This window comes from Salmo salar, chromosome ssa18, assembly GCF_905237065.1.
Source record: "Salmo salar chromosome ssa18, Ssal_v3.1, whole genome shotgun sequence".
In the NCBI taxonomy this organism is placed as follows: domain Eukaryota; kingdom Metazoa; phylum Chordata; class Actinopteri; order Salmoniformes; family Salmonidae; genus Salmo; species Salmo salar.
This window is the reverse complement of record NC_059459.1, coordinates 19,780,270-19,852,358: the sequence shown is the minus strand read 5'-3', so window position 1 is coordinate 19,852,358 and position 72,089 is coordinate 19,780,270. Positions and strand designations below refer to the sequence as shown.

Here is a 72,089-nt window from a genome sequence, read left to right as displayed (position 1 = left end):
CAATTTGACGGTTATGTCTTGGGAACTCGGCTCTGCTTTGGAAGTTGTAGCTGAACGAACTATACACTGTTAAATGCCATGACATTATTGCGTGTTATTAAAACAGACAGTAAGTAGGCAGTTACAGTAGGCACACAGTGTGTGTGTGTGTGTGTGTGTGTGTGTAAAAAGAGAGAGAGAAAGCAAGTGAGAAATAGCGAGCGGGGTATTAGTGATTTAAGTATGCTTGGAAGGTCAATAATGATCATTAAGAAAAAAAACATTCCTATGCGTGTCAACCCACTAGGCATAAACTGGTTGACTCAACATGGTTTCAAAGTAATTTGTCAATGTATTGTGATGTGGGATCTACGTAGATAATACAGTTAAGTTTTGAAAAAAGTAATCAACAGTTGTGTTGAGGGTGACATTTAAACCTCAGGATTATGTCATCATGGTCACCAATTTTCAACATAGAAAAACCTTGTATCAAATATGTTGAATTTGTACCTTTTGAAACAACATCAGATATTCAACGTTATATCCACTATCTGGAATTTGTTTTGAGCTGAGCAGCACCTGCTACTGGAGAATTGATCTATATACTGTACAGCTATCCATTTGGTCTCCCATCCAGGTTTTTAACCAAGCCCAACCCTGCTTAGCTTTGATATGCACTCAAGTGTACAAAACATTTTGAACACCTTCCTAATATTATGTTGCACCCCCTTTTGCCCTCAGAACAGACTCAATTCATCAGGGCATGGACTTTACAAGGTGTCGAAAGAATTCCACAGCAATGCTGGCCAATGTTGACTCCAATACTTCCCACAGTTGTGTCAAGTTGGCTGGATGTCCTTTGGGTGTTGGACCATTCTTGATACACACGGGAAACTGTTGAGCATGGAAAAACACACCATCGTCTCAGTTCTTGACATACTCAAGCTGGGGTGCCTGGAACCATACTTACAGTAAGTGTTAGGTCTCTCTTTATGTAGTGTTGTCTCTCGTCGTGATTTATATTTTATTTTTGTATTTTTAATCCCAGCCCCCATCGCCTTAGGAGGCCTTTTGCCTGTTGGTAGGCCGTCATTGTAAATAATAATTTGTTCTTAATTAACGGACTTGCCTAGTTAAATAAAGATTAAATAAAAAAATAATTAATAATCCCCAGTTGTTTAGTTCATTTTCATTCCAATCTCCTTTGCATTAGCGTAGCCTCTCCTGTAGCCTGTCAACTATGTGTCTGTCTATCCCTGTTCTCTCCTCTCTGCACAGGCCACACAAACGCTTCACACCGCGTGGCCGCTGCCACTCTAACGTGGTGGTCCCAGCGCGCACGACCCACGTGGAGTTCCAGGTCTCCGGCAGCCTCTGGAACTGCCGGTCTGCGGCCAACAAGGTAGAGTTCATCTCAAGGCAGAGTCCCTCGACTTCTTGGCGCTGACGGAAACATGGATTACCACAGAAAACATTGCTACTCCTACTGCTCTCTCCTCGTCTGACCACGTGTTCTCGCATACCCCGAGAGCATCTGGTCAGCAGGGTGGTGGCACTGGAATCCTCATCTCTCCCAAGTGGACATTCTCTCTTTCTCCCCTGACCCATCTGTCTATCTCCTCCTTTGAATTCCATGCTGTCAGTCACCAGCCCATTCAAGCTTAACATCCTTATCATTTATCGCCCTCCAGGTTCCCTTGGAGAGTTCATCAATGAGCTTGACGCCTTGATAAGTTCCTTTCCTGAGGATGGCTCACCCCTCACAGTTCTGGGTGACTTTAACCTCCCTACGTCTACCTTTGACTCTTTTCTCCCTGCCTCCTTCTTTCCACTCCTCACCTCTTTTGACCTCACCCTCTCACCGTCCCCCCCTACTCACAAGGCAGGCAATACGCTTGACCTCATCTTTACTAGATGCTGTTCTTCTACTAATCTCACTGCAACTCTCCTCCAAGTCTCCGACCACTACCTTGTATCCTTTTCCCTCTCGCTCTCCTCCAACACTACTCACTCTGCCCCTACTCAGATGGTATTGCGCCTTCGCTCTCTCTCTCCTGCTACTCTCTCCTCTTCCATCCTATCATCTCTTCCCTCTGCTCAATCCTTCTCCAACCAATCTCCTGATTCTGCTTCCGAAACCCTCCTCTCCTCCCTTTCTGCATCCTTTGACTCTCTGTCCCCTATCCTCCCGGCCAGCTCGGTCCTCCCCTCCTGCTCCGTGGCTTGACGACTCATTGCGAGCTCAAAGAACATTTTTACATTTTAGTCATTTAGCAGACGCTCTTATCCAGAGCGACTTACAGTAGTGATTGCATACATTTCATTTCATACATTTTTTTTCCTGTACTGGTCTCCGGGCAGCCGAGCGGAAATGGAGGGAAACTAGCCTCCCTGCGGACCTGGCATCTTTTCACTCCCTCCTCTCTACATTTTCTTCGTCTGTTTCTGCTGCTAAAGCCACTTTCTACCAATTCCAAGCATCTGCCTCTAACCCTAGGAAGCTCTTTGCCACCTTCTCCTCCCTCCTGAATCCTCCTCCCCCCTCCTCCTCCCTCTCTGCGGATGACTTCGTCAACCATTTTGAAAAGAAGGTTCACGACATCCGATCCTCGTTTGTTAAGTCAAGCGACACCGCTGGTCCTGCTCACACTGCCCTACCCTATGCTTTGACCTCTTTCTCCCCTCTCTCCAGATGAAATCTTGCGACTTGTGATGGCCGGCCGCCCAACAACCTGCCTGCTTGACCCTATCCCCTCTTCTCCAGACCATTTCCGGAGACCTTCTCCCCTACCTCGCTCATCAACTCATCCTTGACCACTGGCTACGTCCCTTCTGTCTTCAAGAGAGCGAGAGTTGCACCCCTTCTCAAAAAACCTACACTCGATCCCTCCGATGTCAACAACTACAGACCAGTATCCCTTCTTTCTTTTCTCTCCAACTCTTGAGCATGCCGTCCTTGGCCAGCTCTCTTGCTGTCTCTCTCAGAATGACCTTCTTGATCCAAATCAGTCAGGTTTCAAGACTGGTCATTCAACTGAGACTGCTCTTCTCTGTGTCACTGAGGCTCTCTGCACTGCTAAAGCTAACTCTCTCTCCTCTGCTCTCATCCTTCTAGACCTATCTGCTGCCTTTGATACTGTGAACCATCAGATCCTCCTCTCCACCCTCTCCGAGTTGGGCATCTCCGGTGCGGCTCACTCTTGGATTGCGTCCTACCTGACAGGTCGCTCCTACCAGGTGGCGTGGCAAGAATCCGTCTCCGCACCACGTGCTGTCACCACTGGTGTCCCCCAGGGCTCAGTTCTAGGCCCTCTCCTATTCTCGCTATACACCAAGTCACTTGGCTCTGTCATATCCTCACATGGTCTCTCCTATCATTGCTACGCAGACGACACACAATTAATCTTCTCCTTTCCCCCTTCTGATAACCAGGTGGCGAATCGCATCTCTGCATGTCTGGCAGACATATCAGTGTGGATGACGGATCACCACCTGAAGCTGAACCTCGGCAAGACGGAGCTGCTCTTCCTCCCGGGGAAGGACTGCCCATTCCATGATCTCGCCATCACGGTTGACAACTCCATTGTGTCCTCCTCCCAGAGTGCTAAGAGCCTTGGCGTGACCCTGGACAACACCCTGTTGTTCTCCGCTAACATCATGGCGGTGACCCGATCCTGTAGGTTCATGCTCTACAACATTCGCAGAGTACGACCCTGCCTCACACAGGAAGCGGCGCAGGTCCTAATCCAGGCACTTGTCATCTCCCGTCTGGATTACTGCAACTCGCTGCTGGCAGGGCTCCCTACCTGTGCCATTAAACCCTTACAACTCATCCAGAACGCCGCAGCCCGTCTGGTGTTCAACCTCCCCAAGTTCTCTCACGTCACCCCGCTCCTCCGCACACTCCACTGGCTTCCAGTTGAAGCTCACATCTGCTACAAGACCATGGTGCTTGCCTACGGAGCTGTGAGGGGAACGGCACCTCCGTACCTTCAGGCTCTGATCAGTCCCTACACCCAAAGAAGGGCACTGCGTTCATCCACCTCTGGCCTGCTCGCCTCCCTACCTCTGCGGAAGCACAGTTCCCGCTCAGCCCAGTCAAAACTGTTCGCTGCTCTGGCACCCCAATGGTGGAACAAGCTCCCTCACGATGCCAGGACAGCGGAGTCAATCACCACCTTCCGGAGACACCTGAAACCCCACCTCTTTAAGGAATACCTGGGATAGGATAAAGTAATCCTTCTAACCCCCCCCCCAAAAAAAAGATACAGATGTACTATTGTAAAGTGGTTGTTCCACTGGATATCATAAGGTGAATGCACCAATTTACATCATTTAGCACACGCTAAATGCCCGGAATGTATAATTAAAGTGCATTCATCTTAATATAGCTAGGTGAGACAACCACATATCAGTCAAATATTCAGGATACGAACATTCCATTCCAGCTAAACAATGGATATATAGCGTTTTGCAAAAACACATTTTCATACACATCTAAAATCTATGAATAAAAAAATCTGCCAACAGTAATATTTTACACACACGTGAAGCAATCAATTCTGATGAAAAAACAAACCTTAACCCGGACGACGCTGGGCCAATTGTGCGCAGCCCTATGGGACTTTCAATCACGGCTGGTTGTGATACAGCCTGTAATCTTCAAGTTGTTAATTAATATGTTGGTTTCAGGTCTCCATCTCAACCAAAAACCAAAAACCTAAGTTAAAGAATAGGACTGAATCTAATTTTATCTAAAGTGCATTTAAAGTTTGCTTTGGTGTAATTTAGTCCTTTTCTTTAACATACATTTTTGGATGAAATGGAAGTGTGAATCCAAGATATCAATTATTCATTTGTAGACAAACTGGAATCAAAGCCAGACTAAGTCTGTGGCACAAAAGACACATCTCCTTCAAATGTAGATATTTAAACCAAACACAATTCAAGATTACTTTTGCAATAACTTAATGTAAGGCTAATTAATGTATCTTACAAACTAATGCAACAGTATTTATTCAACCTTAAAATGAGTAACATCCAACTGTTGAGTGTGAACTGCGTTGCAGTTCTTGACACAAACCAGTGCGCCTTGCACATACTACCATACCCCGTTCAACGGCTCTTAAATCCTTTGTTCTTATTTACAATGACGGCCTACACCGGCCAAACCCGGACGACGCTGGGCCAATTGTGCGCCTCCCTATGGGACATCAATCACGGCAGATTGTGATACAGCCTGGATTCGAACCAGGATGTCTGTAGTGACGCCTCTAGCACTGAGATGCAGTGCCTTAGACCGCTGTGCCACTCGGGAGCCACAATACATGTCTCAAGGCTTGAAAATCCTTAAAAATCCTTCTTTAACCTATCTTCTCTCCTTCATCTACACTGATTGAAGTGGATTTAACAGGTGACATCAATAAGGGATCATAGCTTTCATCTGGATTCACCTGGTAAGTCTGTCATGGAAAGAGCAGGTGTTCTTAATGTTTTGTATACTCAGTGTATATGACATTCCAACTTGAACTTTGTTGTGCTTTTTAAATGGCTGAAAGCGAAGCGATAAAACATGTCGATGACACCTAAATTATTGTTTATCTATTGGAATTTGGTTGTGCTTTTAGGTGGTTGAAAGTATAGTGATAACACCTTGGGAATTCAACCCATTTCTGGCTGTATTTTAGGTGGGTGAATAAAGGTTGAAATCTCATTGATCAACGTCTCAAACAAATATTACCCACATTTCCAGTGGTGTGCCCAGTGGTAAGTCCCAAGAAGTAAAAAAAAAAAAAGAATAAAAATACACATACTTACATCGAAAGTGAAACTAACGTTACTTGTCTTCAGCACAGACTAGTGAAGGAATTTGACTAGGCTAGACTTTACGAAGTTATAAAGATACATTTATCTTACAGTGGCAATTATGTTAGTTGACAATTAAATATGTCTTAAATATATGATATATCAGACTATTGATATATCGTGTTTTGTAGACGTGTAATAGGCCATCTATTTCATTGACGCAAGATCACGGCGTAGTGACTTGAGTTGGATGGGAGTAGGTTTAGTTAGTTTAGTCTGACAATAATAGTGTCAGTTTACCCAATACAAAGTATGCAACGATAAGATGTTGATAGTCAACTCACCAAAATGCACAGGACACATAGAAACGTATATTTGTTCATCTTCCACATTGACGCCACCAAGAAGAAACGTCTGCGCCCTCTGTATGGTGGTTGCAAATGTTCGTTAGTTTTAGTTTTGAAGGAAGTAGACGCCCACAATGACACCCAGTCTCTCATTAATGATGTACAATTTAGCACAATGTTTTTATGTACTAACGAAATCCAAATGTATGCTTGACTATTGAAAAGGCTTATCATCTCATGAGATGCACACAATGAGTTGTAGTAGGAATGTACAGTACCTTCAGAAAGTATTCACACCCCTTGACTTTTTCAACATTTTGTTGTGTTACAGCTTGAATTTTAAAATTGATTAAATTTAGATTTTTATTGCCACTGGCCTACGCACAATAACACAAGGTCAAAGTGGAATTATGTTTTTCTAAATATTTACAAATGAATTGAAAATGAAAAGCTGAAATGTCTTGCGTCAATAAGGATTCAACCCCTTTGTTATGGCAAGCCTAAATTAGTTCAGAAGTAAACCTTTGCTTAACAAGACACATAATAAATTGCATGGACTCACTCTGTGTGCAATAATTAGTGTTTAACAAGATTTTTGAATGACTACCTCATCTCAGTACCCCAGACATACAATTAATGACCTGTAAGGTCCCTCTGTCGAGCACTGAATTTCAAACACAGATTCAACCACAAAGACCATTGGTTGATGGGTAAAAAATAAAAAGCAGGCACTGAATATCCCTTTGAGCATGGTGAAGTTATTAATGACACTGGATGGTGTATCAATACACCTAATCACCACAAAGATACAGGAAGGAAATCACTCAGGAATTTCACCATGAGGCCAATGGTGACTTTAAAACAGTTAGAGTTGAATGGTTGTGATAGGAGAGAACTAATAATGGATCAACAACATTGCAGTTACTCCACAATACTAACCTAATGTGACAAAGCAATCAACTTTTTATCCTGAATACAAAGTGTTATGTTTGGGCAGTGGCGGTTGTAGACCATTTCAACTGGGGGGGCCAAGGTGGGGCCAGTTGTACTGTTAGAGGGGCCAGTTACATTATACGTTATTGTTGTCATATCGTTTTCTTCACTGTTGCCACTGTCTAATAACGGATGTAAAAACAGAACGCTAGTGTGTTTTGGGGAAAATCCAATACTACACATTACATCCATATTTTCAAGCATAGTGGTGGCTGCATCATGTTATGGGTATGCTTGTAATCGTTAAAGACTGGGGAATTTTTCAGGATAAAAAATAAATGGAATGGAGCTAAGCACAGGCTAAATCCTAGAGAAAAACCTGGTTCGGGCTGCTTTCCACATTGTACAATCCAGGTGTGCAACGTTCTTAGAGACTTACCCAGAAAGTCTCACAGCTATAATCGCTGCCAAAGGTGATTCTATGTATTGACTCAGGGGTGTGAATACTTATGTAAATGAGATATTTCTGTATTTTGTTTTCAATACGTTTGCAAACATTTCTAAAAACATGTTTTCACTTTGTCATTATGGGGTATTGTGTGTAGATGGGTGAGAGTATATATATATATATATATATATATATATAATACATTATGAATTCAGGCTGTAACCACATAATGTGAAAGAAGTCAAGGGGTATAACTACTTTCTGAAGGCATAGTATATCTCTGCATGTACCACTAGAGGGAATGAGTGGCCTTAGCGCGGGAAGGACTGGGTAGCTCCTCTCTTTACTTATTTTCAGGGGTCCGTTACTGTAGCGAACCGTCAGGACACCAAGTCCCGAGGCAGATTCGATAGTTTCACATCATACTATCAAGCTCTCTTCCTACCATGCTGTGCAATAGAGATCATTGGTTGGTAATCCTCAAAAACAGTAAGGTGATCCTCAAACTGCCAGTCAGTGTGTTAGTTACAGTCACCAATGTTCAGACTACATTTCATTAAGACACTCCTCAGTGACTTATACGGCCGCAAGGTTTTCTTCTAATCAGGTGGACAGGAAAAACTTCTGGCCATAAATACTTTTCCCAAATGCACAGTAGCTAAACATGGATTTACATTTATGATTTTTTTTATTTATAAAGGCTGCCACTCCCCATAGAAGGCAAATCTGGGGTGGCTCCATATCTATATTTTTTTAAGGGTACATACATCTACCTTCTGTGCCAAATTTGATCACAAAGTTAACGATTGAGACCACATTTTCATTTTAGGCGCTCACCACTAGAATACAAAAGAGAGATTATTTTTCCATCCTCCATTTTATCACATAAATCGTGGTTAATGGTGTTTTTTGTCTGTGACTAGTTGCTTGACAATGTCCTAAAATTTCGGGATAAAAAATATGGTTTAGAAATAATTTTTTGAACCCATTGGGGTTAAAATGTACCCCTGTTTGCACTTTTAGGGTTAAAGGTTGACGCAATCCAGAGCTCCCTACAGACCAACAGTCTGCATACTACACTTATGGAGTAATCCCTACTGGTGATGCACAGCAGAGCTCCCTACAGACCAACAGTCTGCATACTACACTTATGGAGTAATCCCTACTGGTGATGTACAGCAGAGCTCCCTACAGACCAACAGTCTGCATACTACACTTATGGAGTAATCCCTACTGGTGATGCACAGCAGCGACTGTCACATCACTCAGTTACCACACATCTCTATCAGACACATACAGTATACATACAGCTCGTACATTTATTGTAGCCATGACTCTAAATCACTATATCACATGCTATCACAGTGGAGATGTGAGGACCGATTGTTACAATTTTAATTGTATAGGCCGGTAGTGATTTTTTTTTGGTGTGATATTTTTATGATTGTATACTGAGAATAAAATAGTCTTATACTATATTTATGATCCAGTTGTAGGTTGGTACATTAGTTAAACACTTGCTGTTACGTGTTACTCCTGTGATGCCTTTTAAATAAAAAACAACGGAGCTACTGGTATCACCCCTTACATGTTATCACCCCTGACATTCTAATAGCTTATTGAAATTTTTGGGAGAGGGAAAGTAGAGAGAGCAAGAGAGAGTGGTCAGAGCAGACCCGGCACCAGGATAAAGTGACTAAGGGGGCAGCTAAAATCGGCGAGGGGGCACAATTTTGGGGGGTTCTTGCATTGGAATTATATTGAATTCTACTTATATGACGCTACACCATAATAGACATAAAGTTCAAATGCTGAGACTCCAAGACCATTGAGTGCTTTTAAAGTGGCATGTTGGCGCAAAATCTGTAAACCATCTCCGCTGTATCAGCACAATGGACAGCGGCCTACACTGTAAAGCAAGGCCTATTTGGCAACGAATATAGGCTACAAGATAGATAGGCTGTTTGTAATTGGTGAATTACCCTATGTGAATGCAGCCGAATACAACTTGTTTTTCTTACCATAGTGCAGTGCATTTCAAATGCTCCTTTCTTTATGCGTGCCTAGCGAATCCTTTGTTTCTACCAATAGCATGCTTCCAGTTAGAATACATGCCTCGGGTCAAGGCCTTGTCTGAGTTAGCATTAGACCTAATACAGAACTTTTGACATGGGAACCAAAATGTTGCATCTGCAGTAACCTAGTATTCCAGGTACCCTCTGCCTATGAACCAGTTGCTATTAATTATCAGGAACAGTCGGGGGTGTAGGGGGCTGTGAAGCCATTATCCTGGCGGCACTTGTGGAATGTGGGGGGCTCTTCACACAGAGCTAGCTGGAGCTCGGCAGCTTCAGTGCTGCTGGGCTTGGCGGCGGCCTCTGTGGTTTAATTTCTGATATCCATAATTACAGTGGCAGATTAGCTGGTTAGAGCTAAATAGGCTAATAACACTAATGCCTTTTAAAGCTAGCTAAGAAGCTAACTAAACTCTGTAGTGGTGTGGCGTGATGCAGAGTTCAGGGAAGCAGCTTCAACTGTAAACTTGACCCCGTCCTTATAAATCAAAATCAGATATTACAGGCGGAGGCGTATCTCTTTATTCACGTAGCTTACCACGTTATTCCCATAGCCTACCACAAATGAGCATAATTTTTTTACGCTTTTTATGGACACCCAAAGGAGTCATACCTAACCACCCAGTGGCTTTCAATGGGCCCCCTACACACAAACACACACACGCACAATCTGCGGCGCGCTCTGTCCATGGTGCTGATACTGTAAGGTTCTGTATTTATTTTCTTAGTCAACCTTGTGTTCTGTTTCATTGTGTTCTTGAACGTAGCCCTGTTTCTTTGTGTTCTTGAACGTAGCCCTGTCTTTAATTTTTGTTCATTGATTTCACCTGTGTTAGTTACTCACCTGGTCTCATCAGCTCCTTATTTAGTTCAGTTCATTCGGTTTGTGCCTTTGTGAGGTATTGTTAGTTTTGACTCCACTAAGCCTTTTCCTAGCTCGTTTGTGAGAACCAGTTATAGCCTTCAGTCCTAGTTTTGAATCACCTGCCTGTTTGCCTACCTGTGTATGACCGTTGCCTGCCTGTGACCACAATTCGTGCCTTCTGCGAAGGCGAAATAAACACCTGCCGCGCTCTGAGCGTGAATCTACACCTTTTTCTCCCTGAGTGTTCATTACAGACACAGCACAGCAGAGATACAGATTCAACGTCAACCTGTCACTCAATCAGTTGAAGTTTTTTGCTATTTTTATATAGGGACATAAAACTAAAACTGAGGTGGGATGAGTTTAAACTTAGGGGGCTAAGCCCCCTTTTGCACCCTCGTGGAACCAGGCCTGGGTGAGAGGAAATCTAGTCATTCGCATTGATTTTCTGTGAGTCCTATTCAGATAGATAGGGCAGGAGGGAGTGGGAAAGGCTATTTGTGGAAATAGTATGATGTGTGCGATCACTGAAAGGATACTGAAATAGTGGATATTCCAAGAGTGGTCAGTCAGGTTTGAAATAGAGAGTAGACACGATAAGTGCACAGCGGTGCACAGCTGGGACGGGACTCATTACTGTTATAAGTCTGGGGACTGTGCTCAGACCTCTGGATTACTTTATATTCAGCAGTTAATTATGGTACTAGTTTGACGGCCAGCAGTGGATACGACACTGCTTGTAACACTGGGAGTCTCCATCAGCATCAAAGGGACAATATAGTGAACCAGAAAAGTGGTAGAATCTTCAATTCTTCTCATAGAAATAGTATTGAAAGAATGGACACTGAAGTCGTGGCTGATTGAATGCCTCTGGTTGGGGGTTGCCCATAAAGCTATGATCTAAGATCAGCTAGCTATACAATCATCTAGGTATGTTGCAGTGAATTGTTTCAATGTAACCTGGTATGTTAAAAAAAATTACAAACAATGTTTAAAAAACAATTCCCTCAACTATTTGTTTGATCTCTGCCAAGTGGAGTCAACTAGGACTTTAGCCTTTCTACGAAAAGACCTCATGTTAATTTTTATCTTAAAAGAAAAGTATTTTTGGCTGGAGAACAAGAACTTCCTTGAAGCAGACCTCCTGTGGGATTTGGTTTGTTTTTCCAAGTGTATCAAATTTCAGCGCTTTGTAGACTCACTGATTCTTGGAAGTCCCGACTTAGCTTTGTGCTAGCCTACAACTTCTGTTCTTATGGCTCTTCAAAACTGAAATATAGACCTATACAGCTGATAAACATGTTTAGTCACATATCTCTATAGACATTTCTGTAAGGAAAAATGTGTCATTTTCAAGCAGTCACACATATTATATGTCTTTGGCAGTTCACAACAGATGTATGTCTGAAGGAGAAGGACATTTGATATTGAAATAGCTCAGTAAAATGTTAAACATTAATCGTTCACATTTTCTTAATTTGCTTTTTTTTATGTAGTCAATTGACAGTGACATCATGAATACTAGACTAGGTCAGATGAATGGTATGTGTTCTGTAGGTCTCTGGTATTGCATCAGGGAGTGATGTAGCTAATGTTTATCTTCACCCAGGACTGTAAATATCACACCAGTCTGACTGTTTAATCCTATAGATTGATATATTAAATACTTTGAGTGGATGTTTGCATATGTTTGAGCTTGACAGGCAAGTAGCACCTTATCAGATGCTTTAAAGCCTTTAAGCAAAGCTGTGTGTGTGTGTGTGTGTGTGTGTGTGTGTGTGTGTGTCGTGCGTGTGTGCCTGCGTTAGCCAGTACATATTCACCCTGAACGCTGACCTTTAGCTAGGCCTATAGCCTACACACAGACACATCATTTGGTTGGTACTTTACTTCTGTTGAAAAGTAACAGCAGTTGAAGATTCCAAAACTGTACTTTGACCCCTAATTTACCACTACGGTTGGGGATTTTGCCTCGGTGGGCCGTGAGGCATTCAAACCAGACAATACCTCTCATTTATTCAAGCCAAATGGATGACAGAATTAGTTCAACACAGTCGTTCATTTAATTTCTTGGAGGAGATTCCCCTGAATGAGCGCTGAATGTTTCTCATCAAATTTTGAAAGCGTGAAGTCTAGCCAGTCTGTGTTCCCGTAACAGTCTTCTTGGGTGAATAGTAGATTTGGTTTCCAAGCCTCAGCAGAATGTTTTTTTTTCTTCTCGTACTAGCTTTGCTATTCCACAGAGATGGAAAAAGCAGTGTTGTGTTTTGTTGTGTGGAGGATGCCGCTGGAAGCGAGTGTGTAGCGAAGTTTCCCTTCAGAGAGTGAGTGGAGTAAGAGCACACAGGTAATAGATCTGCTTGCAGGGTGTACGAGTATGTTAACAAGTCATTTTTTACAGTAGTGAAATTCAAAGACTGTTATTATTATTCAATGGTAGCAAATTTGTTTAAACTGTTACTGTTCTAAAACTGGTAAAGTTGTAAAAGTGACTTGTTGTAAAAGTATGTCAGACAACAGGGTTTTCGTAGCTGTTTAATTATTTCCATTCCAAATGGACTAATTAGGTAGACTGCTCAGTGTTTTGGCCTGAGCTTAGGTTGTCATTATTCAATGTTCACTTCATTAAAGCTTTACATTTTAGTCATTTAGCAGAAGCTCTTATCCATATCGACTTACATCTTAAGGTGGCTAGGTAAGACAACTGCATATCACAGTCATAGTAAGTAAAAAAATAAAAAATAATAATTAGAACACAGCTGTCAGCAAAGTCAGTGCTAGAAAGAAAATACAAGTGCAAGTGTTAGTTCAAGAAAGGCAAGTAAAGACAAACCATTAATTCTTTTAAATCTAGTAAAAAAAAATGTTTTGGAAGGGATTCACATCTCCCTTTGGAGACAGTCTTAATTCACACTGTCTAAACTTCAAAGTGTTGTTGCTTTCAGCCCAGTGACCCTGACCTCTGAGCTTTGACCTGGTACCACAGCAGCCTAGCACTCATGAGCTTTGACCTTTTAAAGTTGGAAACATTTGGTTACTCATCTAACTAAATGTGGCCCACAAGACGTTATCAGTCAGCGTGAGAACAGGGTGAGAGAGGATGTGACCACTGTAAGTGTGTAAGCAGACCATCTTAGAGGGCATGTGACTCATAGACTGTTGCCACTGTTTGCCTGCTTTGCACCCCTTCCCGCCTGATGCCTTCGCACGTACAGGGGACAGTGGAGGTGTAGGTTGCCTAGAGAGCTGATGTTGTACAGCACATAGAACAGAAAAAGAGACATGCTGCTCCATGACCACAGGATGTGACCTCAGAGCTGACGATGAGGAACTCAGGGGCAAGCAGAGTGTTGAGTGGATTTTGAGTACTTTATATGCTGAAACACACACACACACACACACACACACACACACACACACACGGAACGCACACACACGCATACTTTCTCTCTCCCTCACACACAAAACACACACACACAAAACCTACAGAAATAAATCTGCAAAGCTGGCTCTAGACGGTATGTCTGTACAGAGAGATTTCCCTGCCCCGTTTCTAGTGGTCGGCCTAATTAAAGCTGAGTGTATCTGTGTGTCTGTACACTGCTGAGGGATTTGACTGGGAACATTCAGCCAGACAGTGTCTGGAGGGAAAGACAATGGAGAAAGGAGAGTGAATAATATGCCTTGTTACAACCGGCTGTGCCGAGTGAGGCTCTGACTGACATGGAGAATGACAGGAATAATCCCAGCTGAAAATCCCATAGAGATAGATTTATCGGGAGTAGTGGTATCTGAGAAATCCGGTTAGGGACTTAATGCAAACAGAACAGAGGCAGAATGAGCTAAGCCAGTGTGCCTGCAGCTGCACAGACCTCTAGTCAACTTGTCAACTCCTCACCCCCTGTCCCTGTCATGTCATCACACTGTCCTCAACCTGTCCTCTTCCTGTCCTCATGCTCCTTAAACTCTCTACTTGCACAGGTCTTGTATAGGACATGTGAGCTAGCTAGCTGGTGATGCTGAAATCTGAAGTAGTCTCTCCACTAGCCTACTCAAGGCCATGGTCCAGTTTATTAGGTACACCCATTTAGTACTGGGTCGGACCCCCTTTTCCTCCAGGACAGCCTGAATTATTTGGGGCATGGCACCATTGCTCAATTGGTATCAAGGGACCTAACATTTGCCAGGAAAACATTCCCCACACCATTACACCACCACCACCAGCATGTGCGTTCATGCTGCTTACGCCAAATCCTGACTCTGCCATCAGCATGACACAACAGGAACCGGGATTCATCAGACCATTTGCCATTCTCCTTCGACCATCGAGCTGTTTTCGCCCACAGGATTGCCACTGACTGGATGTTTTTTGTTTGTCGCACCATTCTCGGTAAATCCTAGGTCATGTAATGCGTGAAAAGCCCAGGAAGCCGGCCATTTCTGAGATACTGGAAGGAGGCTGGCCATTTCTGAGATACTGGAAGGAGGCCGGCCATTTCTGAGATACTGGAACTGGCGCGCCTGGCACCAACGATCATACCATGCTCAAAGTCGCTTAGGTCACTCATTTTGCCCATTCTAACGTTCTAACCATTTGTTCCGAAAGAAGGCAGACACACTTCCAGACATGCATCTGTTCATATCTACAAGATTAGCCTATGTACTGTAGGGAAACAATCTTAATGCAGGAAATTAAAAACATTGTCCCATGTCCCTAAACGGTGCACATCTGGCCACTAGATAAGTTAGAGGAGGAAAATAGATTGAATTTCCCAGCTAACTTTACTGACTGTAGAATGTCTGTGTTTTCTCAAGAATAATTCTTAAAAGCATGTAATATTTATTGTAGGCCTTACTGTGACTACATGTTTATCACATGAAATTAACTTCAGATGTCAGATCAAATGTTTTACTTCTCCCTCACTCATTCTCATTCACTCTCTTTCTCTCTTTCTCTTTCTCTCTTTCTCTTTCTCTCTACTTCTCTTTCTCTCTACTTCTCTTTCTCTCTCTTTCTCTCTACTTCTCTCTCTCTCTTTCTCTCTACTTCTCTTTCTCTCTCTTTCTCTCTACTTGTCACGCCCTGACCGGAGAGAGCCTTTTCTATGTCTCTATTTAGGTTGGTCAGGGTGTGATTTGGGTGGGTGGGCTTTCTATGTCCTTTTTTCTATGCTTTGTATTTCTTTGTTTTGGCCTGGTATGGCTCTCCCCAGCCTGGTGAGTCCTGTGCCTGCGCCCAGAGCCAGGCCTCCTGCAAGTCTCCCCAGCCTGGTTTATCCTGTGCCTCCTCCATGGACCAGGCCTCCAGTGGGTCTCCCCAGCCTGGGGAATCCGGCGCAGCCAGAGTCGCCCGCCTGTCCTCCGGCGCAGCCAGAGTCGCCCGCCTGTCCTCCGGCGCAGCCAGAGTCGCCCGCCTGTCCTCCGGCGCAGCCAGAGTCGCCCGCCTGTCCTCCGGCGCAGCCAGAGTCGCCCGCCTGTCCTCCGGCGCAGCCAGAGTCGCCCGCCAGTCCGGGGCACGCGGCGAGGGACCCCGCTCTAGAGGCGCCACCAAAGTGGGGTGAGCCAGTGGTCGCCACCGCGGAGAAATGCCCACCCAGACCCTCCCCTATATGTTCAGGTTTTGCGGCCGGAGTCCGCACCTTTGGGGGGGGTACTGTCACGCCCTGACCTGAGAGAGCCTTTTCTATGTCTCTATTTAGGTTGGTCAGGGTGTGATTTGGGTGGGCATTCTATGTCCTTTTTTCTATGCCCTATTTTCTATTTCTTTGTTTTGGCCTGGTATGGCTCTCAATCAGGGACAGCTGTACACCGTTGTCGCTGATTGGGAGTCATACTTAGGCAGCCTGTTTTCCTTTGGGGTTTGTGGGTAGTTCATTTCTGTTTAGTGTGTTAGGATACCTGACAGGACTGTTTGGCTGTCGTTTGTTTTTCTTTGTGAAGTGCCTTTTTCATCCTAAAAGGAAGATGAACAAATTCCACGCTGCACCTTGGTCCTCTTCTTCCAAAGACAGCCGTTACACTACTTCTCTTTCTCTCTCTTTCTCTCTACTTCTCTTTCTCTTTCTCTCTCTTTCTCTCTACTTCTCTTTCTCTTGCTCACTTCTATTCACACATTAACATACACGTTCACCTTCACATTCACAGAGCAGTGCAGCTCCACACCACTATACTTGACTATCCAAGAACAAAAAAACAAGGTAAATTCCTGCTTGTAGGCTTAAGAAATGCAATCAAGACTGAGAAAACAGTTAATGATAATAATAGGAATTGAATATCTCAAATCAAGGTGAAAGACAGAGATTATAATATATTTAAGCAATAAGGGAAAGGGGGCTAAGAGCTGTTCTTACACATGACGCAAGGCGGAGTGCCTAGACACAGCCCTTAGCTGTGGTATATTGGCCATATATCACAAACCCCCGAGGTGCCTTATTAATATTATAAACAGGTTACCAGCGTAATTAGAGCAGTAAAAATAAATGTTTTGTCATAGCTGTGGTATACAGTCTGATATACCACAAGTGACAGCCAATCAGCATTCAGGGCTTGAACCACTCAGTTTATAATGGAGAATAACACAGTAAAAAACACACATAATTGTGAGCATATAGAAAGCCAGTGGCTGCAAAGAGTCCTCATTTATAATTCAGAGGCGTCGTCCCAGGCAGAGATATAAGAAAGGACGCGTCTGTCTGCATTACGCAAGTGTTGCCTCAATATTGCATCATCCTCCTGGCTGTTTGGTTTTCAGAAGTTTAATAGGTTCCCTGTCAGTTGTGATGTGTCTGAGGCTCAGATAAGAGGCATTATTTCCCATTGAGTTTCTCAGCTGCCCTGTCTGGTCACATACTGCGTGTCGACATCACGTGATCATTTTGTGTTAAAAGATATGTTTGAAGATTAGTGTTGTAAGGTTGTTGTGTGTTAGAATGTCTTTAAGTGATATTCATGCGCGCGCACACACACACACGAATACACACACGAACGCACACACACGATAGATAATATGATAATAAGGCCTCTATACACCGTCATATCAACCCAACCTCCATCCCCCATACACACACGTACAGTCGTCTCACTACACAAAGGAACTGTGCATGTGTGCCGTCTTTCACATACACACACACACACACACACAGCGGGCTGCTGGTCTGCCTGACCTAGTTTAGTTGTGTGGACTGCTCTAATCAGAGAGCTGGCCCTGGTGGATTATAGGGATGCAGCTGATTTGCATTTCTTCCCTGTCGCTGGCAGATGGCACCAGAGGTCGGCAGGAGAACTGGAGAGCTCCTTCTACTACAGTCTACACACACTACGCATACTTATACTGTATATGTATAGCTAATGTATGCAGGGTCTCTGTCCACATACTACATGCACTAAACAGGCATCCACAAACACACACACACACACACACACACACACACACACACACACACACACACACACACACACACACGCACACACACACACACACACACACAGAGAGGAGTGAAAAGAGTTTACACCCTGTGCTCTTGCGCTATTCATGCTCAATAGGAAGGAAGTGATGAATCACACTCATTTATTTGTGGTCGCAAGCTTTTAACTGCAGGTCTTAAGCATGCCTCTCTCCCTCTCACTCTGCCAAAATCACAGAGGAAGTGAAAAGACATGAAACCTCAGCACATTGTCATACTACCTGTAAGTCGTTCTTGATAAGAGCGTCTGCTAAATGACTAAAAGGTCATGTAAATGTATAAATTATGTACTGTTATAGTAGATAAATGCAAATGGTGGAACACCCTGCGCACACACATAGGCATGCATGCACTAACACACGAGCACACACACACATGCAAACACACTGTGTCTTTGTAGGTGCCATCCCCAACTGGGTGGGTTGGGTTCCTATGAACACATTCTAGTTCTACAGATACACTGTTGATAGCATTCTGTCTGGCTGCATCAGCAGCAACTGCCCCGCCCTCAACCGCAAGGCTCTACAGAGGATGGTATGGATGGCCCAGTACATCCCGGGGGCAAGCTCCCAGCCATTGAGGACATCTATACCAGGCGGTGTCTGACATCTATACCCATCCACGCTACAATCCACATCGACGGGGCTGCAGTGGAGCAGGCAGACAGCTTCAAGTTCCTCGGTGTCCAAATCACTAAAGACTTCAAATGGTCCAAACACACGCGCACAGTCGTGAAGAAGGTGCGACAGCGCCTCTTCCCCTCAAGAAGTTGAAAAAGTTTGGCATGGGCCCTCAAATCCTCTAAAAGTTCTACAGCTGTACCGTTGAGAGCATTTTGACTGGCTACAATAGCACCGCCCTCCATCGCATTGAATGGTACTAGGATTGGCCTTGTATATAGTGTACATTCTCATGTGTATTTATTTTATATGATTTAGCATAATTGCATTGTTGAGGAAGAGTAAGCATTTCACTATGCTGTTTACATCTGCTGTATCATGTGCACGTGACAAATAAACTTTGATTTGAGAGAGATACAGTATGTGACAAATGAAGCTGATTGGGGAACTGGTATAAGAAGACATGCAGCTTTATGGATTCTATCAAGGCTATTTCTATTCTGATTACTCTTATAACAGCTACAGTAACCTGCTCAGTTAGACCCTACAGTACAATAGTAGAGGATGTTGCTAGTTGAGGTTTATTCTATCTGGCACAGATGTGAATTGCAAATCAAAACAAAAATGGAACCAAATGAATAGATATTGTATACAGAGAGACATGCTTGTAAACAACACATAGAAATATGCTAATACAAAAATGTTCTTCACAATTTGCATAGCACTTCTTTTCATTGAACTGGCACATGCAGTATACAGTAGACACACACACACACACACACACACACACACACACACACACACACACACACACACACACACACACACACACACACACACACACACACACACACACACACACACACACACACACACACACACACACACACACACAGGAAACATCAGGGTGTGCTCTCTCTCTCACACTTGTTTCCCAATCCACCACAAACAACGTGCCGGTTTCTCAATGTGGTCAAAGCGGATAAACTTTACTGTTAAAGTGTGTCAAAAACAAACCTTCCAATTAACTCTTATACTCAGAGTTAGTGTCTATGTTCTTGTCTGTCAGGCTGATACAATCACTACCCTACCAGGAGCTGTGCGTGGGTAAAGTCTCTGAGGAAGCAAATACAGGGAAAAAAAGCCATATTACAACCTATGTGTTGTGATAATTGCATTGTTTGCTCTATGACCTGTTAGATCATATCCCTTGCCAGCGTGATATCCCTTGCCAGCATTCGGACACTATTCAGACTCCTTCACTTTTTTCACATTTTGTTACGTTACAGCTTTATTCTAAAATTGATTAAATACATGTTTCAAGCGAAAACAGTTTTGATTTTATTTTATGCAAATGTATAATTTTTTATTAAAAAAAACGTATTTATATAAGTATTCAGACCCTTTGCTATGAGTCTCGAAATTGAGCTCCGGTGCATCCTGTTTCCATTGATCATCCTTGAGATGTTTCTACAACTTAACCTGTTTAGGATAGGGGGCAGTATTTTCACTGCTGGATAAAAAACATACCCGATTTAATCTGGTTATTACTCCTGCCCAGAAACTAGAATATGCATATAATTATTTGATTTGGATAGAAAACACCCTAAAGTTTCTAAAACTGTTTGAATGGTGTCTGTGAGTATAACAGAACTCATATGGCAGGCCAAAACCTGAGAAGATTGCATACAGGAAGTGCCCTCTCTGACCATTTCTTGGCTTTCTATAGCCTCTTTATGGAAAATAGAGGATCTCTGCTGTAACGTGACATTTTCTAAGGCTCCCATAGGCTCTCAGAAGGCGCCAGAACGTTGAATGATGACTCTGCAGTCCCTGGCTGAAAAACAGTAGCACATTTGGATAGTGGTCGATCTGAGAACAATGAAACGGGCGCACGCGTGCATGTGAAGAGTCCATTTTACATTTTCAGTCTTTGAACGAAAACGACGTCTCCCGGTCGGAATATTATCGCTATTTTACGAGAAAAATCGCATAAAAATTGATTTTAAACAGCGTTTGACATGCTTCGAAGTATGGTAATGGAAAATGTTGAATTTTTTTGTCACGATACGCGCCGGCGCGTCACCCTTCGGATAGTGTCTTGAACGCAAGAACAAAACGCCGCTATTTGGATATAACTATGGATTATTTGGAACAAAAACAACATTGGTGTGGAAGTAGAAGTTCTTATACTAAATCTGAGTTTGGTGAGTGCCAAACTTGGCGGGTGTCAAAATAGCTAGCTTGTGATGGCCGGGCTATCTACTCAGAATATTGCAAAATGTGCTTTCCCCCGAAAAGCTATTTTAAAATTGGACACCGGGATTGCATAAAGGAGTTCTGTATCTATATTTCTTTAAATAATTGTTATGTTTTTTGTGAACGTTTATCGTGAGTAATTTAGTAAATTCACCGGAAGTTTTTGGTGGGTATGCTAGTTCTGAACGTCACATGCTAATGTAAAAAGCTGTTTTTTTATATAAATATGAACTTGATTGAACAAAACATGCATGTATTGTATAACATAATGTCCTAGGAGTGTCATCTGATGAAGATCATCAAAGGTTAATGCTGCATTGAGCTGTGGTTTTGGTTTTTGTGACATTATATGCTAGCTTGAAAAATGGGTGTGTGATTATTTCTGGCTGGGTACTCTCCTGACATAATCTAATGTTTTGCTTTCGTTGTAAAGCCTTTTTGAAATCGGACAATGTGGTTATATAAAGGAGAGTCTTGTCTTTAAAATGGTGTAAAATAGTCATATGTTTGAAAAATGGAAGTTTTGGGATTTTTGAGGAATTTGTAATTCGCGCCACGCCCTATCATTGGATATTGGAGCGGTGTTCCGCTAGCGGAACATCTAGATGTAAGAGGTTAATTGGAGTCCACTTGTGGTAATTTCAATTGATTGGACATGATTTGGAAAGGCACACACCTGTCTATATAAGGTCCCACAGTTGACAGTGCATGTCAGACCTTTGTTTTGGATAGAGATGACAAAGAAGGCCAAGAAATGGTCAGAGAGGGCGCTTCCTGTTTGGAATCTTCTCAGGTTTTGGCCTGCCATATGAGTTCTGTTATACTCACAGACACCATTCAAACAGTTTTAGAAACTTTAGGGTGTTTTCTATCCAAATCAAACAATTATATGCATATTCTAGTTACTGGGCAGGAGTAGTAACCAGATTAAATCGGGTACGTTTTTTATCCGGCCGTGCAAATACTGCCCCCTATCCCCAACAGGTTAAAGAAGCAATAAAACTGGCCTTCTTTAGACTAGTTGAGTATCATGAGCATCAGCATTTATGGGTTTGAGTACAGGCTTAAAATGACCAGAAACAAAGACTTTTCTTCTGAAGCTCGTCAGTCTATTCGTGTTCAGAGAAATTATTCTATTCCATGCGAGAAATTGCCAAGAAACTGAAGATCTCATACAATGCTGTGTACTACTCCCTTCACAGAACAGCGCAAACTGGCCCTAACCAGAATAAAAATTAGGAGTGGGAGGCCCCGGTGCACAACTGAGCAAGAGGACAAGTATGTTAGAGTGTCTAGTTTGAGAAACAGATGCCTCACAAGTCCTCAACTGGCAGCTTCTTTAAATAGTACCCGCAAAACACCAGTCTCAATGTCAACAGTGAAGCGACAACTCCAGGATGCTGGCTTTCTAGGCAGAGTTGCAAAGAAAAAGCCATATCTCTGGCCAATGAAAAGAAAAGATTAAGATGGGCAAAAGAACACAGACACTGGACAGAGGAACTCTGTCTAGATGCCAACATCCGGAGTTGCTATTTCAACTTCTAATGCTCGCAGGTGAACTGAGTTAACAGGCTCATCATGTCTGCCCTAGGTCTAATCGAGTGAGCTGAGCTAACTCACTTTGTGTCTCAGCTCCTTACTACAACCAACAGAGCTGGTCTTGTCTATCAGAGGTCAATGACTGGATGTAGAATCAGCTGATTAGTTCCGTCTCAGGTCTGTAATCAATATCTGTAACTGGTTTGTCTGGATTGAGGTCCTTCTATAGGGATGGTAGTTCTTCAGTCAGAGTAATTCAAGCCTATCAGTCCATGTCATTCACACAGATGTCTGGGTCCTCAAACTAACCATCATCCTCTGCTTCACTGACATTTTGGTGCTTTATTGTTGAAATGTACCGTCTCTTCAAATAATCAGTTTGTTATTTACTTCAAAATGAGTTAGGAATACTCATCCAGAAGTGGCGCTCCTAGTGGCCAGGGACTTTAATGCAGGAAAACTTTAAAAATGTTTACCTCTTTTCTACCAGCATGTCACATGTACAACCAGTGGGAAAAAAACTCTAGACCACATTCTACACACAGAGACACATACAAAGCTCTCCCTCGCCCCCCATTTGGCAAATCTGACCATAATTCTACAAGCAAAAACTAAAGCAGGAAGTACCAGTGACTCGCTCAATACGGAAGTGGTCAGATGATGCGGATGCTACGCTACAGGACTGTTTTCCTAATACAGGCTGGAATATGTTCCGGGATTAATCCAATGGCATTAAGGAGTATACTACCTCAGTCACCGGCTTCATCAATAAGTGCATCAAGGACGTTGTCCCCACAGTGACTGTATGTACATATCCCAACCAGAAGTCATGGATTACAGGCGACATCTGCACTGAGCTAAAGGCTAAAGCTGCCGCTTTCAAGGAGCGTGACACTAATCCGGACGCTTATAAGAAATCCCGCTATGCCTTCAGACGAACCATCAAACAGGCAAAGCGTCAATACTGGACTAAGATTGAATCCTACTACACCGGCTCTGATGCTCGTTGGATGAGGCAGGGCTTGAAAACTATTACAGACTACAAAGGGAAACCCAGCCGCGACCTGTCCAGTGACGCGAGGTAATGGCAGGGGACAAGACCCTGGCATGGAAGCAGGCGGAGACAGCGAGAGAGGAAAGGCGACGATACGAGGAACTAGCACGACAACGAAGAAAGCCCGAGAGGCAGCTCCCCCAAAAATGTTTGGGGGGGCACACGGGGAGATTGGCGGAGTCAGGGTGGAGACCTGAGCCAACTCCCCGTGGTTACCGTGGGGAGCATGTAACCAGTCAGGCACCGTGTTATGCGGTGATGCGCACTGTATCTCAAGTGCGTATTCATAGCCCGGTGCACTCTGTGCCTGCGCCCCGCATTTGCCGGGCTAAAGTGAGCATTCAGCCAGGACGGGTTGTGACGGCTCAGCACTCCTGGTCTCCGTTGCGTCTCCTTGGTCCAGGATATCCTACACCAGCTCTACGCACTGTGTCGCCAGTGCGCCTTCACAGCCCAGTGCGTCCTGTGCCAGCGCCCCACACTTGCCAGGCTAAAGTGAGCATTCAGCCAGGATGGGTTGTGCAAGCTCTATGCTCCAGACCTCCAGTGTGCCTTCACGGTCCAGTATATCCTGCACCGGTTCTACGCACCAGGTCTCCAGTGCGCCTCCACAGCCCAGTACGTCCTGTGCCTGCTCCCTGCACTCTCCCTGAAGTGCGTGTTCCCAGTCAGGTATGTCCTGTGCCTCCTCCTCGCACTCTCCCTGAGGTGCGTGTCACTAGTCCGGTGCCACCTGTACCGGTCCCACGCATCAGGCCTCCAGTGCGCCTCCCCAGTCTAGTACGTCCTGTGCCTGCTCCTCGCGCTCACCCTGAGGTGCGTGTCACTAGTCCGGTGCCACCTGTACCGGTCCCACGCATCAGGTCTCCAGTGTGCCTCCCCAGTCTAGTATGTCCTGTGCCTGCTTCTCGCACTCGCCCTGAAGTGCATGTCACCAGTCTGGTGCCACCTGTCCCGGCTCCACGCACTAGGCCTCCAGTGTGCCTGCCCAGTCCGGCAACAGTCTCCAGTCCAGAGCTTCCGGTGACAGTCCCCAGTCCAGAGCTTCCGGCGACAGTCCCCAGTCCAGAGCTTCCGGCAACAGTCCTCAGTCCAGAGCTTCCGGCGACAGTCCCCAGTCCAGAGCTTCCGGCGACAGTCCCCAGTCCAGAGCTTCCGGCGACAGTCCCCAGCCCAGAGCTTCCGGAGACGTTTCGCGGTCCGGAACCTCCAACGACGGCCTGCAGCCCGGAACCTCTTGAGACGGCCCGTGGCCCGGAACCTCCTGAGACGGCCCGCGGCCCGGAACCTCCTGAGAGGCCCGTGGCCCGGAACCTCCAGCGACGGCCGGCGGCCCGGAGCCTCCAGCGACGGCCCGGAGCCTCCAGCGACGGTCCACGGCCCGGAGCCTCCAGCGACGGTCCACGGCCCGGAGCCTCCAGCGATGCTGGTGGGTTCACAGGATGAGAGGGTTCTTCGTCCTGCACCAGAGCCTCCAGCGACGGTCCACGGTCCGGCGCCTCCAGCGACGGTCCGGCACCTCCAGGGACGGCCCGGAGCCTCCAGCGACGGTCCACGGCCCGGAGCCTCCAGCGATGGCCCGGAGTCTCCAGCGACGGTCCGCGGCCCGGAACCTCCACCGATGCTGGTGGGTTCACAGGATGAGAGGGTTCTTCGTCCTGCACCAGAGCCGCCTCCCCTGCTGGCGGGTTCGCGACGGCCCGGAGCCTCCAGCTACCTTCAAACTCAGTGCCTCTTTGCTTGACATCATGGGAAAATCAAAAGAAATCAGCCAAGACCTCAGAAAACAATTGTAGACCTCCACAAGTCTGGTTCATCCTTGGGAGCAATTTCCAAATGCCTGAATGTACCACGTTCATCTGTACAAACAATAGTACGCAAGTATAAACAGCATGGGACCACGCAGTCGTCATACCGCTCAGGAAGGAGACTTGTTCTATCTCATAGAGATGAACGTACTTTGGTGTGAAAAGTGCAAATCAATCCCAGAACAACAGCAAAGGACCTTGTGAAGATGCTGGAGGAAACAGGTACAAAAACATCTATATGCACAGTAAAACGAGTCCTATATCGACATAACCTGAAAGGCCGCTCAGCAAGGAAGAAGCCACTGCTCCAAAACCGCCATAGAAAAGACAGACTACGGTTTGCAACTGCACATGGGGACAAAGATCGTACTTTTTGGAGGAATGTCCTCTGGTCTGAAGAAACAAAAATAGAACTGTTTGGCCATAATGACCATCGTTATGTTTGGAGTATAAAGGGGGAGGCTTGCAAGCCGAACTACGCCATCCCAACCGTGAACATGGGGTGGCAGCATTATGTTGTGGGGGTGCTTTGCTGCAGGAGGGACTGGTGCATTTCACAAAAGAGATGGCATCATGAGGCAGGAAAATGATGTGGATATATTGAAGCAACATCTCAAGACATCAGTCAGGAAGTTAAAGCTTGGTCGCAAATGGGTCTTCCAAATGGACAATGACCCAAAGCATACTTCCAAGTTGTGGCAAAATGGCTTAAGGACCACAAAGTCAAGGTATTGGACAGGCCATCACAAAGCCATGACCTCAATCTCATAGAAAATATGTGGGCAGAACTGAAAAAGCATGTGCGAGCAAGGAGGCTATAAACCTGACTCAGTTACACCAGCTCTGTCAGGAGGAATGGGCCAAAATTCACCCCACTTATTGTGGGAAGCTTGTGGAGGCTACCCAAAATGTTTGACCCAAGTTAAACAATTTAAAGGCAAGGCTACCAAATACTAATTGCGTGTATGTAAACTTCTGACCCACTGGGAATGTGATGAAAGAAATAAAAGCTGAAATAAATAATTCTCTACTATTATTGTGACATTTCACATTCTTAAAATAAAGTGGTGATCCTAACTGACCTAAGACATGGAATTTTTACTAGGGTAAAATGTCAGGAATTGTGAAAAACTGTGTTTAAATGTATTTGGCTAAGGAGTATGTAAACTTCCGTGGTGTCAGAGGAAGGCCCAAAAAATTGTCAAAGTCTCCAGTGACCCAAGTCATAGACTGTTCTCTCTGCTAACGCACGGCAAGCGGTACCAGAGTACCAAGTACCCCTGAACATTGACTCAGTACTGGTGCCCCCTCTACATAGCCTCGTTATTGTTATGTCATTTTATTGTTGCTATTTTTTTTTTTTTTTACTTTTATATAGTAAATATTTTCTTAACGCTTTCTTGAACTGCATTGTTGGTTAAGGGCTTGTAAGTAAGCATTTCACAATAAGATCTACACATGTCGTATTTGGCGCATGTGACAAATACATTTGATTTGATTTGAATGCAACATGTCCTTAGTTGTCAATTCAATTAGTGAGATGACTGGAGCTGGAATGTATTTTAGTCTAACGCTTGTGTGTGTGTGCTTGCGCGTGCACGTGTGTTTTCTGGTTTGCTGGCAGTAGCGGGCTCATATGAGTGTATGTATGTGTGTTTTGGGTTAAAAGCCCCTGTCTCTATGGGTCTTAGTGTGGGCCATCTAGATCTGCTGCACAGTAGCTTGAGAGGCAGGCAGCTTAATCTGTAGGCTGGCTTTGTGCTGCTCTCAGATTAAAGACATGATGTTTTAAACCTTTCTCATGGACACGATATGCCTTCATCTCTCTCCCTGTGTCTGCGTGTATGTGTGTGTTTGTGTGCTTGCCTGCTTGCATGCTCGTGTGTCAGTGGATTCACACAGCTGGGTTCAAGAAAAGGACACCTTCTTCGCTATTTAAGAAGCGGGTGGGTTTAAGCATTATCTGAGACGACCCACGCATGTCCTTTTCATCTATTAATTTGCCGTCAGCGGCGTGGCATAGCCACGGCGTATCGTCTCCAGTGTTTGAGGGGAAACAGCTGCTAAACCTAATCCCTCTTTCCCCCTCAGGATTCTGTCAAATCACAGGCCCTTTAAAAAGCACTGGCTGCCGTGCTGGCTACAAATGAGAGGACACATGCATACTATCGTGTGAGTGTTATTCATAGTGCAGTATATTCTATGTATTTAGGTAATACAGCCACTCACAAGCACAGACCAATTATATTTTTCTTTTCAAAGAAACACTTTTCAAAGTAACATAAGGAACATTACACAGAAACAAACATGAATAGAACATTATTGCAAATAAACATGAATAAATGATAACAGAGAAGAAAATAGGAAGAGGGGAGGAAAGAGGGAGGATTATGCCAGCTTTGACTTCAGAGTAAAAGTCAGGTAGAATGGGACATGTTCCAGTAAAGACTGATAAATGTGGAGTCTTTATGCCGAGGCCAACACAACTAAGGAGAGAGACTACACTCCTCTGAGCCAAGCACAACATAATGCAAGTTCCTATATGTGCGTGTGTTCTGTGAATATGGAGACTATTTGTGTGTGAACGATTTATACTGTAATTGTTTACTGTTTATGGACATGTGCATATGTACAGCACAGTATCATGTCAACAGTTACAGTACAGCACAGCCCTCAACTGCAAGGCTCTCCAGAGGGTGGTGCGGTCTGCACAATGCATCACCGGGGGCAAACTACCTGCCCTCCAGGACACCTTCAGCACCCGATGTCACAGGAAAGACAAAAAGATCATCAAGGACAACAACCACCCGAGCCACTGCCTGTTCACCCCACTACCATACAGGAGACGAGGTCAGTACAGGTGCATCAACGCTGGGATCGAGAGACTAAAAAATAGCTTCTATCTCAAGGCCATCAGACTGTTAAACAGCCATCACTAACACAGAGAGGCTACTACCGACATACAGACTCAAATCATTAGCCACTTTAATAAATGGATCACTAGTCAGTTTAAAAAATGCCACTTTAATAATGTTTACATATCTTGCATTACTCATCTCATATGTATATCTTGTATTTTATACCATCTATTGCATCTTGCCTATGCTGCTCGGCCATCGCTCATCCATATATTTTTATGTGCATATTCTTATTCCATCCCTTTACATTTGTGTGTATTAGGAAGTTGTTGTGAAATTGTTAGATTACTTGTTGGATATTACTGCACTGTCGGAACTAGAAGCACAAGCATTTCGCTACACACGCATTAACATCTGCTAACCATGTGCATGTGACCAATAAAATGTGATTTGATTTGTATGCAATGGACCCTAGACACAAGTGCACTCTTCCTAGAATACATTTTGGGGAATGGATGGTCATGCGCTAGTGTGTGGTGAGTGTTGGGGAGGGGGTTAGTTGTGGTGACAGCGGTAACTATTTCCATGTGATTGTCACATGTATAGGACTATATTCAAACACACAGCCGGCCGTGACTGGGAGACCCATGAGGCGGTGCACATTTGGCCCAGCATCGTCTGGGTTAGGGGAGGGTTTGGCTGGTCGGGATTTCCTTGTCCCATCGTGCTCTAGCGACTCCTTATGGTGGGCCGGGAAGCTGCAAGCTGACTAGCGTCGCCGGCTGGACTGTGTTTCCTCCGATACATTGGTGCAGCTGGCTTCCGGGTTAAGTGAACAGTGTGTCAAGAAGCAGTGGCAGGGTCATGTTTTGGAGGGAGTACCAAAACTGCACCAATTGGGCAGAAAAAGAGGTCAAAGTTTAAAAAAATGTTTAAATAAACTCAATTAAGGGAGGGGGGTGGGCTGGGAATGTGATACATCACCACAGATTTCTAAGGGAAGCAACCAATTTTAGGGTAAGTTCTAATGCCAATTTGTGACCGGCGGTAAATTAGTTAATAGACCAATAAGAAAGAGAATATAAAATCTCTCTGCCAATAACAGCAAGTTTTCCGTTTTACCCTCCCCACTCCTAGACAGTCCTAGCAAAATATTTTTTTGAGAATGTGTTATTTTCTAAGAAGCTATTTTTGTTTGTTTTAAATTCAAATGGTAAAAAATAATCACAGTAAGGTCATTGTTAATTGTTACCCAGAATTGGACCTTTAAGCTCCCATTCATTATCTATAGTTCCTCTTTGATATCTGGAAGTCAGATCTATTACAGAAAAACTCAATCTATAGTACATAATTTATCTCTCACCCAGTTTCGATTTTAGCACGTACGTGCTAAAATCAAAACTGGGTGAGAGATAATTTATGTAGTCAGAAGTTTACATACAATAAGGTTGGAGTCATCAAAACTCGTTTTTCAACCACTCCACAAATTTCTTGTTAACAAACTATAGTTTTGGCAAGTCGGTTAGGACATCTACTTTGTGCATGACACAAGTCATTTTTTCCAACAATTGTTTACAGACAGATTATTTCACTTATGATTCACTCTATCACAATTCCAGTGGGTCAGAAGTTTACATACACTAAGTTGACTGTGCCTTTTAAACAGCTTGGAAAATTCCAGAAAATTATGTCATGGCTTTAGAAGCTTCTGATAAGCTAATTGACATCATGGAGGTGATTTGGCTAATTGACATCATGGAGGTGATACCTGTGGATGTATTTCAAGGCCTACCTTCAAACTCAAAATTATAGACCGCTACAGGTCTGGTTCATCCTTGGGAGCAATTTCCAAACGCCTGAAGGTACCACGTTCATCTGTACAAACAATAGTACGCAAGTATAAACACCATGGGACCACGCAGCCGTCATACGGCTCAGGAAGGAGACGCATTCTATCTCAGAGAGATTAACGTACTTTGGTGCAAAAAGTGCAAATCAATCCCAGAACAACAGCAAAGGACCTTGTGAAGATGCTGGAGGAAACAGGTACAAAAGCATCTATATCCACAGTAAACGAGTCCTATACCGACATAACCTGAAAGGCCGCTCAGCAAGGAAGAAGCCACTGCTCCAAAACCGCCATAAAAAAGCCAGACTACGTTTTGCAACTGCACATGGGGACAAAGATTGTACTTTTTGGAGAAATGTCCTCTGGTCTGATGAATCAAAAATAGAACTGTTTGGCCATAATGACCATCGTTATGTTTGGAGGAAAAAGGGAGATGCTTGCAAGCTGAAGAACACCATCCCAACCGTGAAGCACGGGGGTGGCAGCATCATGTTGTGGGGTTGCTTTGCTGCAGGAGGGACTGGTGCACTTCACAATATAGATGGCATCATGAGGAGGTAAAATTATGTGGATATATTGAAGCAACATCTCAAGACATCAGTCAGGAAGTTAAAGCTTGGTCACAAATGGGTCTTCCAAATGGACAATGAAACATTTGACACAAGTTAAACAATTTAAAGGCAATGCTACCAAATACTAATTGAGTGTATGTAAACTTCTGACCTACTGGGAATGTGATGAAAGAAATAAAAGTTGAAATAAATAATTATCTCTACTATTATTCTGATATTTCACATTCTTAAAATAAAGTGGTGATCCTAACTGACCTAAGACAGGGAATTTTTACGAGGATAAAATGTCAGGAATTATGAAAAACTAAGTTTAAATGTATTTGGCTAAGGTGTATGTAAACTTCCGACTTCAACTGTAAATCTTGGTCGAGCAAACAAACGAAAAATATGGGATGCATGCCAGCAAAGCCACTACACAACACAACACTAACCAATACATGAATTGCATTATAATTGTGACAAACGGTGCCCACAAACTGTTAGGGTCTACATAAAGCTGTACCAACAGCAGAGTCCCGACACCTTACCACTGCTACACCTGGCTATCAGCAGAGCCTTGTCTGGCAGCGAAACAGTTAATTCAGCCTCTTTAGTGCCTTTAAAAAAAGCTGATATGTCTGACTTGCTTAAACAAATGTGGTTTCTACTGACAATTGAGATGTACAAACTATGGCATAAGGGGACGACAAGCGGGTAAGAGGCAATCCGTAATTTCAATTAAGACATGAATGAGCGAGCTAGGACGGACGTAGACAATATAACTATTTGTTCAGCACTTTTGAAATTGACAGTGACAGAATTCAGAACATGGGCCCTTCTTGCAGTGTTCTCCTGTCACGTCCTGACCAGCAGATGGAGCTATTGTATTAGTTTTGGGGTCAGGACGTGGCAGTTTTTGTATGTGAATGATTGTGTTGTTGATTGGGACTTCCAATTGAAGGCAGGTGTGTTGAGTTGCCTTTGATTGGAAGTCCTATATAGGTGTGTGTGTTTTTTCTTTGGGGTTGTGGGTGGTTGTTTTTGCACTGCGTTTAATAGCCTGCAGAACTGTTGCTGTTGTCACCTTTATTGTTTTGTCAAGTGGATGCTTTACTCCTTTTTTTGAAATTAAATATGAGTATTCACATACCTGCTGCGCCTTGGTCTTCTCTCCATGACAACTGTTGTTACAGAACCACCCACCAAAGGACCAAGCAGCAGAAGAGGAGGAAGCCACGGGAGAAAAAAATGGAGGAATGGACCTGGCAGGACGAAAGACAAGTTAAGGGAGCTAAGGGAACCCGAGAGGCAGCCCCAATATTTTTTGGGGGGGTGGCACACAGGTAGTTTGGCCAGGCCAGGGAAGAGCCGTAAGCCAGCTACCCGTGACTACAGGGAGGTGCGTATGAGGTGGAGGGCACCATGTTACGCTGAGGTACGCACCATCTCGCCTATACGGACGCACAGCCCAGTCCGCCCAGTACCAGCGCCCCGCAGGTGCCAGGGCAAGGTGAGCATCGAGCCGGAAGGGGTGATGCCAACCCTGCACTCAAGACCGCCAGTGCGCCCTTTCGGTCCGGTGTTTCCCGCTAGACGCACTAGCATGGAGGTGCGTGTCTCCAGGCTGGCATGTCCAGTACCAACCCCACGCATCAGGAGTCTAGTGCGTCAGCCCAGCCTCGCCAGTCAAGAGTCACCAGAGCTGCCCGCCAGTAGTAAGTCACCAGAGCTGCCCGCCAGTCGTAAGTCACCAGAGCTGCCCGCCAGTCGTAAGTCGCCAGAGATGCCCGCCAGTCAACAGTCGCCAGAGCTGCCCGCCAGTCAACAGTCACCAGAGCTGCCCGCCAGTCAACAGTCAGCAGAGCTGCCCGCCAGTCGACAGTCACCAGAGCTGCCCGCCAGTCGACAGTCACCAGAGCTGCCCGCCAGTCGACAGTCACCAGAGCCTCCCGCCAGTCGACAGTCACCAGAGCCGCCGCCAGTCGACAGTCACCAGAGCCGCCCGCCAGTCGACAGTCGCCAGAGCCGCCGCCAGTCGTAGGTCGCCGGAGCCGCCCGCCAGTCGTGGGTCGCCGGGGCCGCCCGCCAGTCGGGAGTCACCGGAGCCGCCCGCTAGTCGGGAGCCACCAGAGCCGCCCGTTAGTCAGGAGCCGCCAGAGGGGCCAGACTGCCCGGAGCTGCCAGAGGGGCCAGACTGCCCGGAGCTGCCAGAGTGGCCAGACTGCCCGGAGCTGCCAGAGTGGCCAGACTGCCCGGAGCTGCCAGAGTGGCCAGACTGCCCGGAGCTGCCAGAGTGGCCAGACTGCCCGGAGCTGCCAGAGTGGCCAGACTGCCCGGAGCTGCCCGAGTGGCCCTCCTGCCCTCCGGCCCAGCCCGAGTGGCCCTCCTGTCCTCCGGCCCAGCCCGAGTGGCCCGGCTGTCCTCCGGCCCAGCCCGAGTGGCCCGCCTGTCCTCCGGCCCAGCCCGAGTGGCCCGCCTGTCCTCCGGCCCAGCCCGAGTGGCTGCCTGTCCTCTGGCCCAGCCCGAGTGGCCCGCCTGTCCTCCGGCCCAGCCCGAGTTGCCCGCCTGTCCTCCGGCCCAGCCCGAGTTGCCCGCCTGTCTTCCGGCCCAGCCCGAGTGGCCCGCCTGTCCTCCGGCCCAGCCCGAGTGGCCCGCCTGTCCTCCGGCCCAGCCCGAGTGGCCCGCCTGTCCTCCGGCCCAGCCCGAGTGGTCCGTCTGCCAGGGTCAGCCCGAGTGGCCCGTCTGCCCGGTGCAGCTATCGGCGCCACCAAAGTGGGCGACGCCGAAGGTGGAGCGAGGTCCACGTCCTGCACCTGAGCCACCTCCAGGATAGGTGGGTTGGGGAGGGAGGGTGTAGCACAGTGCCGTCGGTGACGGCAGCCACCCTCCCTTCCCTCCCTTATTGTTTAGGGGTTAGTGTTTATGGGTTTTTTGTTGGTGTTTTCTGTTGGTAGGTGCATTCCGGGGTCTGCACCTTGAGGGGGGGGGGGGGGTACTGTCACGTCCTGACCAGCAGATGGAGCTATTGTATTAGTTTTGGGGTCAGGACGTGGCAGTTTTTGTATGTGAATGATTGTGTTGTTGATTGGGACTTCCAATTGAAGGCAGGTGTGTTGAGTTGCCTTTGATTGGAAGTCCTATATAGGTGTGTGTGTTTTTTCTTTGGGGTTGTGTGTGGTTGTTTTTGCACTGCGTTTAATAGCCTGCAGAACTGTTGCTGTTGTCACCTTTATTGATTTGTCAAGTGGATGCTTTACTCCTGTTTTGAAATTAAATATGAGCATTCACATACCTGCTGCGCCTTGGTCTTCTCTCCATGACAACTGTTGTTACATCTCCCTGTACACCAAGTCAGAACCGTAGGATAAATAAAGGGGTCATATAAGCAGACAATGAAAGCTCTTACAATATTCAATGATTACATTTCTCTAAAACAGGTTATCGGAAATTCAGAAGGAAATGATTTGGGTGAGGCACATGGCCTACTAACAGCTTACTACACAACATACACTTAGTATTACTTTCATAGCTGCAGTATACATACAGTGTACATATTCCTTTAAAAGTTGTGGCGTACTGCAGCACAGCTTGTGGAGTGCCGCAGAAATCTATAGCACATCATTTAATTGTTAGCCATTGTTGCCAGAAAGACATAATTTATCACAATCTGCATAAGCTCAAAACATTTAAAGGAAGAACCACTGTATTTCCCTGGCATATTACATAATTTATGCAGCAGCACTTTGGACTCAAATCCAATCAAAAGTTTATTTGTCACGTGAGCCGAATACAGCAGGTGTAGACCTTACAGTGAAATGCTTACTTACAGGCTCTAACCAATAGTGCGGAAAAAAAGGTATATATGTGTGTGTGTGTGTGTGTGTGTGTGTGTGTGTGTGTGTGTGTGTGTGTGTGTGTGTGTGTGTGTGTGTGTGTGTGTGTGTGTGTGTGTGTGTGTGTGTGTGTCTATAAGAGTAGCAAGGCTATATACAGACACCGGTTAGTCAGGCTTATTGAGGTAGTATGTACATGTGGGTATGGTTAAAGTGACTATGCATATATGATGAACAGAGAGTAGCAGTAGCATAAAAAGAGGGGTTGGCGGGTGGTGGGACACAATGCAGATAGCCCGGTTAGCCAATGTGCGGGTGCACTGGTTGGTCGGGACAATTGAGGTAGTATGTACATGAATGTATAGTTAAGGTGACTATGCATATAAAATAAACAGAGAGTAGCGGGGGGGGGGTCGGGCACACAATGCAAATAGTCCGAGGAACCATTTGGTTACCTGTTCAGGAGTCTTGTGGCTTGGGGTTAAAAACTGTTGAGAAGACTTTTTGTCCTAGACTTGGCACTCCAGTACCACTTGCCATGCGGTAGTAGAGAGAATAGTCTATGACTGGGGTGGCTGGGGTCTTTGACAATTTTCAGGGCCTTCCTCTGACACCGCCTGGTGTAGAGGTCCTGGATGGCAGGCAGCTTTGCCCCAGTGATGTACTGGGCCGTACGCACTACCCTCTGAAGTGCCTTGCGGTCGGAGGCCGAGCAATTGCCGTACCAGGCAGTGATGCAACCAGTCAGGATGCTCTCAATGTTGCAGCTGTAGAACCTTTTGAGGATCTCAGGACCCATGCCAAATCTTTTTAGTTTCCTGAGGGGGAATAGGCTTTGTCGTGCCCTCTTCACGACTGTCTTGGTGTGTTTGGACCATTCTAATTTGTTGTTGATGTGGACACCAAGGAATTTGAAGCTTTCAACCTGCTCCACTACAGCCCCGTCGATGAGAATGGGGACGTGCTCGGTGCTCCTTTTCCTGTAGTCCACAATCATCTCCTTAGTCTTGGTTACGTTGAGGGGTAGATTGTTATTCTGGCACCACCCAGCCAGGTCTCTGACCTCCTCCCTATAGGCTGTCTCGTCGTTGTCGGTGATCAGGCCTACCACTGTTGTGTCGTCGGCAAACTTAATGATGGTGTTGGAGTCGTGCCTGGCCATGCAGTCGTGGGTGAACAGGGAGTACAGGAGGGGACTGAGCTGTTGTGTTGTCGGCAAACTTAATGATGGTGTTGGAGTCGTGCCTGGCCATGCAGTCGTTGGTGAACAGGGAGTACAGGAGGGGACTGAGCTCGCACTCCTGGGGAGCTCCAGTGTTGAGGATCAGTGTGGCAGATGTGTTGCTACCTACCCTCACCACCTGGGGGCGGCCCGTCAGGAAGTCCAGGATCCAGTTGCAGAGGGAGGTGTTTAGTCCCAGGTTCCTTAGCTTAGTGATGAGCTTTGAGGGTACTATGGTGTTTAATGCTGAGCTGTAGTCAATGAATAGCATTCTCACATTGGTGTTCCTTTTGTCCAGGTGGGAAAGGGCAGCGTGGAGTGCAGTAGAGATTGCATCATCCGTGGATCTGTTTGGGCGGTATGCAAATTGGAGTGGGTCTAGGGTTTCTGGGATAATGGTGTTGATGTGAGCCATTACCAGCCTTTCAAAGCACTTCATGGCTATGGACGTGAGTGCTACGGGTCTGTAGTCATTTAGGCAGGTTGCCTTTGTGTTCTTGGGCACAGGGACTATGGTGGTCTGCTTGAAGCATGTTGGTATTACAGACTCAATCAGGGACATGTTGAAAATGTCAGTGAAGACACCTGCCAGTTGGTCAGCACATGCCCGGAGCACACATCCTGGTAAACCATCTGGCCCCGCAGCCTTGAGAATGTTGACCTGTTTAAAGGTCTTACTCACGTCGACTACGGAGAGCGTGATCACACAGTCGTCCAAAACAGCTGATGCTCTCATGCATGCCTCAGTGTTGCTTGCCTCAAAGCGAGTATAGAAGTGATTTAGCTCGTCTGGTAGGCTCGTGTCACTGGGCAGCTCGCGGCTGTGCTTCCCTTTGTAGTCTGTAATAGTTTGCAAGCCCTGCCACATCCGACGAGCGTCGGAGCCGGTGTAGTATGATTCAAACTTAGCCCTGTATTGACGCTTTGCCTGTTTGATGGTTCGTCGCAGGGCATAGCGGGATTTCTTGTAAGCTTCCGGGTTAGAGTCCCACACCTTGAAAGCGGCAGCTCTACCCTTTAGCTCAGTGCAAATGTTGCCTGTAATCCATGGCTTCTGGTTGGGGTATGTACAAACAGTCACTGTGGGGACAACATCCTCAATGCACTTATTGATAAAGCCAGTGACTGATGTGGTGTATTCCTGAATGTCATCGGAAGAATTTCGGAACATGTTCCAGTCTGTGATAGAAAAACAGTCCTGTAGTTTAGCATCTGCTTCATCTGACCATTTTTTTATAGACCGAGTCACTGGTGCTTCCTGCTTTAATTTTTGCTTGTAAGCAGGAATCAGCACCTTGTTGTGCTGTGCTCACTTGAACAGGAAGCTGGCGCTGCGGTCCTTCGTGGGCAAATTTTGTCATCAAACTTCATCAAAGTCTGGCATTCTCTGGATTTATTGTGCTTTCAAGACACCTGGGAACTCTGAAAAAAACAATGTTGAATCATGATGACGTCAGTGATCTTCAGGTCGTAGCTCTAGAAAAAGTTCAGAGTTCCGGATTTACAATTCCGAGTTGGATGACTGTTCAAAACTTATTTTCCCAGTCGGAGTCCCATTTTTCCCGAGTTCCCAGTTTTCTTGTCTTCCAAGTAAACAGTTGTTTTGAGCATTGACAGCATGGCCAATGTTGAATGTTTATAATTTTAAGCTTGGAAAAGAGACCCTTAATCCCAGACTTGGGACCACACAGCCACTCCACTGAATAGCAGATTGCTTTGCAATGCTTGCAGTTAGCCACTGATTCCTTCCAAACCACTTATTGTTGAATTTGCGATTTCCAACTTGTTGTGTAATGTTTATGTCCAATGGCTGATGAGCACCGATACGTTTTATCTATAATTTCTCTTCATTATTTCTCTTCATATGACAAGAATTAAAAAGGATTTGATTCATGATGAAGGCTTGATTCATGATGATGACTGCTAGCTAAGATTTTGAAAGTCCAATCAAAGCTACGGTAGATATAACGTGATATGACGTCATTTTATCTGTGGCCAATGACCTTGAGCCTTCTTGGATGGGCACTTCTAATGTAACTCTATGGCAGCACCCAAGAGGCTTACATTTTCGAGCTCTACCCTTACACTTAGCGGTTACGTAGTGTCCCCATGAGTGACAGAACACTGAGCCAATCACGGTGAAACTAGAGAACATTACCAACACCTACGCTCCGTATTTTCCGCTGGCTGCCCCACCACCACAGAAAGCACTGAGCTAGGCTGAAACACCTGCATTTTGAAGCTGCCTTACTCAATAAAGCAAAACAAGAGACAATGTTTGTATGCGGGTTTATTAACTCTTAAAACAACTGATATGTGACACGTATTAATGCCAAAATAACATTCAAAACAGGCAAAAACAGCATTCACCTGCCCTGAATGACGGGTCGCCACTGCTCTCACCTTTTCTCTCGTCATTCATTCATTCATCGTATGTCAGTGAAGTAGCTAAATGGCTAATTTTGCCTAACAAAAAAAGTATTTATTTGAAGCTCTGAGCCTCTCTTTAGGAAGAACACTCAAAGGGAGGAGAGTGATATTCCACAGATGTTTCTGCCATTTATTATTTTGAGGATCTCTTCGGCTGCAATACCCCTCATCAGCTACTACAATAAACTACCAAAGGGGAAAAAAAGCATTGAGGCACTTTACATGTGTGTATGGACCATATGTGTGGGTGTGAGCAATAGACAATATGCTTTTGTGTCTGTGTGTGCATAGAGGGGTGTGAAATGTGTTAGACTAAATGTATGTGAATTACTGTGCTCGCAGAATGATTTAGCGTTTATGTGTGTTTTCAATATGATAATGTAAGTGTGTGTAGGTGTAGTGTATGTGTTTTTTCCACAGGCTGTCAGAGTCATGCCGCTAAGTCTTTGGTAACTTACAGAGCCTGTGTTTTTTTAAGCTTTTGTTTAATTTCGACTTCCTGTTTTATTCTTGGCCTAATCCAAGCGCAACACAGCTGTGCAGCCAGGCAGAGAGAGCTGGGGGAGGGTTGCCAGATCCTGCTGTGCTGAGCCAGGCAGAGAGCTGGGGGAGGGTTGCCAGGTCCTGCTGTGCTGAGCCATACTTGCAACTGCTCCCAGCAGATGGGAGGTAAAAAAGGGTTGCTGGATTGGGTTTATCTCAGATTTTATAGGCCAAATTGACCCCCATTTGATCAGAGTGTTTAAATCTATATATTTGATGTAAGCTCTACCCCTCCCATTCTTTTAGAGATACAGTGCTGCGAATGTAAGATGGTGAAGCCAGAGATATAACGTTAAAGAAATACCATGAAAAACCCAGTATATTAGGGGAAGTCTTTCTCTTGGGGGATCGCTGTTCACTATACCATCAAGCTGCGTATGTATTTTATTTATCTATATATCACTGCGATGAAGGCATAATTAAAGACATGTGGGTTGCCAGCTTGAGCTGGATTCTTTCAGAGGCCAGTGTATTTAGCTTCAGTCTTTATTTGTTCAGAGAGTGCTGAGGCATCTCTCTTCTGGTCTCTCCCAACCCAACCCAGCACATTCATTATTAATCTAACATACCAGGGACTTTCTTTCTCTCTCCATCGCTCTAGCCAATTACAGTAATGCCCCACCGACTGCTGCCAGACTCATTCGCTGACGAGCTGCGTCTTTGATGTCCATCAACATGAGACCGGGGGAGCGACTCTTAATAGAGCAGAGGGGGAGATTATGTGACTGACTGTCCCTGGGGTGGGAACACTTTTTTTGTACTTTTTTTATATTCTATTTTATTATTGGAGGACCCGGGACCTTGCTTTAGCCAGGGTCCTGCCTCTCTGTGCCTCCTATCACAGTGACATGGTACTTAATCCTGTTACTCTTTCATTTGGGGAGCCACTGAAGGGTGGGGAGCGCAGCAAGCTGCTTTACCCAGGCAGCTCTCGCTCTCTCTCCAGGGCTGCATCTCAATTATCAGGAAGTAATGCAGAGTTGGCTATCCTTCAGCTGCTGGGATGGAGAAGACCTGGACAAACAGACAGACAGCCCACTGGCATGATACTGATAGCTGGGTATGAAATCAACTGGTTAAAGTTGAGAAAATTGGTATGCCGCCCGCAATGTAAATCGATTTGTGCCCCTGCATGAAATGAAAGTCAACTGTGTCTGGGTTTTTGATCTAGTTGTGGTAATGGATAGATGCTGTTCAGACTAGGGCTGGGATTCATTCTGATCCGCGTTACATCCTCCTTACAGCGCAATTGACATTTAAAGGGATTTTCTGATTAATCCAACATATGCAGCATTTACCATGAATGTGGTCTCCAGGAATGCAGGCACATTGCCTTTAAAGGTCCAATGCAGCCGTTTATATCTCAATATCAATATTTCTGGGTAACAATTAAGCACCTTACTATGATTGTTTTAATTAAAATTGTCAAAAAGAAACAAAAATAGCTTCTTAGCAAAGAGCAATTTCTGAAGGATGATTTTTGCTAGGACTGTCTGGGAGTGGTCTGAGTGGGGAGGGGAAAACGGAAAACTAGATTTTATTGGCAGAACAGTTTGGAACCTTTTCTGGTCTATTAACTAATATCACCAGGCAGGCAACAACTCCATCCCACCAAAACCAATATTTTCCAACCTCATAGTGTGGAGATACACTGAACAAAAATATAAACGCAACATATAAAGTGTTGGTTCAATGTTTCATGAGCTCAAATAAAAGACCACAGAAATGTTCAATACACTCAAAATGCTTATTTCTTTTAAATGTGTTTACATCCATGTCAGTGAGCATTTATCCTTTGCCCAGTTAATCTATCCACCTGACAGGTGTGGCATATCAATAAGCATGATCATTAAATAGGTGCACCTTGTGCTGGGGATAATAAAAAGGCCACTCTAAAATGTGCAGTTTTTACACAACACAATGCCACAAATGTCTCAAGTTGAGGGAGCGTGCAATTTGCATGCTTACTGCAGGAATGTCCACCAGAGCTGTTGCCAGAAATTGAATGTTCATTTCACTACGATAAGCCGCCTCCAACGTCGTTTTAGAGAATTTGGCAGTACGTCCAACCGGCCTCACAACCGCAGACCACGTGTATGGCGTTGTGTGGGCGAGCAGTTTGCTGATGTTAACGTTGTGAACAGAGTGCCCCATGGAGGCGGTGTGGTTATGGTATGAGCAGGCATACACTACAGACAACGAACACAATTGCATTTTATCAATGGTAATTTGACTGCACAGATACCCTGACGTCCTGAGGCCCATTGTTGTGCCATTCATCCGCCACCATCACCTCGTTTCAGCATGCTAACGCACGGCCCCATGTTGCAAGGATCCGTACACAATTCCTAGAAGCTTAAAATGTCCCAGTTCTTCCATGGCCTGGATACTCACCAGACATGTCACCCTTTGAGCATATTTGGGATGCTCCTGGATCGAAGTGTACAACAGCGTGTTCCAGTTCCCGGCAATATCCAGTAGCTTCGCAGTCTTGAAGAGGAGTGGGACAACATTCTACAGGCAACAGCCTGATCAACTATGAGAAGGAGATGTGCTGCGGTACATCAGGCAAATCGTTGTCACACACCAGATACTAATTGGTTTTCTGATCCACGCCCCTACCTTTTTTATTTAAGGTATCTGTGACCAACAGAAGCATACAGTATCTATACTCCCAGTCATGTGAAATCCTTAGATTAGGGCCTAATGAAAAAAAATGATGTGTCCCCCCCACACACAGATGGGGTGAAATCACCTAAATCATAAAACATCATGAACTTCCATGATGCAATTCACTCCAAAGACACCAGGAAGTCCTTTATGACAAATGATCCACAGGGTAACCCTGAGATCTTAAGACTTTGGAAAGCTAAGAAAAGATGACATTGCATACATTTATTAGGTATGAGTGCTAAATTCCAATACATGCATACTGCCACGGTTCTTTAAATGTATATAAAGTGTTGACATTGCAAACACTTGTCTCCCTGCTGTTTTGTGTATTATATTTTTATTATTTTAGGATTAAAAAAAAACGGACAATTACATGGGATGCCTTGTTCTGCATAATTTAAACAGTACGGAAAGGAATGGCAACGCTTTAGACATCAGACTCATAACCCAGCCCCGCCCCCAACCCACTGCCTGCATGCAGCTTCCACTGCACAAAGGCCAAAGGTCATCGTCGTGTGAGACAGCTTGCAAAGAGCACGAGAAGCATTCACAGTAAAGGAGGATGAGGGAAGAGGTGTGGTGGAGGGGGTAGAAGAGAAGAGGGAGGGAGAGAGAGAAGACGAGAAAATAAACAAAGTGACTGCAGCACTGGCCTTGGTTTCGACAGGAGAAGGAGCAGCATAGTCCTCCTGATTGTTACTCTTTTCCATTGTCTATGACACAAAAAAGTTTGTTTACATATGTATGTATGTATGTATGTATGTATATAAACATTACAGCTACAGCACCTTCCCCCAACAACGTCAATACCTCGCGCATGGTACACGGCCGTGCCAAAGAAAAGAGTACTAAAAACAATATATTGGTCAGAATATTATTTTTTTCTTTTAAAATTGGCATTTGACATGATGCTCTGCTGCCGTTTTGGGGGAAGCAGGGGAACAAAGGTTCTTCTTTTGAGTTCATATTCAAGTTTGCTCCTTTTTTTCTCTTGTGTACATATCTTTTTCTTCGTGTTCCTATAAAAAAAAAAGTAAGAGTTCACACTTTCGTGATCTGCGTGTGCTGCTCCTCATCAAAAGGTTCGTTTTCCGGATCAGAGTCAGTGGTGTCGGAATATCGATAATGGTCAGGCTCGTTGTCACTAACGTCCGGAGTGACAGATGTCGAAGTGCTCGCCTCGGAATTCGAAGAATCTTCCACGGTTTTTGTGAAATACAACTTCACCTAAAGGAGCGAGACAGGGAGAGAAAGGGGAAGCCATAATATCAGAACAAGGAACCTTGAAAAACAATAGAATTCAGCACTGCCGTCATTGAAAACCAATGTTTCAATTTCATCAGGATTCTAATAGCGCAAAGACCAATAGAGATTTACACAACAGATTTGTAGTACCTTCCTCATATTATTAATTGGCCCAGCGTCGCCCGGGTTAGGGTTAGGCCGGGGTAGGTCGTCATTGTAAATAATAATTTGTTCTTAACTGACTTGTCTAGTTAAATAAAGGTTAAATAAAATAATTCATTACAACCATTAGTTTAAATGGCTCACCTTGAAATTAGGTGAGAAGTAGCGGTTAGCTTTGTCTTTGTTGGCCTTGTCCAGGTCATTCTTGGTGAGCGCGAGGATGAGGTAGTCCCTGTCGCTGTCCCTGCCGCTGTCCCTGCGTTCGGCACTCTGCGGGGCCTGGGGAGGTGTGCCGATCGTGGACTGGTTCTGAACCCCGTCCACATCGTTCACCACCACCGACCCGTTCTCCACCTTCTCCATGCTCTCCTCCGGTGGCCCGGGGATGAAGAAGGTGTTAACCCAGAAGTGGAACATCTTATCCTGGATAGTGGAGAGGGAGAGGTACCAACTAACTAATGGAGTATGTCTGACGATCATTGTGGTTATAGTTACCACGCTAATGCCGGCTTAGAAAAGCTACACATTTACAGTACATAAGTGTGAAAATCCTTATCAGTTATTTATAGTAACATGATTCAATACATTTCCAGGTAAGCTAGCCAATTATAACGTCAGAGCGCCGTTTAACGTCATTACGACTACCGTAAATTCCGGACTATAAGCCGCAACTTTTTTCCCACGCTTTGAACCTCGCGGCTTAAACAATGACGCGGCTAATATATGGATTTTTCCCGCTTTCAATTTTTTTTTCTCCAAAAAACATTCTGTGACGTGCTCAGTTTTTTGGCGGCATGAAGCTTTCATTAGACCAATGAAATTGCCAAACGGGTTAAGGTCAAACAACTTTTTTGTTTACTGTTTAGAGCGCTCTCAAACTTCCCATCATTCTGATTACGGTAGTCATTTTGTCACCCTCATCATGGCAAAGACACGGAGAAATGCATATGATGCAGCTTTCAAGTTGAAGGCGATTGATCTGGCTGTTGGAAAAGGAAATAGAGCTGCTGCACAGGAGCTTGGTCTTAATGAGTCGATGACAAGACGTTGGAAACAGCAGCGTGAGCAATTGACTCAGTGCAAAAAGACAACTAAAGCTTACTGCAAATTTTTTATTTTTTGTTACAAGCCATGTTTCGTTAAAGCCTATTTATTTTTGTTACAAGCCGTGTTTCGTTAAAGCCTGTGTAAAGTTCATTTGTTTCAATGTACCGGTAGGCACCTGCGGCTTATAGACATGTGCGGCTTATTTATGTTCAAAATAATATATATATTTTTTTTATTCAGTGGGTGCGGCTTATATTCAGGTGCGCTTAATAGTCCGGAAATTATGGTATCATGTATGATACTATAAGGGACTCACATAAAACACCCTTTATGATAAAATACCAGGTAAACATTGGAGTGACACTGCAATTATGACAATAACTACAATGGGGCAGCAATTGAAAACCCCATAACAGCTGAAGTCAAGGAAACCCAGGTGGAAATTAGAGACACTCATGTGACAGGTGGAACTAACCAACCTTCTTCATCATTTTGTTTTGCTTGTGAAAGAACTCCACTTTGACGTCTCCACAGACGGGCAGCGGCTGGGGAAACTCAAATAGCATGTGCTTTTCTTCCCTCCGCGTGTGAGCCGGGTTGGATGTGTGGATCTTGACTTTAAGTTGATACACCACAAACTGAGGATCTAAAAGGGGTGAGTGTTTCAGAGACAGGGGGCAGAGATATGGAGAGAGGTTGCAATGAAGGGTAATGGCGGTAGAGAGAACCAGACATCACAGGATACAAGTCTTAGTAGTCTTGGAGTTTCTGCCATGACAGTTACAAAAGCAACCCCTAGTTGGGAGTTCTTTAAAACCGTGTTTTCCAATATAGGAGGAGAGAAGGGAAAAAACAGACCACAAAGGAGGAGAGGGGGAAATAACCAGACCACAAATAGCACCCAAAAAGAACCAGAACGAAAGACATGGGACCCCATTCTGATGACTGTTGTGCTTTCTTCTATAACAATAGCATTACATTTGTGAGAGTTTGAAACTTCTCATAAGGGGGTGGTTGGTTGGTTGGTCTTTGTATGCCTCCACATTGCAATGATGTCTTAATGCTACAACTCCTTCTTCTAGCCTTCACGAGAATAAGTTCTACCTTTCTAATTCTTGTTGGAACTGGTGCCAAATGAACAGTATATGAGGGAAGGACATCAAAACGGATGAAAGGCTCATTTACCCCAATGCCAATTCCCTTTCTTGAAGCCCAGAGGGATCGGCTCGCTCCTGTTTTTAACGGTACTGTCCCCTTAGAGAGAGAGAAGGAGATTAACTCACAGCCTGGCTGGGCTGGCAGGCTGGGCTTTCAGAACACAGCAGGAACACTTCTAACGATACAGATATATGCTAGGATATCAATTATATACATACACAGCCACATATCTAAAAACAATGCTTTCAAATGGAGATATCAAATTAAATCTAGTCAACAAGACTTGGGATACATGGTGCAATACATTAATAATTCACAAGAAAAAGAACATGTGGGAACTTCAGACTGTAGATATTCCAAGAACATCTCACTATAAATCCCAATGGCAGAAACCTGCATCTAGCCTATTTAATTCTCAACAATGTGTGATAATGTATTCACCAATGAGAACCGTCTTATATGCTAGCTAGTCTTAAATGCTAGTCCATTGAAAAAGGCAAGTTCTCTCCAAATGAGGTTCTCACCCAATACACTAGTGATGTGCGGGTTGACTTATAACCCACAGGACCCACTGGGCGGGTTTAGGGTCATTAAATATTGTGTGGATGAAGGGCAGGTGGGTGGCGGGAGGGTTAAATAAAGAGAAAATGCATAACAAATACATAAATGTATGTAATGTGCAATTTATATCTATAGTCTACATTGAGGTTTTCTTTAATTATTTTTTATCTGGAATTAGTGCGTAGCCTAAGTCGGCTTTAGGGCCTAACACTGTAGCGTGCCAAATACGCGCCAATTGCCAAATGCTTTTGGGAACTTGGGCAGAAAAGGTTAATGTCAATCGACTGAGGCAAAAAAGGATAATGTTAGAGTTTAATTCAATAAGAGAAAAGCTGTGAAATGGAGAGTTGAAAATAAATTAAACGGAGGGCCAGAACAGTAGTCTAATGTTTGGGAAAGATTTGCTGAAGTGGTAGGAGAGGATGATAGCAGTGCCGTCCGGCTATGTTGTGTGTGATGATTGTGAACCTCTATATAAATTTGACAGTCACAAGACAGGGACATCAAAATGGCACATCAAGGGAACTGTACTGTTCAGATGGGTTAAATGGAATAGTAGCCTAACTGAAATCTGGAAAGATGTTTAGGGACCGGGAGGTTATAGACTGTAGCTCTATAACCTCGCTCATAGCCTGATATAATATGAACAGGAGTGGAGAAATAGCATTTATTTATTTTAGCATCTTGAGAGAATGGATGCGGACCATCTGTAAATGTGCTGTCTTTATCAGCATCATAAAAGCTGATATTATTTCAACCACAAATTATGCATCCAAGCCCCCCCCCAAAAAAAATAAAATAGTTGGGTAATTTTAACAGATTTAAATTTCCTTAAAACCAGTCAAACCGATGTCATTAGGAAATGTTGTACTGAAAATCATATTTAAAAAAAAAAAAATTGTTATTGCATTTTCTCCCCGGTACCTAAACATCATTGTAGAGAAGCAGAGATGAAAGAGGAAACGGAAAGCAAACTTTACCGACGCCAACTAGATTGAATCATTCATTCTATCGATTTATGACATTTTGATGAGAAAGGGTTTATTTAGTCTAAGGGAAACAAGTAATGACAGAAGAGAAGCTGCATGTATCTATTTATAGACAAGTTCACTAACAAATAGCCTATCAAAATGTCGGAAATTATAAGCCGAAACATGGGCATATCTAAAAAGACTTCTTCAAAAAATTGTTGCGCCATTTGACGGTACAGCGCATTTTCTATATTTGCGGGTTAGGGTCGAGTACAGGCCTCAGATTTGGGGGGGGTGAACAAACAGCTGATCTGCACATCACTACAATACACCTCAGTATTTAGCCAATACTTTAAAATGAGTGCGAACAAGTAACATGATGTTTTCTATCTAGGTCTTTGCAAATAGAGAACGTCAAACTCAGAATAGGGCCCTCTCTAGGAAGTGTTAAGAGGGAAAGAGAAGGGTGAGGTCAGAGCAGTTGAGCACATTCAGATGCTAGGTTAGAGCATCACAGATAATCCAAGAAGGAAAAAGGTGCATTTTGTGCAACAGTGAAATATTGAGAAAAAAACAAGAAGATAATCTGTGACTCAGGCACATTAAACCAGAAATCCAAATCACTGGCTGGTTTTCATATGACCAAAATGGAAAGATATTCAAATCATTGTTTCACAGAAAAGTTCAGCCAAGCAAATTACATGCAGTAGATGTACATGCATAGTCATTCACATTCCATTAGATGAAAAACATAGATCACTACATCTCTTGATTAAAGATCATAGGTGAAAATGTCTACTTGAGCTAGGAGTTGAAGTCTTTGTCTTTCTGAAAATCCCTGAACAACAATAAACGCAGTTAATATATTTGCTATCTGTAAGAGGTCATTGGTGACTTGTTATTTACACGTACTGAATTCATCCTCTGAACTGCAGAGCAAAACATGTCACAATTTGGATGAAGCAGGTAGAAGCCAGCCTTGCGGAAATCAGGTGAGAATAGTGTCATCCATGTTCTCTTCCTCATCAAAATCTAGCCATCTTTCTTAAAGAGTACAAGCAACTGACCAAGAGCTTCGTTGGCTTCAATGTAAAGTACATAATATGACTCTATGCTCTCACAACGCAAGTTGACCTGCACCATTCTCTACTACCGTGGGTGGCCGTATACACACCATTTAAAGAGCTACATGCCTACGCCCTGAGTCAGAGGTCAAGTTAAACATGAGTGACTCACTGCAGGTGCCTCCACTGAACATTGGTAGCGTCTCAAACACCATTTTGTGGAAGAGGAGAGCCACAGGCTTGTAGTCCAGCTTGTTTTTCAGCAGGTGGCTGTAGTAGTACACATAGCGCCGTTGGCTTGGGATCGTCACTCCCTGGAAAGGAAAGACAACAAAAACAGTCAATGCTAGGGAATTACCTCAATTTAATAATTACCACAAAGAATAGGATATACAGATTGTGAAAAATATGTCTTGGAAATCCTGTGTGGCTCAGTTGGTAGAGCATGGCGCTTGCAAGTACAAAAAAAGTATGAAAATGTTTGCACTCACTACTGTAAATCGCTTTGGATAAGAGTGTCTGCTAAATGACTAAAATGTCAATGTAAAAATGTTATCACGGCAGGTCTATGACAAAACAGAAGATCTAGGCCTAGTCTGCGTTTATAAAAATTCTCACACCGAGCACTAGCGTCTAGTCTCCACTAGGGATGGGGACGGTTAATCAAATATCCAAACGGATGTTATTATTTGATTACTTGTGTTAATTTTTTGAGAAAGAAAATGTTAGGCTAATTTTGACCCCAAAAATAAATTGACATTGGTTTGCTATTTCCCCCACTTCGATTAACAACTACAGGCGCGCACCTAACAGAGTTCCCACAATAACTAACCCAGATCAATGTAAAACATTCATCAGAAAACCTTTTTGTAACAGAATCAGTTCTATCATGGCAAAAATTGGACTTCTCCTTCACCGTTGCTTTCAGCCAAAAAACAAGCAGAGAAAAAAAACAGCCTGTCCGCAGTTCTCTGCCATGTGCATTTGCGTTGTTCTGATAGATCACTATCCGAATATCCGAACAAATAATAAAATGTCATATTATTTGAATAGTTAAATAATGTAAAATGCCCATCCCTAGTCTCCACCCCTGGCAAGTCACTGTCACTGACCTTCTTGTCCCTTGTCCGCACTTCCCCGTAGAAGTCCAGTGCCTCCTGGGCGTCCTGGAACTTGCCACGGTGCAGGAGGTAGGCGCAGATCATCACCCCGGTGCGGCCTTTCCCTGCCTTGCAGTGGATGGCCGCCACATGATTGTCATCCTCGCTCAGCCACTGGTCGAGGTCTTCACAGAACGGCTTGATGAGCTCTAGCTGAGGCGGGTTGTGGTCTTCAAAGGGGTATTGTGCAACTGGCGGGTGGAGAGAGTTAGAGAGAAATATAAAGAGTACATTTCCTTTAAGCAACCTGGCTCTAAAAACATTTTGTTTGTGACGGCGTACCTCTACAGTTAAATTTGGCAGCATCGTAGTGTCGTTCTGCACAACTGCAAAAGGAAGGATATTCAGTCAGCGGTCATGAAGGAGCAATTCATTTGTAAACAAAACATTGATATTTGCATTTAAGTGTTTAGTGGTATACTTACAGATTGTAAATCTTATAATGGTTTTTATGTTTCGAGTCAAGAAACCTGTTGAGGTAAAAGGTAGTTACATTCAAAACATTCCGCAACTACAGAAATTGAAAACATAATGCATCTAATGAGAACGTAAAACACCTCAGGGTACTTTATCAACTTGGATTGTTTTGTCTAATGTTGGTCACAAACCACATTCCACACGCATTCATTTCACAGTCCTCACCAGTTGAGGTCATGAGTGGCTGTTACTCACCGTACAACCTCGTCTATATTGTTTCTGTACACTCCTTCGAGTCGCTCTGCAGGAAAGCCCATAGCAATGATGTTTGGATAGATATCTGTGGTCACCATTGGGTCAAGGACACATACATAGAAGAAAATCCTATATACAGCGCATTTGGAAAGTTTTCAGACACCTTTCCGTTTTCCAATTTTTTTTATGTTACAGCCTTATTATGAAATGTATTAAATATGTTTTTCCCTCATCAATCTACACACAGTACCACATAATGACAAAGCAAAAACTGGTTTAGACATTTTTGCAAATGTATTACAAATAAAAAACAGATACCTTATTTACATAAGCATTCAGACCCTTTGCTATGAGACTCGAAATTGAGCTCAGGTGCATCTTGTTTCCATTGATCATCCTTGAGATGGTTCTACAACTTGATTGGAGTCCACCTGTGGTAAATTCAATTGATTGGACATGATTTGGATAGGATCAGATCTGTCTATATAAGGTCCCACAGTTGACAGTGCATGTCAGTGCAAAAACCAAGCCATGAAGTCGAAGGAAATGTCCGTAGAGCTCCGAGACAGGATTGTGTTAAGGCACAAATCTGGGGAAGAGTACCAAAACATTTCTGCAGCACTGCATCTGAGTGCAAGAGGCGTCACTGCAGTCCCTGGTTCGAATCCAGGCTGCATCACATCCGGTCGTGATTGGGAGTCCCATAGGGCAGCGTACAATTGGCCCAGCGTCGTCCGGGTTTGGCTGTGGTAGGCCGTCATTGTAAATAAGAATTTGTTCTTAACCGACTTGCCTAGTTAAATAAAAAATAACAAAAATGCTGTGGGGGTGTTTATCAGCAGCAGGGAGACTATCCCCCTAGGATCGAGGGATAGATGAACCGAGCAAAATACAGAGAGATCCTTGATGAAAACCTGCTCCAGAGCGCTCAGGACCTCAGACTGGGGCAAAGGTTCACCTTCCATCAGGACAACAACCCTAAGCACATCGCCAAGACAATGCAGGAGTGACTTCGGGACAAGTCTCTGAATGTCCTTGAGTGGCCCAGCCAAAGCCCGGACTTGAACCCGATCTAACATCACTAGAGAGACCTGAAAATAAATGTGCAGCGACGTTCCCCATCCAACCTGACATACCTTGAGAGGATCTGCAGAGAAGAATGGGAGAAACTCCCCAAATACAGGTGTGCCAAGCTTGTAGCGTCATACCCAAGAAGACTCGAGGCTGTAATTGCTGCCAAAGATGCTTCAACAAAGTACTGAGTAAATGGTCTGAATACTTAAGTAAACTGAAATATTACATCTACATATGTTTTTTTATTTTTATTTTATTATAAATTTGATCAAAAAAATTATAAAAGCCTGTTTTTCCTTTGTCATTATGGGGTATTGTGTGTAGATGAGGAGAAAAAAAACGATTTAATCCATTTGAGAATAAGGCTGTAACGTAACAATGTGGAAAAAGTCAAAGGGTCTGAATACTTTTGGAATGCACTGTATAGCTCATACAATACCCATACCTCTAGCTTACAACGTAATCCTATCACAACAAAAGGTCTGAGGAAAGATCATCATGACGTTTGTATCACCGTGTGGGTGTCATTGTGCAGTAATGAACAGAAAGGGAAAGGACAGTGCTGGGCAGAAGGGTTGTGATCAGTAGAATAACAGATGGTGTTGGCTGTGTGAGGGCGAGAGAGAGGCCGAGAGGACCGGAGCACTCCTAATCAAGTGGGGCCCACATGTGGGTGCACTAGGAGAATTTACACAGCTTGACCTGCACGTATTTATAGAGCCCTAGTTATATTGAGATCGTCGCAGATGTTGGGCTTAATTTTCCTGCAGCCCCAGCCGAATCTCATGGAATATTTAACAGATCAAATGTAAGAGTAATGAGGACCCTGCCTTGACGGACAAGAAAAGTATTTTGTTGGGATAAATGACAATTGGTTATGGGGTTCATGGGGAGGAACAGTGGAGCAGTGAAACACTCTGAGGTGACTGCAGCAACGAACAGGGCTCCAAGGTGGTTACATTTTGCCACCCTTTGACTTGAATTGTCAAGTTTAATTTTTAATTGGTCACATCGGCGCAAGCTGCAAATTCTATCTGGTTACTTCACTCAAAACATTATATTATGGGGTGGCTAAAATCATGACTTGGTCAAACTAGCATAAAGCAGGGTTTCCCGAAGTCGGTCCTGGCCATGGTCCCGGCCATGGTCCTGCCCCCCTTGGTGCACGTTTTGTTTTTTGCCTAGCACTACATAGCAGATTCAAATAATCAAAGGTTGATGAGTTGACTATTTGAATCAGCTGTGAAGTGCTAGGGCAAAAAACAAAACGTGCACCCAGGGGGGTCCCAGGACAGAGTTTTGGAAACCCTGGCCTAGAGTGCATGAAAGTGCTTGCATTTGCCCATTTCTCCCTGCAGGCTCTGAGTAGGCTAGTGGGAGAGGAGTGGCCGAGAAAAATGTGTTGTAATAGCAACATTTACAAAATATGTTTTTCTCCAAAAGCAACTACTGTTGTGACTGTTGGAGAGAGGAGGTTTTCAGCTTTCTGTATTACATTTATTTCTCAACTCTCAATATTGACTGTCTGAGCGCCGTTTTTTTAACAAAAGTATCTGGTAGGCTATGGGCTTTGAGATATGCGGAACGGGGGAGCACGCATCTGCCATTTGCAGTGATTACATAGGCCTAGACATCATTGGGAATGCTACAAAGTTATTACATTTGCTGTTAGATTAACCAATTACATGGCTTACTAGCAACATATTATATTCCTCAACCTAGCTAATGCATTTGGAGTTTCCACTTCCTCAGTTGGCAAATTAGCTCTAAAGGAATTAGCCTATGTGATAGCCTATTTGTAGCCACACAAAATATGTATGCAAATTAATTGAACTAGACATAGCAATTCTGGATCCCTATTTTTAGAGTAAAATATAGCAACAGGCTAATTGTAACCCCAAAATTCATTACAATCACTGGTTTAGGCTGCACATCAAAATATCTTGAATAATACCATCTCAGTAGCACTGTGTACGACTTAAGATGATTGCAAAAACGTTTCTATTAGCCCTGCTAACCCCACACACTCATTAAGTGCAAATGAAACTGTTACTTTCAGCTGCATATTGAACACTGTATAGTGCATCTGCGTTTTTTTGAAAGATACTTTAAACTACTAAACTAATTTCTGTCTCTGGAGGACAAATGTCAACCGTATTATGTGTGATCATTTCCATATCAACTTCAATGTCATATCTCACAAAACATTATTGAATTGAGTGCACATCATCTCAACTCCTACCTGTAACTGACATTCTGAAGCCTGTCTGCCTACATAAGCCGTGGGATTTTGCACTTTAACCACTGACAAAAGGTCACCCTTTTGTACGTTTCCTGTGTCACCGTGTCAGAAATAGAACGGCTGATATATAATAATTGAATATGTCTGTTTTTTCCTAGCAGAAGTTATTTTGGAGCAAATCATTTTAAAACTGGTCTCCAAGATTTGACACACCACTGACGACTCTGGTGAGAAAGGTGAAGACTTGACTCCCTTGAACTGCCTCTAATTTCTGCATAATGCATGCACACAAACACACAGTACAATGGCAGTATCTGTGGATGTGATGAACACATTTGCCAAGATCCAATGTAACTTGACCAAAATGTTAATGAAACTAGCAAGAATATGATGCCCTATGTCAGATAGGCGTAGAATCTACCAAATTCCAGCTATGGCATTAAAATTCAAGAGGAACACAATACATTGCATTAATTCAATAAAACACAGCAGCGATTTTATTATAGTATTTGCATAATGCCAAGCTACTTGCATGTGGCCTTCAGCATATGAGCCTGTCTATTACATAGAGGAACATAATAATTTCCATTAATGCCTCAAAGACCTAATTAGGAACCAAATGCAGGCCGTTCTATACCACATAATGGGTTACAACCTCCACCTCTGCCTTTGGTCCTACTGGCAAAATCATTCCACTCAGACTATTTTAAGTGTTTTTAAAAAGCTCCAGAGCTCTTAGGGGAGCTACAGCCCAGGGCACGGGGGGCTCAGAATTCTGCAGCTGGGAGGAAACGCACATACAGGACCCCCGACGGAAGCTCCTCTAAAAACCGGACATTTCAGGAACGCCTTTTCTCTCTGGCGTTTTCAGCTGTCCTGCCACAGCTCTGTGCTCTAGCTAACTCCACGGCTGGGCAACAGAAAAGAAAGAGAGTAGAGGGGGAGAGAGTTGAAAAGAGAAAATGAGAGGAGCAGGCAGAGAGCGAATGATATGGGAAGGGTGGGTAAGAGTAGAGGAGAGAATGTGGGGAAGAGAGCAGGAAAGAAAGAGTGCTATGGAAAGGTGGTTGGTTAGAGAGATGGGGACTCAGGCAGCATTGCTGATACAAGATCACTGGTACTCTATTATAAGGTTTATTCCCAGAACCCTGATACTGCATTATAGGGATATAAACGGTTAACTGTTAATCGTCTTTATGTTACATTTGCATAATTTAGTGGAATTAAATTGGCGCGTGTGTATTTCTGTTAGTTGTCATGCATCTTATTTATTATCCAGGCTGTATAACATCCGGCCGTGATTGGGAGTCCCATAGGGTGCTGCACAATTGGCCCAGCGTCATCTGGGTTTGGCCGGGGTAGGCAGTTATTGTAAATAAGAATTTGTTCTTAAGTGACTTGCCTAGTTAAATAAAAGGTTAAATTATTTATCACACATGCACAGCATACAGAGCCTAGTTTGAGGAGCGGAATGGCCCATCACCTGTCAGACAGCGCGAGAGCAGACCCTTTAAAAAAGCTGGTATTGGAATTAAACATGCTTTTATAAACCCAGTCATTGTGCAACAAATAATTCTCAATGCAATGGCGTGTTAAAAACTGTTTTGATGGCCACAATTAAAAAGAGCTACTATTTATATATCTCAATCTCAACTCTTAATTCAAGTGCGGCTCCTACTCGCATGCATAGGCTACAGTCAACGGTAGGCAGGCTATCAGCTCGTCACCCACCACATTGCAATGTGAGCTTAAGGCAGTAGAATTGCTTGAAACCTGAACATTTTACTTAACTTTAAATAATGTGGAATTTCTTACTTTGCTTCAAATTAGCCTAGCCAAAATCCAACCATAGAAACACGCATGCAATTATTTGATAAATACTTCCTCATGCCATTAAGCAGCATTTCTCTCCTGTTCTATTGGTTTTCAGAACTTTCTTTCATTGTCCAGAAGCCAAAGGCACAATCCTAGTCATATTAGCAACACATCCTAGTTGTTGCTATTAGATTCTCCCTCTTTCTAAGTTTCTAATGGAGATGTTCATCTCTGTCACAAATGGATCCGCTCGCATTAGGTGCGTTGCTTAGAACGGTGTTCACGCAAATCGCATTTTGACAAATGTATTAAAAATAAAGTATTATTACCTGCTTCACTACAGCTGTTGAACGTTCAATAATAACCTTTTGACTGTAAAACGGAGGGCTTGCTATTGTTGCTAATTTTCATTAAGCTCATAATGAAACATGTCAGTTCCTTGTATGCATGCATAGTATTTTCTGTTGGTCACGTTATTTTCCTGTTTGGATGTTATTTTTTCTACAGTTTGACTGGTTAACCGAAATGTCCATCCCTACTGCATTACATAACTGCAAAGAGCTCATATTGTTTTAAGACACCATGCCAAATCCGATAAAAAAAAGTTTGCGTCCAAAAGTGCCTGAATTTAGATCAGCAGAGAGGGGACTCACACTGACTGGCTGTTGCTTATCAACAGAGGAATTACTGGGGTTGAATGACACACCCCTCTCGCTCCCTTGCGTCTATCTCACAAGCAGAAAACCCCACAGAAACTGACAAATCTGATATCAATATCTCAATAACAGCATCTTTACACGATTAGCCTGTTATCCATTAATCTGTGGTTTCTTCTACTGAATGGGTGCAGGGAATAATGACAAACTGAGTTGAATTTACATAAAAACCTTTCTCCAGTGAGTGGTGTCCATTCAAAACAGAATAGTGGCATTTGACACTTTCAATGTGGGGTAAGCTTAATGCTCAGACAGTGACCAGTTTTCCTATTAGTCACATGTAAGTATCAATTTTAAAACAAGATAGAAAAGTAAAGCAAGACCCCCTTAACCTGTGCCGCAACTTACATCAATATGGTCTCTACATTATAATACTGTATAGCCTGCCACAACCAGTGGATTCAAACAGACTGTGGGACAAGTCGTTTTGATTTGCTCAGGCCCACAAGTAACTGAACAAATGCCTCACTAAACCGTCACAGGTATTGCCATTAGGGTGAACACCTTCCTACCACACCATAAATAAAAAAGGACTATACAGGCCATTACAGTCCCTAGATTTTTTGCAAAGTGCACAAAAAACTGCTCCAAATAAACATTGTGTACATAATCCATGTCAGAGAAAACTATACAATTAACACAATCCCTGTGTCCACTCTTCCCACCATCTCTCCCCCAAACACATACAGTTCACTCCCTTAAACTCGTCTTCAATATCAGGGCCAGGTTGGCCAGGTATGAGATGTGCTGCAGCAAGGGACTACCATTCTCACCACCAGCATACTATGGGTTAATAAAATCAGTATAGGCCAAGACCACAAATGTCACTTGACAGATAACATGAGGATGTTCTGAAGTTAACCTCAATAAATTAACAATATCCAATCATGCAGATTCCATTTGGACTTTATTAGCATTAGATCTTCTCAATTTAAGAATTTTCAGGAAGTGGTGCATCAGTGTGAATGTTATTTGTAAAAAGTATATAGTGATTCATTGAAAAGCTAGACATCGAAAATTGGCATGTTGAATTAATAATTTGCATAAAGATAACATGAACTGAATTGAGGCTCTTTCGGCATTAGCAAGTTTTCAAATGTTTTTTTTATCCAAGGTTGCCAGATATGTTCCCTATACCCTAAGGGAAGCTAATTTAGATCACGTTTGACAGCTAGCTAGCAGCACATGCTGCATGATTGCCAAAATCATGAGACCATATTTAGTTTCTCAATCTGGTTAACAGGGCTTTTCGAAAGGTGCATTGCACCGTCTTAAACATTCAAATCGATTGCTTCCCAACATGTCCAATGATTAAATCTGTGATACATTGGCCTTTGGGCCAACATCCCAGAACTGTCAGGCTGCGTTTACACAAGCAGACAAATTCAGATATATTGCCCATAATTGGGTAAAAGATCAGAATTGGGCAGCTTATGTAAATGCAGTCTCTGTGTTCCCAAACCAAGTTTGCGGTTGATTAGCTGGCCAATAAGTTAGATAGTTAGCTAGGTAGCTAGAATTATGCCTCATGTAATCTATATTTAATCTAAAAGAAGAAAACATTGTTACAGCAGCCAACAAGCTTCCCTGCACTGTCAAATAAGTCAAGTTTTACTGTAGCAAGCAAACCAAATGTTAGTTTACATTACGGAAGGTTGGCTAACATCAGTGGTGGAAAAGGAACTCAATTGTCATACTTGAGTAATTTTCTATCAAAGATATCATTACTTTTACTCAAGTAAAAGTCACCCAGTGAAATACTAAAGGTATAAAGGTATTTGATTTTTTAAATATAATTAAATATCAAAAGCAAATGTAATTTCTAAAATATACTTAAGTATTGAAAGTAAAAGTATAAATAATTTCAAATTCCCTATATTAAACAAACTAGATGGCACAATTCTTGTTTTTTAATTTAGGGATTACAAGGGGCACACTCCAACACCTAGACATAATTTACAAAAGAAGCAGTGTTTAGTGAGTCTGCCAGATCAGAGGCAATAGGGAGTGCATGAATTGTACTATTTTCCTGTCCTGCTAGCCATTCAAAACGTAATAAGTACTTTTGGGTGTCAGGGAAAATGTATGGAGTAAAAAGGATATTATTTTCTTTAGGAATGTACTGAGGTAAAAGTTGTCAAATATATAAATAGTAAAGTACAGATATCCCCAATAACTACTTAAGTAGTACTTTCAAGTATTTTTATATAAGTGCTTTACGCCACTGGCTAATATTAGCTATCTAATAGCAAAGTAGTCATGTCTATATGGACAATTTGTAGCCAACAAAGTTGAGTAATAATGACTGGCTGCTAACCTGAACCTAGCTAGCAAGCTAAATTGGTCAAATAATGTGTTGGCTAATGTTACTCGTAACACAACTTACCGTGCCTTCAGAAAGTATTTATACATTTTGTTGTGTTACAGCCCGAATTCAAAATGTATCAAATACATTTTTTTCTTTACACAATACCCCATAATGACAAAGTGAAAACATGTTTAGAAATGTTTGCAAACGTATTGAAAACAAAATACAGAAATCTAATTTACATAAGTATTCACACCCACTCAATACATGTTAGAATCACCTTTGGCAGCAATTATAGCTGTGAGTCTTTCTGGGTATGTTTCTAAGAGCTTTGCACACCTGGATTGTACAATATTTGCACATTAGTTTAATTCTTCAAGCTCTGTCAAGTTGGTTGTTGATCATTGCTAGACAGCCATTTTCAAGTCTTGCCAAAGATTTAAGCCAATTTACATCAAAACTAACAAGGCCACTCAGGAACATTAAACGTTGTCTTGGTAAGCAACTCCAATGTACAGTTGGCCTTGCGTTTTAGGTTATTGTTCTGCTGAAAGGTGAATTTGTCTCCCAGTGTCTATTGATCAGACAACCAGGTTTTCCTCTAGGATTTTGCCTGTGCTAATGTATTGTGTTTGCCCCAAACGTAACACTTCGTATTCAGGACATAGTTCATTTCTTTGCCACATTTCTGGGATATTTAACATCAGCTTTTTTATTTGTACCCATCTACCAATAGAGGTCCTTCTTTGCAAGGCATTGTAAAACCTCCCTGGTCTTTGTGGCAGAATCTGTTTGAAATTCACTGGGTGACTTACAGATAATTGTATGTGTGGGGTACAGCGATGAAGTTGTCATAAAAACATTTGTGCACACAGAGGGAGTCCTTGCAACTTATGTAACTTAAGCAAACGTTTAATTCTTAACTTATTTAGGCTTGCCATAACAAAGGGGTTGAATACTTGACTCAGACACTTCAGCTTTTCATTTTTTATTAATTTGTAAACATAATTCCACTTTGACATGGGGTATTTGTGTGTAGGCCAGTGACAATCACAATGCAATACATTTTAAATTCAAGCTGTAACAAAATGTTGAAAAAGTCGAAGGCTGTGAATACTTTGAAGGCACTGTACCTGATAATGACAACTAGCTAGCTAACTTGCTAGTAAGTGGGGCTAACTAGATAGCGAGTTACTGGATGTCATACATACTTGCTTCAGACATTTCTGCGTGCTCATTTGACAGATCCACCATATTTCAAACATGCTTTCCGGCTTATCAAAACCGGCCAGTTACCTTAACTAGCTAACGTTAACTAGCAAGCAATCATCGCTATTGAATTGATACAATATGCATACTCACGTGACTAGTTTACTGTATGATAAACTAACGTTAGTTATTTAAGAAAAGGATACACGTTAAATCCAAGTCGAACCCATCCTCCTGGAATCTCCTTTTGTTCCGGCTGACCATTAATTTTATCTTCGCAGCCATTGTAGCTAACTTAGTGACAGGAGTCTATTTATGAAAAATTATGAAAAAGTATCGTTGCTTTCGCTTGATTTGCCTCTCGATCGCCCTTTGCGCTTTTGCAGCTCCTTTCTCGCAATGACAAGCTAGCACAGCTAGCAGTGGTAGTCGTTGTAAGTAGGATTAACTAGCTAGCTAGAATGTCTTCTCTGGATCATAAAGACGGGCCTTGCTCTGCTCCTCCACGCAGGCCCAACTTTCCCAATCCTGGAATTTGTTTTCAAATCCCCCCTGAAAAATACATACAATTCTCCTCCCGCCTAACCGTATGGTATAAGAGATGGTCCGAACCACTTGATCTACAGTAGCCGCCGTGATTGACCGGACAGCGAGGAGAGAAAACTCTCCGGCGCTCGAATTTGAAGACTAACGTTTCTCTCGGAAAGGACAGCAACAGTATCCACTCGTAGCTAACGTTAGCAAGCTACAGTATAGTAACTAACTAGCTAACGTTACCCCCTTTTTTTTAAATCCAAAAACCTCCTAGCGAATCAACATCGTCGTGAATTAAATGCTAATATACACCGGAAAAAGTGACAGGCTCCACCGTGCATTTATATTGTCTATACAGGAATCAAATTTGTGCACAGATTCGTTTGACAGATAGCTATGTCCCGGGGATCATCTTTTCGCGTTTCTCTCCAGCTGAATTCTCAAGCTTCCATCATGGCTTCCAACGGAGGAAAAAAATGTAGAGCAGGCTAGGTTTTTAAAACAAATATCCTACCGCCGCAAATATATAGTTCTAGAGCGAAATCAAAAACCCTTTCTTCCTATCAAATAAATAATTGTTGATTCTCAGAATAGCTATTTATTTGCATAAGTTTTATATCGTAGTCAGTGTATTGTCAATTTACGTTTTTTGTAGTCGGCTAGTTCTTTTGTTGGCCGCGGAAGGACACAATCAGAGCGCATGCAAGTCTCTGTCAATGTGATCACGTGTTTTTGTAATTAGGGAAGTTTCCAACATAATGTCACTTTTTTCGGTTTAAATTGGGTTATGCTATTTCAGTGTGACGGACAAGCATATTTGTTCATGTCATCATATAAAACAACTGATAGAAGTCAGATACACCATTTCAGTATATTATTTCTAATTTCCTAGTTTACCTTATTGAATTTATCCATGGGGTCCATTAATTGACTCTGAGACAACCAATTGCCAGTGTGTGTGTGTGTGTGTGTGTGTGTGTGAGACAAGGGTGGGGTGTAGAAGTCTGTCAAACATTCATTAGGCACAAAAAACACCAAACATGATCTGTAAAATTCAAAGGCTCAGACCAACTCTCCCTGCCTGAAGCTTGGGATGAAAGGCCATTTGTTTGTAGTAAAACACCTCTGAAGGCTAGGACTTAAGGGGAAACATCCACTTCCACTCAGTGCCATGAAAAGACCAGTATTGTGCAATTTCTTTTTTCCAAGACATGTTGTCACTCACCATGTGTCTTGATTTGACTGGATCAAATGGAACATACTGTTTAGTTGTTGATGACTCATATTTGATGTTTCTACTTATTTAGACAGGCTTTGGTACACATTTTGGTGTTGACCTAGATAAAAATGGTGCCCTTGAATTGAAGCATCTCCTCTTCTGAGATATCTTCTGCCCAGGCATACGTTTCATATGTCGCATACCGCACCAACAGATCCACAGATGACGCAATCTCTATTGCACTCCACATTGCCCATTTCCACCTGGACAAGATGAACACCTACACTCCCTAGTTTTTGCCGATGACGAGCATATCCATAACATGATGCAGCCACCACCATGCTTGAAAATATGAAGAGTGGTATTCAATGATGTGTTGTGTTGGATTTGCCCCAAGCGTAATGCTTTGTGTTTAGGACAAAAAGTTAATTTCTTCACCACACTTTTTTCAGTATTACTTTAGTGCCTTATTGCAAACAGTCAAGATGTTTTGGAATATTTTTATTCTGTAAAGACTTCCTTCTTCTGACTCTGTCATTAAGTATTGTGGAGTTACTACAATGTTGTTGATCCATACTCAGTTTTCTCCTATCATAGCCATTCAACTCTGTAACTGTTTTAAAATCACCATTAACCTCATGGTGAAATCCGTGAGCGGTTTCCTTCCTCTCCGGCAACTGAGGAAGGACGTCTGTATCGTTGTAGCGACTGGGTGTGTTGATACACTCTCCAAAGCGTAATTAATAACATCACCATGCTCAAAGGGATATTCAGTGTCTGCTTTTTTTTTACCCATCTACCAATAGGTGCCCTTCTTTGCGAGGCATGGAAAACCTTGTTAAGTACATTTTTACTCATGAATGTATTTAGGCTTGCCATAACGAATGGGCTCAAGACATGTCAGCTTTACATTTTTTATTCATTTGTAAAAATTCTGAAAACAAATTTTAACTTTGACATTGTGGGATATTGTGTGTAGATCAGTGGCACAACATCTTAATTTAATCAATTTTAAATTCAGGCTGTAATATGGAAAAAGTAAAGGGGTGTGAATACTTTCTGAAGGCCACTGTATGTGAGAATGCTGTTCAGTGACTACAGCTCAGCGTTCAACTCCTTAGTGCCCTCAAAAGCTCATCACCAAGCTAAGGACCTTGGGACTTAACACATCCCTCTGCAACTGGATCCTTGACTTCCTGACTGGCCGCCCCAGGTGGTAAGCGTAGGCATCAACACATCCGCCACGCTGGCACTCAACATGGGGGCCCTTCAGGGGTGCATGCTTAGTCCTCACCTGTACTCCCTGTTCACCCACGACTGCGTGGCCGCGCACGACTCCAACACCATTAAGTTTGCCGATTACACAACAGTGGTAGGCCTGATCACCGACTGACTACAAGACAGCCTATAGGGAGGAGGTCAGAGACCTGGCAGTGTGGTGCCAGGACAACAACCTCTCTCTCAACATCAGCAAGAAAAATTAGCTGATTGTGGACTACAGGGAACAGAAGGCCGAGCACGCCCCCATTCACATCGACGGGGCTGTAGTGGAGCGGGTCGAGAGCTTCAAGTTCCTCGGTGTCCACATCACTAAGGATCTATCATGGTCCACACTGACCAACATAGTCGTGAAGAGGGCACAACAATGCCTTCTTCCCCCTCGGAGGCTGAACAGATTTGTCAAGAGCCCTCAGATTCTCAAAAAGTTTTACAGCTGCACCATTGAGAGCATCTTGACTGGTTGATCACTGTTTGGTATGGCAACTGCTTGCCATCCAACCACAAGGCACTACATAGGGTAGTGTGTACTGCCCAGTATATCACTGGGGCCAAGCTCCCTGCCATCGAGGACCTCTATACCAGGCTGTGTCAGAGGAAGGCCCAAAGAATTGTCAAAGACTCCAGCCACCCAAGTCATAGACTGCTACTGCACGGCAAGCGGTACCGATGCACCAAGTCTGGAACAAATAAGACCCTGAACAGTTTCTACCCACAAGCCATAAGACTGCAAAATAGTTCACCAAATAGCTACCCGGACTATAACCAAATAGGCTCCCGAGTGGCGTAACGGTCTAAGGCACTGCATCTCAGTGCTAGTGGCGTCACTACAGACCCTGGTTTGAGCTCGGGCTGTATCATAACTGGCCGTGATCGGGAGTCCCCATAGGGCGGCGCACAATTGGCCCAAGGTCGTCTGAGTTAGGGAAAGGTTTGGCCGGGGTAGGCCGTCATTGTAAAATAAGAATTTGTTCCTAACTGACTTGCCAAGTTACTTTTTGCACTAACATTTTTGACTCATGACATAGGCTGCTGCTACTGATGACTATCTGTCACTTTACTCCTAGTTATATGTACATATCTACCTCAATTACCTCGTTCCCCTGAACATCAACTCGGTACTGTTAGTCCATGTATATAGCCAAGATATCATTACTTATTGTGTATTTATTAGCACTTTTATATTATATCTTTATTTTATTTTGTGTTGCTTACGAACTATGTGTAACGCCCTGGCCATAGAGAGGGTTTTTTGTTCTCTATTTTTGGTTAGGCCAGGGTGTGACATGGGTGGGCGTTCTATGTTCCGTTTTCTATGTTGGTGTATTTCTTTGTTTCGGCCGTGTATGGCTCTCAATCAGGAACAGCTGTAGATCGTTGTTGCTGATTGAGAGTCATACATAGGCAGCCTGTTTTTCCTTTGGGGTTTGTGGGTGAATATTTTCCTGTTTAGTTTTGTTAAACCTGACAGAACTGTTGCTGGTCGTGGTTTGGTTTATTTTTGTCACATCCTGACCTTCAGAGGGAGCAATTGGATTAGTTTTGGTCAGGATGTGGCAGGGTTTTTGTGTGTGTGAATGGTTGTGTTGGTGATTAGGACTCCCAATTGAAGGCAGGTGTGTTGTGTTGCCTTTGATTGGGAGTCCTATATAGGAGTGTGTGTTTTTCTTTGGGGTTGTGGGTAATTGTTTCTGTTCAGTGTGATATGCTGTCAATACTGTTTAGCTGTCGGTATTTTCTTGTTTTTGTAGTGGTCCAGTGATCTTTTTTTGAATTAAATGATGCTGAACACTAACTCTGCTGCATTTTGGTCCCTTTCTGAAGACAGCTGTGACAATTTTTGTATAGTGTTCTTTCGGTTCATTAAAATCTTTCACGATGAACACATCCTCCGCTGCACCTTGGTCTCATTTAAACGACGGCCGTTACACCATGTGACAAATACAATTAGGTTTGATTTGCCCACACACACATAACATGCACACACATGCGTACTGACACCACACACACACACACACACACTTTCACACTCACCACACACGCTGCTGCTAGTCACTTTACCCTTACTCATATATACTTCCCTGTGGCTCAGTTGGTAGAGCATGGTGTTTGCAATGCCAGCGTGGTGTGTGCAATGCCAGCATGGTGTGTGCAATGCCAGGGTTGTGGGTTCAATTCCCACGGGGGGCCAGTACAAAAGAAAATGTATGAAATGTATGCGTTCACTACTGTAAGTCGGTCTGGATACGAGTGTCTGCTAAATGACTAAAACGTAAAACATAAATTTGATTGTTAGGTTGTGGTGGCTAAAGTTAGCTGAACTTTGTAGTGGCTGTTTAAAGAAAACTGAACCTTGGATTACAGTTTCTCCTGGCCCATAAGACTACTTTAAAGGTTAGGAAACATCTAACATCAAGTTGTATAATAGTAAACCACACCTTTAAGATTTGGAACCTGATGTGAAATTAATTTACAGAATTAGATGGCAGTGTGTATTTTCGGATATATATTTGGCCCCAAGAGATGTGGGTAAGGAACAATGATTCACACAAAAATCTCTAGTATTTGGGAATACATGGTGTCACAACTGTCATGACATGCTCTGGGGAAAGAATCATAGCCCCCCCTCTCTCTCTCTCTCTCTCTCTCTCTCTCCACAGTGTTATGACTTTATGACAGGTCATAAATACCTGGTAGAACCTGCCATGCACTATTGAGAGAGTCTAAGAGAACAAAGAACCACTCTTGGCCAAACTCTTAATCCCCAAAATGGGAGAATTAAACAATATTTCTACTTTTGAGAATGTGAGAATGGTCCGTGGACACTTAGGGGAATGTTATGACGAGTGTGTTTCATTTGGTGATCTCATGAGAGACAGGTAACACACATAACTGTATCTCTTAAAGTGTACATTTCCCAGCTGTCAGGTTTACATCTAAATATTGTGAAACATATGTAATTAAACATGAAACCTTTTGTGAAAAGATGTAATGTGATGTTAACCTTCTAATTAAGAGTATGGGTTTTTCATATAAAGTTAACCAAATCAATGGCCACGCCCACATGAGCATAGACATTATATCAGCGTCATGGAACCACCCTTTTCTGCTGAAATGTATAAAACCCACTCCTGATGAAATTCACACCAGACCACGCAAACCCCGGTGTAAGCTAAGGTTGCAAATGGTTGCATTTCTAAGACTCGAAAACATGCAGCTGATGCATCATGTTGAAATAGTTGGCACTACAACTCTACCAAAGGACAAGACCATACCACGTGGAGCATTGGCTACAGGGCTGGAAATGGTTAAACTCTGAGACTATCAATCACTACAGAATAAGAGCAAATCTTAGATGTGTAATTACTAGTCTGCAGCTAGAAATTACGTTAGTCTAGAACGAGAATACCGACAACCGCAGAAGCATCTATCCTATGAGAACATTTCCGAATGGCACTCTGAAGTATCCATTCTAACCACCTACAACCACGAAAGACATTGTGACTTCTGGGAAAGTTAATCAGAGACTCTGATGAACCCTACAGGATGATCAAGGATTCCAACAGAGAAGACAACAACGACATACGGACGTAAATATATATACATTGCAATTATTCTCGAGTGAGCGGCCATTCATGTGCAAAGGATTAGCATTGCAATTAATATACTGCTCCAAAAAATAAAGGGAACACTAAAATAACACATCCTAGATCTGAATGAATTAAATAATGTTATTAAATACTTTTTTCTTGACATAGTTGAATGTGCTGACAACAAAATCACACAAAAATAATCAATGGAAATCCAATTTATCAACCCATGGAGGTCTGGATTTGGAGTCACACTCAAAATTAAAGTGGAAAACCACACTACAGGCTGATCCAACTTTGATGTAATGTCCTTAAAACAAGTCAAAATGAGGCTCAGTAGTGTGTGTGGCCTCCACGTGCCTGTATGACCTCCCTACAACGCCTGGGCATGCTCCTAAAGGGAACACTTAAACAACACAATGTAACTCCAAGTCAATCACACTTCTGTGAAATCAAACTGTCCACTTAGGAAGCAACACTGATTGACAATAAATTTCACATGCTGTTGTGCAAATGGAATAGACAACAGGTGGAAATTATAGGCAATTAGCAAGACACCCCCAATAAAGGGGTGGTTCTGCAGGTGGTGACCACAGACCACTTCTCAGTTCCTATGCTTCCTGGCTGATGTTTTGGTCATTTTTGAATGCTGGCGGTGCTTTCACTCTAGTGGTAGCATGAGACGGAGTCTACAACCCACACAAGTGGCTCAGGTAATGCAGCTCATCCAGGATGGCACATCAATGCGAGCTGTGGCAAGAAGGTTTGCTGTGTATGTCAGCGTAGTGTCCAGAGCACGGAGGCGCTACCAGGAGACAGGCCAGTACATCAGGAGACGTGGAGGAGGCCGTAGGAGGGCAACAACCTAGCAGCAAGACCACTACCTCCGCCTTTGTGCAAGGAGGAGCAGGAGGAGCACTGCCAGAGCCCTGCAAAATGACCTCCAGCAGGCCACAAATGTGCATGTGTCTGCTCAAACGGTCAGAAACAGACTCCATGAGGGTGGTATGAGGGCCCAACGTCCACAGGTGGGGGTTGTGCTTACAGCCCAACACCATGCAGGACGTTTGGCATTTGCCAGAGAACACCAAGATTGGCAAATTGGCCACTGGCGCCCTGTGCTCTTCACAGATGAAAGCAGGTTCACACTGAGCACGTGACAGACGTGACAGAGTCTGGAGACGCCGTGGAGAACGTTCTGCTGCCTGCAACATCCTCCAGCATGACCGGTTTGGCCGTGGGTCAGTCATGGAGTAGGGTGGCATTTCTTTGGTGGGCCGCACAGCCCTCCATGTGCTCGCCAGAGGTAGCCTGACTGCCATTAGGTACCGAGATGAGATCCTCAGACGCCTTGTGAGACCATATGCTGGTGCGGTTGGCCCTGGGTTCCTCCTAATGCAAGACAATGCTAGACCTCATGTGGCTGGAGTGTGTCAGCAGTTCCTGCAAGAGGAAGGCATTGATGCTATGGACTGGCCCGCCCGTTCCCCAGACCTGAATCCAATTGAGCACGTCTGGGACATCATATCTCGCTCCATCCACCAACGCCACGTTGCACCACAGACTGTCCAGGAGTTGGCAGATGCTTTAGTCCAGGTCTGGGAGGAGATCCCTCAGGAGACCATCCGCCACCTCATCAGGAGCATGCCCAGGCGTTGTAGGGAGGTCATACAGGCACGTGGAGGCCACACACACTACTGAGCCTCATTTTGACTTGTTTTAAGGACATTACATCAAAGTTGGATCAGCCTGTAGTGTGGTTTTCCACTTTAATTTTGAGTGTGACTCCAAATCCAGACCTCCATGGGTTGATAAATTGGATTTCCATTGATTATTTTTGTGTGATTTTGTTGTCAGCACATTCAACTATGTAAAGAAAAAAGTATTTAATAAGATTGTTTCATTCATTCAGATCTAGGATTGTTATTTTAGTGTTCCCTTTCTTTTTTTGAGCAGTGTATATTAATTGTGCAAACAGATTACTGTACAAACAGACTGCAATAGATACGAATAGAGCCGTGTGGTGTGTGTGTTGCCCATAAGAAGTTGTCCCAGTGTCGCGTATTTGATGACGTCAGAGTGTCTTATGAGTTGTGAAGTTAGTGATTACATTTCTAAGTGCTAAGACACAATCCAGCTACTTATAGAAATTTGACAAATAGACGCTTTGGGCCAAACTTGCTATTTCTCTCTCTCGTGTTTCAGAACTGGGTAGACTCATTATTCATTTCTCGAGCGAGGACAAAGAGCCAGCCTATTGAAATTTGAGGATATATTAGCTGACCAAGCAATAAATCTCGGTCCCCCGTGTTTTCAGTAGCGTGGGTAGGGCATAGGCATATCACTTTCCTAAAATTACCTGCATGTTCCGGAAACTGAGTGCTAGCAAATGATATCGCCGAAAAGGGTTTGAATGTAGGACGTTACTAGTAAAACCGTTCCCTTGTTTAAGGGGATCCTATGTTATTCTTGAAAGTGTACAATGTAGGATTAGCTTGCACGAGATGCTAAGCTAACAAAGGAAGAGCAGCCATTTTGTTTTTCCTGTGTCACATTGAAATTCCTCCGTCTTGCGTGACGGAAGTCCCACCTTTGTACTTCCGTTTGATTTCAGCTCTCTGCGTCAGTGACCCCAAGGGGTGAAGAATCGCCAGTACATTGAAGCACGAGCAGGAAATGATAGCTATAAAGGGACAGGTGGAGAGAACCGGGGAACTAATGACAAAAATTCTGCTAGCTATGGAACTGCGTTTGAAAACTGAACGATTAAATGTAATTGCAAAAACTTATGATGACAAAAGAGCACAAACTGTTCAACAAAATCGTCTTCTACAGGAACAAAATCGTATTCTACAGGAACAACTCGATGTTAGGGTTGAACTGACTATTTGTATGCATAACTTATATAATATACTGGGGAAGCTATGCTACAATGTTAAGTATATAAAATACGGGTAAATCAACTGTTGAAGACAAGAAGAACTACAACCGGCAACAGGAAGTGCGTCACGACGCTGGGATCAGCCTGCACGCCGACGACAGGAGGAGCAAGTTTAAACCACGCTCCTCCTCCCTCTGACAGGCCAGCATTGAGCGGGAACTATCTCTGTCAGAGTATAAAAGAGAGAACAATAGAATGTGACGCCCTCTTCTCTGTTTGCCCTGCGAGGTAAAACAGCGAGACCGTATATACGAACCACCCATTTACCACACACGTGTTTGCATTAATTAAAGTACAAATAAATCAGAAGTTACTATGTGCTGACTATTTTGTTCTGATACCAGAAACGAACTGACGCAACTTTAACATCGATTTAGCCAAAACTAAATACGATGATGTCCATGCCAAACTAGATAAATCTGAAGAGTTATCTACAAACAGGAGCGCACAACTAGATAACATGCATGCAGTTACTCAAAGTAACAATGTTCTACTCCAAATGCTGCTGAACAAAGACGATCAGTTAATTTACATAATGACTAAGCTGGATGACAAATCAGCAGAACTCATTGAAGTCCAAGTGAATGATGAGAGAACTCAAGTGATGAAGATGGAAATATTGATTTCCAAACAAATGGAGGAAATCTCATCACTGAATCTCTCGCTCCATACTCAAGACCTCTATCTGCAAACCATGACAGATAAGATTGAGACTGAAAGGAGCAAGTGCGACACTCACGTGTCTAAAATCAGTACTCTAAGCACTCAAGTCGACTCTGCAATAAAATCAGTACTTTAAGCACTCAAGTCGACTCTGCAATGCAGCAGAATACCACTCTTAGTTACAATCTGTTGGAATTCCAAAACGGTCATGCACTACAGCATGACTACCCAACCAAGCAACTGGAGCCCGGTACTCAAAGGAGTGAAGATGATAGAAGGTTTCAGACTTTGTCTCCCTCGTGTCCCTCAGTCTTCTCCTCTTGGCCATTCGGCACTGAGTAATATGGCACCTCTTCGCCAGCAAAGGCAAAGCTTGGCTTCTCCTCTTGGCCTTTCGGGCCCAATTTCCCCACAGAATGAAGCCAACCCTCTCCGCCCGCTTGGTGTAGAACGCCTTGACACACTCGTCAAGAATTTCCCCACCTTTGACCCCGTTCCAGGTCAGCCAAACGATACTGAGACTACCCGAAAGCTACGGGTTCTGACAGGGTTTACCTGTTGAAGCGAACATCAAATAGACACGTGACAAGGTTCATTCGTCTACAACAGCAGCACGTGCTTAACGACTACGCTAAACTTGCCACAGCTTTGAAATGGAATTCAGTGGTTCTGCGACTCGCAAACACGATAGATCACTGGCTAACACTGTCAAACAAGCTCGGAATGAACACCCACAAGCTTACTATCATAGGCTTCGTTCAGCTTACTTTGGCCTACTCAGTGAAACTGGAATGGAAGATCTGTTACCATTCAAAAAAATATTTCTGTCGAACACCTTCATTACCTACAATGGCCCTACAGCCCATGTTGGCTTGCCTATCTTACAACTCAGAGAGCTAGCAAGCACAGCTTTTGAGGCATCAAAAGCTCACCACACTAAGAGCCCTGACCACTCGGTTTTGAAGTTTGACCAGGAGCACTCACTCCAGTTAGAGGGTGCATTATCAGGTATTAGAGCATTGAGAGATGACACACATCAACGGTTTGTACCACGAAACCACGCATCCAATAACCACCGAGGTCGAAATAACGGTAAAGTATGTCGCCGTCGAAACGACAACCGCTACAATCGACCTGTTCACTACGTTCTTGCACCCAACCCACACAGTGTCAGAACACAAGGGTAACAAAGGGTTAAAGGACAATCAAAATGTAGACCAATGTTCTCTAGAAGTTCCGCTATGTGAAGAACTAAAGTGAGAAACATTTGAGAAAAGGATAAAAGATAAGTCACAAGGACTAGACGGGGAATTTCCGGACACCAGGTCAGCAGGAATTAAAACCCTTAGCAAGTACGTAAAAAATCGAATTTCTCCCACTCTCACTCGAGACCCTATCCAGGGCCCACTCGATCATGAAACAAGCCCACAGGCTTTGTCTATAGACTCTGATACAAAAGTTGCGAAGAAAAAGGTCAAAAGCTTTGCTAAAGCCAAGCCCACTCAAAATTGAAGAAGTCGATCTGCCTTCACCTTGAACAGAAATGGCACTTCACGCCGTTGGGGAATATGTCCACTAAACGCAACTCTAAACGGCCATACCTGGAAACAGTCCTGGAGGACTGCTTAACTTGTCATGCACTAATTGATTCGGGCGAGACAATATCGCTCATCTCTCAAACATTGTTCAATGATCTCAAAAGGGCTTTGAAGCCAACTAAATGTTGGTTAAAAGTGGAACAATGCGACGCTACACTTCAAGGTTTCACTCAGACTACCTCGCCTCTCACATTGAGAGTCATGCTGAAACTACACTTCCAGGACGTATTGCTCTGTTCACCCTGTGTATGTTACCAGCCTCGAATCTGAACCCCTGCAACTCGGAGCAGACTTGATGGATCGGTTACTCCCACTGATGGATTGGAAAACCAACCATGTATGGTCACAGGTCACAATGCCTTCTCCACTGACCACACTGGCTTCCCTTAACGCTAGCTGCAACGCAGTCATCCACGAGGGGTATCTGTCGAAAGCACCCCTTGGGAAAAAGAAGTATCGAAACCTCTTGGTGTAGAATCCGATTCAAGGAGATATTACGATATCTCGACACATTCCATCAGCAAACCTGATTGACCATTCTTTTCATGATTTAGAGCCAGCAGTCTCTGTGAATGAGCAACTTCCCTCCTCCTTGAAGTCGCGCAATACTGGTGTTGAGATGAAGTTCTCTTGCCCTTCGGACACTTCAGCAAGCACTGCGGCCATCTCAGCAAGTAAAACATTGACATGCAGAGTGTACTCTGCTTCCGATGATACATCTTCCACTTTGTGGGGGACTGTCACCCCTTTCAATGATACTAATGTAGTAAGTCCAGCAACTGACCCATATGACTCCCACTGATGAAACACTTTGCGACATCACAGACAGATATCCTCACCTCAGTTCGCAGGTACTGAAGAGGTTGCCACACGCGAACGCTGTGGTGACTGACAGGCCTCGACAGCCACTGAGCATTTTGAAGCACAGACACCAGGAGATTTGGTTGAAAGGTTACAGTCATTCTCAGAATGCTGTCGCTGACAACTCGTACATAGGGTCCGACCTTTTCGTTTGTGCCTCGGATACCAACACCCACCACTGGGAGGGGGGGTCCCGAGACACAAAGAAGGGGAATACTAGCCCAGACCAATGATGAGCCTCATCGAGACCACGTGCAACACCGTACGAGGCCGACAGAGTTGAAAACATCTATTTGTAAACTCCCCTATGAGAACAGTGAGGAGCAGACATGCCCCTACACAGGGATTATCTTAGAACACATCTAAGATATTACTGAGGTGTACCCCACTGGTCGTAAAAGAAGTCCAGTGGACTTCCACCTCCAAAACAAATGGCAAAAATAGTCATGCCTTGCCATGTGTAGGTTCAACTACAATACAACTAGTAAAATGCTCTAATCATGTGTTCCTGTAGGATATAATTTCAGAATAAATCGGTAGGACAACTGGTACCCTTGAGTACCAGTACCAATACCACAGTCAGTCCAGCAACAATCAGTAAGAGGATTAGAGATCTCACAAGTCAAATTGCTATTGATAATAGCGACAGAGGAGTTAGTAGTCACTCAGATTGCAACACGTGTAAGGGAATCACACATGCCACTAATTTGCCTTTTGGTAGGCTGTCATTGTAAATAAGAATTTGTTCTTAACTGACTTGCCTAGTTAAATAAAGGTTAAATAAAATAAATAAATACAAAATAATAAAGAGAACCCTCCATTCAGGAGGAAAGTTATTAGAAATCAT

General features: G+C 43.7%; 2 protein-coding genes and 1 long non-coding RNA gene across 6 annotated transcripts in view; 1 reads left to right on the top strand and 2 right to left on the bottom strand.

The window, feature by feature from the left end:
• LOC106577010 (tumor necrosis factor receptor superfamily member 6) overlaps positions 1-6,240 on the bottom strand; it is a 9,957-nt gene extending 3,717 nt beyond the window's left edge. For 2 of the 3 annotated variants that reach the window (XM_014154647.2, XM_045700852.1), the window contains exons 1-2: positions 6,129-6,240; positions 1-66 (exon numbers count right to left, since the gene is read on the bottom strand). The exon at positions 1-66 is cut by the window's left edge and continues 73 nt beyond it. In XM_014154647.2, coding sequence (XP_014010122.1) covers positions 1-66; positions 6,129-6,176 — 114 coding nt within the window. In that variant the 5' untranslated portion in view covers positions 6,177-6,240. The remainder of the gene's footprint in view (positions 67-6,128) is intronic. The other variant, XM_014154648.2, reaches the window with a different exon arrangement.
• Positions 6,241-15,950: 9,710 nt separating this feature from the next.
• Positions 15,951-18,950, top strand: LOC123728703 (uncharacterized). The gene is made up of 2 exons (XR_006760339.1): positions 15,951-16,009; positions 18,407-18,950. It is a non-coding gene; the product is annotated as an uncharacterized lncRNA (long non-coding RNA).
• A 22,411-nt stretch (positions 18,951-41,361) lies between these two features.
• On the bottom strand, positions 41,362-59,691 carry LOC106577009 (phosphatidylinositol 3,4,5-trisphosphate 3-phosphatase and dual-specificity protein phosphatase PTEN). 2 transcript variants are annotated; one of them, XM_014154645.2, is made up of 10 exons: positions 58,765-59,686; positions 49,195-49,279; positions 48,948-48,992; positions 48,805-48,848; positions 48,475-48,713; positions 47,535-47,676; positions 44,794-44,862; positions 44,088-44,254; positions 42,706-42,984; positions 41,362-42,381 (listed from the first exon to the last, which is right to left on the bottom strand). In XM_014154645.2, the coding sequence occupies exons 1-10, from the start codon at positions 58,841-58,843 to the stop codon at positions 42,196-42,198; spliced, it is 1,335 nt and encodes a 444-aa protein (XP_014010120.1). In that variant the 5' UTR covers positions 58,844-59,686; the 3' UTR covers positions 41,362-42,195. The 2 variants fall into 2 exon arrangements, with proteins under 2 accessions (XP_014010120.1, XP_014010121.1); XM_014154646.2 differs by lacking the exon at positions 44,794-44,862 and having other exon boundaries at positions 58,765-59,691.
• Between the last annotated feature and the right edge of the window lie 12,398 nt (positions 59,692-72,089).

Bases quoted from the DNA above. Each gene is read 5' to 3' on its own strand.
- LOC106577009 (XM_014154645.2), bottom strand. From the start codon at position 58,843: ATGGCTGCGAAGATAAAATTAATGGTCAGCCGGAACAAAAGGAGATTC. The intron at 49,280-58,764 runs GTATCCTTTTCT...TGGTGACCACAG, and splicing joins GTTCGACTTGGATTTAACGT to ATATCTATCCAAACATCATT. The intron at 47,677-48,474 runs GTCAGTGACAGT...TTTCCTTTCCAG, and splicing joins TGCGGACAAGGGACAAGAAG to GGAGTGACGATCCCAAGCCA.